General features: G+C 38.6%; 17 non-coding genes across 17 annotated transcripts; all 17 read right to left on the bottom strand.

The window, feature by feature from the left end:
* Nucleotides 1-16516: 16516 nt before the first annotated feature.
* On the bottom strand, nucleotides 16517-16588 carry TRNAC-GCA (transfer RNA cysteine (anticodon GCA)). Its single transcript has one exon. It is a non-coding gene; the product is annotated as a tRNA-Cys (tRNA).
* Nucleotides 16589-19934: 3346 nt separating this feature from the next.
* TRNAC-GCA (transfer RNA cysteine (anticodon GCA)) lies at nucleotides 19935-20006 on the bottom strand. Its single transcript has one exon. It is a non-coding gene; the product is annotated as a tRNA-Cys (tRNA).
* Nucleotides 20007-21816: 1810 nt separating this feature from the next.
* On the bottom strand, nucleotides 21817-21888 carry TRNAC-GCA (transfer RNA cysteine (anticodon GCA)). The gene has a single exon. It is a non-coding gene; the product is annotated as a tRNA-Cys (tRNA).
* Nucleotides 21889-23703: 1815 nt separating this feature from the next.
* Nucleotides 23704-23775, bottom strand: TRNAC-GCA (transfer RNA cysteine (anticodon GCA)). Its single transcript has one exon. It is a non-coding gene; the product is annotated as a tRNA-Cys (tRNA).
* A 3121-nt stretch (nucleotides 23776-26896) lies between these two features.
* On the bottom strand, nucleotides 26897-26968 carry TRNAC-GCA (transfer RNA cysteine (anticodon GCA)). The gene has a single exon. It is a non-coding gene; the product is annotated as a tRNA-Cys (tRNA).
* A 2794-nt stretch (nucleotides 26969-29762) lies between these two features.
* On the bottom strand, nucleotides 29763-29834 carry TRNAC-GCA (transfer RNA cysteine (anticodon GCA)). Its single transcript has one exon. It is a non-coding gene; the product is annotated as a tRNA-Cys (tRNA).
* An 858-nt stretch (nucleotides 29835-30692) lies between these two features.
* TRNAC-GCA (transfer RNA cysteine (anticodon GCA)) lies at nucleotides 30693-30764 on the bottom strand. The gene has a single exon. It is a non-coding gene; the product is annotated as a tRNA-Cys (tRNA).
* A 1815-nt stretch (nucleotides 30765-32579) lies between these two features.
* TRNAC-GCA (transfer RNA cysteine (anticodon GCA)) lies at nucleotides 32580-32651 on the bottom strand. Its single transcript has one exon. It is a non-coding gene; the product is annotated as a tRNA-Cys (tRNA).
* A 6548-nt stretch (nucleotides 32652-39199) lies between these two features.
* On the bottom strand, nucleotides 39200-39271 carry TRNAC-GCA (transfer RNA cysteine (anticodon GCA)). The gene has a single exon. It is a non-coding gene; the product is annotated as a tRNA-Cys (tRNA).
* Nucleotides 39272-43001: 3730 nt separating this feature from the next.
* On the bottom strand, nucleotides 43002-43073 carry TRNAS-GGA (transfer RNA serine (anticodon GGA)). The gene has a single exon. It is a non-coding gene; the product is annotated as a tRNA-Ser (tRNA).
* An 880-nt stretch (nucleotides 43074-43953) lies between these two features.
* TRNAC-GCA (transfer RNA cysteine (anticodon GCA)) lies at nucleotides 43954-44025 on the bottom strand. Its single transcript has one exon. It is a non-coding gene; the product is annotated as a tRNA-Cys (tRNA).
* A 1838-nt stretch (nucleotides 44026-45863) lies between these two features.
* On the bottom strand, nucleotides 45864-45935 carry TRNAC-GCA (transfer RNA cysteine (anticodon GCA)). Its single transcript has one exon. It is a non-coding gene; the product is annotated as a tRNA-Cys (tRNA).
* A 1836-nt stretch (nucleotides 45936-47771) lies between these two features.
* Nucleotides 47772-47843, bottom strand: TRNAC-GCA (transfer RNA cysteine (anticodon GCA)). Its single transcript has one exon. It is a non-coding gene; the product is annotated as a tRNA-Cys (tRNA).
* A 4683-nt stretch (nucleotides 47844-52526) lies between these two features.
* Nucleotides 52527-52598, bottom strand: TRNAC-GCA (transfer RNA cysteine (anticodon GCA)). The gene has a single exon. It is a non-coding gene; the product is annotated as a tRNA-Cys (tRNA).
* Nucleotides 52599-55376: 2778 nt separating this feature from the next.
* TRNAC-GCA (transfer RNA cysteine (anticodon GCA)) lies at nucleotides 55377-55448 on the bottom strand. Its single transcript has one exon. It is a non-coding gene; the product is annotated as a tRNA-Cys (tRNA).
* A 12313-nt stretch (nucleotides 55449-67761) lies between these two features.
* TRNAC-GCA (transfer RNA cysteine (anticodon GCA)) lies at nucleotides 67762-67833 on the bottom strand. The gene has a single exon. It is a non-coding gene; the product is annotated as a tRNA-Cys (tRNA).
* A 3727-nt stretch (nucleotides 67834-71560) lies between these two features.
* Nucleotides 71561-71632, bottom strand: TRNAC-GCA (transfer RNA cysteine (anticodon GCA)). Its single transcript has one exon. It is a non-coding gene; the product is annotated as a tRNA-Cys (tRNA).
* Nucleotides 71633-72089: the final 457 nt, after the last annotated feature.

Below are 72089 nucleotides of genomic sequence, written 5' to 3'. Positions count from 1 at the left end.
TTCCACCTATGCACCAGGCCCAAGTAGGCCGCAAGCAAGAGCTTCCATGAACATTGAATGAGCAAGAGTACAGTTGCTGACCCTGCAGAATGAGCCCGGCGATGACTGACAGTCAAGGGCACAATGTTGCAATCTCGTATGCCGCAAGCCGACGCCGAGGTCACACCTGCAATTAAAACCAGGCACACAGTGGAAAATACAATATTAATTGTGCAGAATTCTGCCTCGACCACGGTCCCACCTCACGTGACCAAGCCAAACCTGACAGGGTGCCAGGCCCAGGAGGAGGGAGGCACCGAAACCCCCCGTTTCAAGACACAGGCAGATACAATTAAATGATTCAATGGACATCTGCGGCGGTGGGAGTAGTCAGCCTTCAGGCATACCAATAAATCTTCACGTTGTCTGCACATAACCATAGTGAAACATTGTTGCAAATGACAGGTGCACCGCGAGCTGGGAACAACGATGGTCCCAGACTGGGGGGCTCGTGCGTGGACCAATCAGAACATGGGGCTCTTATCACTGACGCCATTAACATTTACCAATCCCCAGGGATCTTCATGTAACTATTTTCATGTATCAATTTGAAGGGACAACCCAATTATACCACCTGACTAACCCTCAACCACTAACAATGCTCTCTATACGTATGCTATACTAACCCTACCACTCGAGGAGCCAATCCAGAGTGGCGATAGGTTTTTGCTAAACTTTCCCAGGGAACGCAAGTAGCGCGTCATACTAAGATAAAAAGGGCCTGCGAGCCCATCAACAGAGAGAGAGTCAGGACGGACACGTACGTTCCTTGACCCATCCCTGCCGTTTGTTCAATAAACAGCAGAACCACCTTGCTTCTTGCGTGTGCCTCATACTCATTTTTTGGGATACACGGGAGGAGTTGGGGCCTCCCTGCCCGGAGGTCCGCGGACGGCTCAGCCGAACCCGGGAGAATTTCCCCCCGACAAGTTGGAGGCACTGCTGAGATCTGTTTGAGGTCTGCTTTTATTTTATTTTTCCGAGTACTCCCGTTGCGAGGAGGCCCGGCGGCGCGGCCCCCTCTGCTGCTGCCCCCTTTTGAGGACTACAGGACCATCGCGGAACTGCGAGAAGACCGGACAGCACAATCCGGATATTGGCCTTCGGGAGCCGGTTGAGAAGTATCCCGCCCGCGGTTGGCGAGTGTCCAGACGTGGTCCAGACGAGGGGAGGTGGCGAGCCGCTTGGAGGGGTGCACGCAGCCGAGCGGCCCCGCATCAAGAGAACTTGGTGAGTATGCCACGCACAACAAGCAATGTGAAATTGTGAGGGAGGAGGGAGGAATAGAATACGGGAGGCGGGGGGTGTTACACAGGTGCGCGACGAAGGTTTGATAACTTAGTGTTGACGGTGCAATGAATGGTAACTGGACACGTGCGAGAGCAGTCCACTACGTTACGGAAGAAAAGGGGGCAGAGCACGAAAACATCACGTGCGGCCGCCCGTAGACACGGATTGGCCTAGGTCGCGGCCACGTGTAAGGGTGTGTGTGTGAGTGTGGTTTCCTACGATTTGGTGATTATTGATCAATGAGTAGATGAGGATCCCTATTGGTCGAGCAGGAAACTCGATAGATAGATGACGTTTCCCTGTAGGCGGTAGCTAGCTGGTTGCCTAATACGGAAGATAATTGGCTGGTTAAGCCCTCCTGTCGAGGGGCGTATCACACGCGAGGCGACGCAGTGTGCGCAGTCCGATTATATTGTTGATTACCTTGTTCCAGGCGTGACAGGAAGACAGCTGTAGGGTTAACGAGGGTAGATTGCAAGCATACTTTGAACTTTTAAAAACATATGAAGAACTTACCGGTAGTTTGAAGAGATCGGTGACGTCACCAGTAGGGCTTTTTCATAGGATATTCTTGAACACAAGGCATCTTTATTTATGAGAGTGGTGGGGAGGAAGATTATGGTAAGGCAGTGGAAACGGAGGTAAATGGTAATGAGTTGATCGAGGGGAAGGTGAAAAGGGGGACGTGGCTGCGCACGGAGAACGCCGGCAACGGCAAGCGAAGAAAGGGGAGGAGGAGTAAGAGAAAGCGGGACGGCTGTATAAGAACGTCACAAAGGGCACAAAGCCGCAGGGGGCTATGTGCACTTCGGCCGCAGGGGGCCGTACAGGTGTTCGGTAAAGAGAAAAAAAAAAAAAAGAAAGAAAATAATATACAAATGCCAATGTTATATTTTACTCATTTTTCTTAGCGGGCTATCGCATGTCCCCAAACTTACGGGGCCAGGTAAAGATCTAAGGCTGTATAGTGTAAACTGTTAGTAAGACAACCACTACCAAATAAGGGAAGGATAACAAGTGAAGCGCTACTATGTCAAACGGGGCAGGATCGGGAGGGTGGGGGAACACCCTCACTACCCTGCTACAGCATATATGTAAAACACTGTTACCCCATAGGGAGAAACTGATCAAGTATAGCATAGAATGGACACAGGGGACGGACAACAAAATGACGACACCATGGCCGCCTAATGGCAGTTTCGATCCATATACCCAACATTCACTATTAAACCATCTGCATAACACATACAAGGGGAAGAAGTTAATGCACCACGTGGAGGTGTTTAACTTATGGAGGATGTTCCAAGGGTCCCGACCAGGACCAAACGGAATGTTTATTATGGGGGAACCAACGGAAGAAGAGAAGATTAAGGAGGAAAGAGGGAATGGGGAAAAAGAGAGTGAAAGCACACGGAACACGGGGAACGGAGAAGAGGGAGGAGAAAAGAGTAACAACATAAACGAAAAGGAAGTAAAAAGGGAACAGAGCGACGATATACCCCTAGCGAAGGTAGTGAAAAAGGAGGAAGGGGGGTTATATCCTCTAACAGAACTACGAGACATGGTTCAATTAAAGGCGGCTGAGGGGTACTCGAACCCGGCATACAGCCCCCCACCATATACAGTCACTGGTAGCCACACTGGAAGAGAGCAGAGTAGCACGACGGGACCAGCTCACACAAAAATGCCCGCAGGGGAAGGGGGTATTGGCGAAGAACAGGTCGCAGGAATAGGACAGGATGAGTGGGTAGCTGCGAAGTTATTATTAAAATTACGAGATTCATTAACAGAAGAAGAAGAGAAGGTAGTAAGGAAAATGGACGAGGAATGGAAAGGGGAAGAGGGGAAAAGAAAGGAGGAGTTGTTACGACAGAAGGAAGAGATTTTGGAAGAACGATTAGCAGAATTAAGGGATGAGCAGAATACACTGATCAGGCAGCTTTAGAGAGAGGAAAGAGAGAGAGCACGGGAAAGGAAAGAAAGCAAGAATGAGTTGGACAAAATGAGGGAACGAACTGAGGAGAAAAGGAGAGAAGCGGAAAGGGTGAAGGCAGTTGCAGAAAGGGTATCGAGAGCAGCACTGCGTGAGAAGCAAAGGGAGGAAGAAGAGAAAGAAAAGGAAATGGAAATATGTAGAAGGAGATTATTATTAGAAAACAAAAGGAAATATGAAGAAGGGAGGATGATAGAGGGTATGTTAGAGAAGGAAAGAGCGAGATGGGAAAGGAAGAAAGAAGAAGAAAGGATAATGAAAAAAATGAGTATTGAAGTAATGGAGGAATTGAAAAAGAAAAGAGAAGAAATTGATAGAGAAATAGCAGAGGAAAATGAAGGGGAAAGAGAAGAAAGGAGAGGGGGGATTGAAGGAAGGAGGTATGTATACAGTGACACAGGAGTAACAACAACATCAGCACAAAGGGGGGCAATTGGAAAGGATGACAAGGGAGGAACGGACCTAATAGACTTAGAATCAGTAACGATTATGGGGAAAAAGATAGACTGGGGCTGGAATTAATGGAGGATTTTTGCAGTGAAGAAGGAGAAGGAATAGAGAAGGAAGGGAGAGAGAGTGAAAGGGAAATCCTAGATAAATTATACATCACCCGGACAAATGGAGAATCACCATGGATCTGCAGGAGAAAAGAAGAACTGGAGGGAAGTGAGGAGGAAGAGCAAGGAATAGCGGAAAGGCACACACATACAGCCACACCGTCACCATCCCTTCCCACATGCTCCAATACCTTACACTCATTACGTGCTACATGCCCATCTAAACTCGCACCCCACACGAACAGACACCCTACGCAGGTAGGCTTAGAGACCTCCCTGGACACAGGCAGGGAGAACAAATGCACACGCCCACAGTAAATGATAAAAGAAAGGGAAGAGATGGAGGAGAAACAGTTACGAGCAGGAGAAATATGGACCCCATTGATGTTGAAGAAGACAGGGAAGATGAGGAGGGGTGTACGGATTCGATCGTGTGGGACCCAAAGGGCCTACCGGGACACAACCTAATGCCACTTTTGGAGAGGGGAGGGGTTAGACCACAATACGTCCCCTGGAAGCATGCAGACAAGGAAAATATAAAGTGCAGGCTCCCATCATTAAGTGGAGGTGCGGGAAAATGGATATATGAAATGGAAAAACACACTGCAGGACAGAAATTGGCAGTGGGGGATGTAAAGGTCCTTTTAATATCAATACTAGGAGATGCTGCAGATGACATTTGGAAGAGAGCAGGCTTCCCCGGGGTCACAATAACAAACACCTCGCATGATGGGGCACCATTCGCAAACTGCAGATATGCATTATGGCAGGCACTGAGGGTACAGTACCCGGACACGTCAGACATAGGAGCAATTACCTCACGCAAGATGCATGAGAACGAAGATCCTGTTGATTATATACAGGAAATTCAAGAGAAGTGGCGCATGGAAACTAGAGAACAATGGGACAAGACACCAGCAATATTCTATCATATACTAGTACAAGGGCTCCCAGAAGCAGTTCAGAAACAATTGAAGAAAGTGGTGGGGATGGAAGCAAAAGCTTGGCCAGAAATACAACTGACAATAGTGCATCATTGTAGGACATGGCAAGAGAAAATGAAACAGAAGGAAGAGGATAGAAAAACGGAAGAGGCTAAATTAGTACAGAAAAAACTTACTAAATACACGATGGAAGGTGCACTAATAACTACACCTGCAACATTGACTCAAAGCCCCACACAAGTAGTGGCTGCGCAAGATCCCTCCCAAATACAACCATCACAGACTGTAACACAACAGCTGCCGCCACCCCAACCATACACGACCAACATGGGAGGAGGATACTCAACGCCAGGAGCGGGGTATTATAATTACAACAGGGGAACGGGAGGAATGATGAGGGGAGAGGGTACGGATATAACACTCAACAGCAGGGGGGAGGACTTCGAAATTTCTACCCCACGGGGCAACCAGCATACCAGGACAACCCAGGAAGCTTTCCATGGCAGAACAGGGAACCACCGGTGTGTTGGATTTGTGGATTGGTAGGGCACATGTCACGCACGTGTAGAGTAAGACCAGGCACACCGTCATGGAGTGAACAGGGACAACAAGGGCCCGCACAGGACCAGCAGAGCACCTGGCAACAACAGAACTTGCAACAGGGAAATGGGCAGCAACAACTAGTAACACAACAACCCCTAGTACAGCAAGCACAGCAACCTGCCCAAACCCAAGACCATAACATAACCTCTACCAATACACAACTACATCAAACACAACTGGGAAGGGTGACGGTCCTGGGACACAACTGTCGGGGGGAAATTCTGCCGGGGTCGGCCGGGCCGTCCGCAGACCTCCGGGCAGGGAGGCCCCAACTCCTCCCGTATATCCCAAAAGAGATAGAGTATGAGACACACGCAAGAAGCAAGGTGACTCTGCTGTTTATTAGACAAAACGGCAGGGATGGGTCAAGGAGCGTACGCGTCCGTCCTGACACACACAATTGTGGGGCTCGCAGGCCCTTTTTACCTTAGTATGACGTGCTACTTGCGTCACCTTGGAAAGTTTAGCAAAAAACCTATTTCCACTCTGGATTGGTTACTCGAGTGGTAGGGTTACTATAGCATACATATAGAGAACGGTGTTAGTGGTTGAGGGTTAGTCAGGTGGTATACCTGGGCTGTCCCTTCAATTTGATACATGAAAATTGTTACATGAAGACCTCTGAGGATTGGTCAATGTTAATGGCGTCAGTGATAAGAGCCCCATGTTCTGATTGGTCCGCTCGCGAGCCTCCCAGTCTGGGACTATCGCTGTTCCCAGCTCGCGGTGCACCTGTCCTTTGCAACAATGTTTTACTATGGGTAGGTGTAAACAATGTGAGGATTCATTCGTATGTTGGGAGGTCGACTACTCCCACTGCTGCAGATGTCCAATGAGTCTTTTAATTGTATCTGCCTGTGTCTTGAAACGTGGGATTCAGGCGTCTCCTTCCTCCTGGGCTTGGCGTCCTGTCAAGTTTGGCTTTGTCACGTGAGGTGGGACATGTTTGAGGCAAAATTCAACACAATTAATATTGTTTTTCCTACTGTGTGCCTGGTTTATCTTGCAGGTGCGACCTTGGCGTCGGCTTGCGGCGTGCGAGATTGCAACATCGTGCCCTTGGCGGTGTGCTTTCGCCGGGCTCATTTTGCAGGGTCAGCAACCGAGCTCTTGCTCATTCAATGTTCATGGAAGCTTTTGCTTGTGGCCTACTTGGGCCTGGTGCATAGGTGGAACCGTTTGATGCAGAGCGCTTTAGGTTACGGTATCATATTGCTCTATCCTCAGTATCGTGTCTCCGTTATATTCTTCATTATGGTACATGGTTCTTAGAAGAAGCGTGAGCAAGCCTTTTTAGATAAGTTCATTATGCGTCTTGCGTTTCTGCATTTTGAGAGCCTATGTGGAAAATAATAAAGATGCACGTCCGTGGGTATGTCTGTCGCCTATGTCATAGCACTGAGTATGTTCTTCGTGTGGATTGGTGTGGGAGTGTCCGGTGTGCATGTTTGCACAGGTGTGCTGACCGTTGGCTAGGTCGTCATGGTGAAGTGTGCTATACTAACCCTACCACTCGAGCAACCAATTGAGAGTGGCGATAGGTTTTTTGTTAACTTTCTGAAGTGACGCAAGTAGCGCGTCATAATACAGTAAAAAGGGCCTGCGAGCCCCACGATTGTGTGTGTGTCAGGACGGACGCGTACGCTCCTTGACCCATCCCTGCCGTTTTGTCTAATAAACAGCAGAGTCACCTTGCTCCTTGTGTGTGTCTCATACTCTATCTCATCTGGGATACACGGGAGGAGTTGGGGCCTCCCTGCCTGGAGGTCTGCGGACGGCCCGGCCGACCCCGGCAGAATTTTCCCCCCGACAATGGCATCTCTAACGACGTGTAGGTTTAGTCGTGTTGATCCGTGCCGCAGGTGTCGGCATGGACAGGGCGGGCTGCTGGGCAGGTAGGTGGGCACATCCGTATGTTCCTGTACCAGGGTATTTGGTCGTCTGGTAGATAGGCAAACTCCTCTCGTGGCTGGTGTCTAGGCCGTGATCCTCTAGGCCAAGCGCGAGAGGGGAAGGGCGGGAGCCTGTTCTTCCATTCTCCCACTTCACAACCCTTACACAGGAAGTGGTCAATCATTGTACCCTCAATAGGACAGCCCACAGACGGCCTTGGTGTGTCCCATCCTGTCGGTAACACCTAATAGTGCGGAGGAACCACGCATAGAGGTAACGATAGGTGACAAAAAATTATCATTTCTTGTTGACACCGGGCGACCCGGTCTTGCATAAGGGAAGGTAAATTTAAAATGTCAGGTGAAGCCATGAACACCCAAGGATTCTCTGGGGTAGGGGGTTGGTTCCCTTTACTGATAAAGTTCCCTTATCAATAGGAGATTATGACATGTCAGTGCCACTTTTGTATTATAGGGCCTCACCAGTAAATATACTAGGGTGAGACATAATGAGTAGGTTGAATATGACGATCTCCTTTACGGAGGACGGCATAGTTTGCTCCACGCCAGGAATTAACATGCTCACTGCACGACAAATTATGCAAGCATACTGCGGACAGACAGTGATTAGGGCTGAGGCAGTAGATGGTGAAGTGTTCCAGTACGGGACTGACATGGCATTTGCATGCATGCCTGGAATAGAAGGAAAGATCTGGAGAAGGCCAGCCGCCTATTTTTTTAGACCAGAAACACCAGCCAATGAACAAGAAGGAAAGGTGATTTCAGTGGACATAGAGAGCATTATAGCAACTGCTGATTACATTGCAGTACATGCCCAAGACAGGGAAGGAAGAGCATGGAGGGCAGTGATAGCACTAGCAGAGGGATGTAGACTCACCCAGGTGTCAGATGAGGAGCTCTTCTCCGAAGGAAAGAAGAAGGTGAAATGGTGTTTATGATGAGTGTAGAAATATGGCTAAGAGTGTCAGACAAACAAGTGGCACAGAAAATTGCAATGGTACTTGAAGCACCCCCATCCACCCCAGTTCCCTTCTTTGAGGAGGATATGGCAAAGGTACCAACATCATTATGGACTACTAGACCCTATGACGTGGGGTGCATAAAAAGTATAGGGGGAGTGAGAATAAAGTTGAAAAAAGGGGCAATACTCCCCAGAGTGAAACAGTACCCACTATCAAAAGAGGCTGATGAGGGCATATATGAAACAATAACGGCTCTTATAAATAACAGCATACTGGTACCATCAGAATCACCATGTAACACAGCCGTATACCCAGTGTGCAAGGCTAGAGGGGGGTCTTGGCGCTTCATACAGGACCTCAGGCCCTTGAACAATATAGTGGAAGCAGAATATCCAATAGCAGCAAACCTGGCAACAATATTGTGCGGTATTCCAGCAGAAGCATCACGATTTACAGTGATAGACCTCAAAAATGCCTTTTTCTCGATACCCCTGCACCCAGACTCACAAGATTTGACAAGCTTCACGTACAGAAACACAAAGTGGAAACACACCAGATTGCCACAAGGGTACTGCGAGTCACCCTCAATATTCAACAGAGTAATACAGATGGACTTGGGCAACATTGAAGTGGAAAGCACAGTGTTGCAGTATGTTGATGACATAATAATTTGCAGCACAAACAAAAGAAGATGCAGAGAGGACTCATTGAAGATGTTGACAATATTGACTGAAAAGGGTTACAAGGTAGACAATGAAAAGTTACAGTACTGTCAGGAACAGGTACTTTACATTGGTCAGCTCATATCCCAACACGGAAGAAAGATTGCACCACAACGAGCACAGGCCATTTCAAAAACGCCACTGCCCCGAACAGTGCGGGAACTACAACAGTTCCTGGGACTGTCCAACTACTGTAGAGCCTGGGTGTTTGATTACAGCTCATACATAGGTCCCCTACTTGAAGGGTTAAAAGAAGCTAACATAGGGGAGAAAAAGTTGGGGTGGACAACGGAAATGAAAGAGGCTTTTGATGAACTAAAAGATGCAATATCAACTGCTCCGGTACTGGCCACCCCAGATTATGAACGACAATTTTTATATTTTCACATTGCGACTCAGCAGTAATGAAAGCAGTGTTGGCTCAAAAAACAAGCATGGGCTACAAACCAGTAGCGTTCTACAGCGGCCACTTAGACCCTGTGATGTTAGGACATTTCCCTTGCGAACAAGGCCTCGCCGCAGCTGCCTTTGCGGTAGAGAAAGCATCAGCAATAACCATGGGTTGCCCAACCACACTATTTGTAGAACATGCACTATTTGCAATATTGAACAAACCTAAGTCCACACTGACCACACAGAGGGCGTCAGGTTATGAGATCATCTTATCTAGGCCAGAACTATCAATTGTTAGATGCAGCACGGTTAACCCTGCAAGGTTCATGGCAGAAGTAATTGAGGAAGGAGACTATGCACACGATTGTACGCAGACTACTGAAATGTACGCATGTACTAGAAAAGTTGAAGAGAACGCACTAGACGGAGGCGAGCTCTTGTTCATTGATGGGTCATCGACAATTGACCAAAGTGATGGGATAAGGAGAACTGGGGCTGCAGTGGTAAAAATGACAGATTTACCGGTGTGTGTGGCAATGAAATGTGTACAATTACCACAGCATTACTCTGCTCAAGCAGCTGAACTAGTTGCAGTGATCTTGGCGTTACAGGAAAGCTTTGACAAACGAGTGACCATATATTCTGACAGCGCATATGTCACGTCTACTGTCCACTCAGGATTGTCCAAATGGAGGAGAAGAGGGTTTAGGAGAGCTGACGGCACCCCAGTGCAACATGCTCTCTTGTTGGCTGAACTAATTGAAGTAATAAATAATCCCCAAGAATTAGCCTTGGTCAAATGCACCGCACACACTAATGGAGAAGATCATATCTCAAAAGGAAACGCAGCAGCAGACGCACATGCTGCATATTTTGGTGAGATATGGAACCCCCCAGAGTCAGAGAGAGGGAGAGGGAGGGGGATAGCTAAAGAGATGTTGATAAGAGAAGGGTACACCCATCTCCCAGCCACACAGATAATGGAGCTACAAGCAGCTGCACCAATGGCAGAGAAAGAAATATGGGTTAAAAGAGGATGTACAATGTCACCAACTGACGCACTATGGCGCCAGGGTAACACTGGAAAGATGGTAATGCCATTGGCACTATTGAACACCGCCCTGAGCCAATTACACCACCCAGCCCATACAGGCAAGGAGGTCATTGCAGCACGAATTAGGGAAGACTGGTTCTGCCCCGAGGTAAATTCCCATGTGACAAATTTTATAAGCAACTGCCTCACATGTCAACAGTTCACGGCCGGTCACACGCTGAAGGTGATAAAAGGTGCTATACCCCGGCCAGAGGGACCCTTCCTACACATCCATATTGACTATGTTGATATGATCAACGTATGTCAAGGAAATAGGTATATGATTGTAGTAGTATGTCCATTCTCCAGGTGGATTGAAGCAGGACCCTGCTGACACCCAGATGCATTCAGAGCAGCTAAATTTCTAGTGAGGGAGGTCTTCCCCAGATGGGGAGTGTGCGAGGTACTGCGGTCAGACAATGGCCCGCACTTCGCCAATGAAATGTTCCAGCACATCACATCCTTACTGAGCATCAAACATAAATTTGCATGTGCATATCACCCGCAGGCCAACGGTATATGTGAACGCCTGAATGGCCTACTAAAAGAGGCAATTGCAAAAATACAGCAAACAACAAAGAAGAGTTGGTTGAATTGCCTCCCGCTCGCCCTATTTGAGTTGAGGAATAGGCCAGGCTTCGACCACCACCTCACCCCTCACGAGGTGGTGACCGGACGTCAAATGCGCCTTCCCCTAACGCCAACATCAAGAGCATTCACTGACTATGAAAACACTGCAACTGTTCTCGGTGATGAAATGTACCAATATGTGTCTTCCTTGATTACTAGTGTAGTGTTTGTGTCTCAACAGCTCGAGCACACGCGGGGCGGGTCTAAGAGTGAGCAACAAGAAGACGCGGACAAAGAATTGGAAAAAGAAAAACTGTGCAAAATTGCTCAAGGGGACCACGTGCTACTCCGCAATTTCAACAGAAAGTGGAACAGCCCACGTTTCACTGGCCCCCATCTGGTAGAGGAAGTATCAACGAGAGCAGTAAAGCTACAGGACAAACGCGCTTGGAATCACCTACACAACGTAAAGATCTGCAAACTCCAGACCCGCCCTAGCGTCACCGACAGGGCTATTGGGAGAACAGCAACGGCATTTCCAACGGAGGAAGAGACTTCTACCACAGCCAATGACCTAAGTGTCCCCCTACCATACCACCCCCCAGATTCCCCAGAGACAACTACTGAAATAGAGAATGGCAATACCCATACCGCCCACCCCATGGTCACACGATCAAAGAGTAAAGTGACCTCCACCAGTTGATCCCTAAACCCTCTGCCTATCAATGTCTTACCTACTGCAGTAACCATCGGACTGAAGGACACTATCTTGCACATCTACACATGTAAACACTTGAATGTCCTTTTTTTTTCTTTCTCGCACATGCAGGTATCGCATATTATTGTACTGTTTAGAAAACAGATAACTAACGAAGTTCATTGCCCAGGAGTAGATGCTACCCTCAGATGATAACTACCCTGAAGAGCTATCACACCAATTTGTCTATCACATAAAAAGGCCAAAGTACCTGAATAGAACGAGGGTACGTGTCTACTACACAGCATTTCTCCTGGCCATAGAACAATCCATGCCCCACCTCCACCCATACTTGCCTGTCCTAAGAGATAGATCGATTAGATTGGCGTGGGAACAGCTCTTCGCCTGGGCACTGAACGACTTCTTGATAGGGAGAGCTTGAAACCAACAACTAACACTAATAACAAGCATATTGAGTATTTTCAGGCGGGCAACTTTAACGTCGCAAGAATTAGCTGCCGGACTACAGCAAGTTAAGAGCAAAATGCCGGTGAGATTAGCCTCTGTAATAAAGATGATAGGGATTTTGATGATCACCGGGTTCTTGGCTGCCTCTGTATGGCAGAACAGTTATGCTATCAATATTTTGGCTGTACCCAAACCTAATATACCCCCACCCCCGGCTGCAACAGGTGTTACGTCAGGTGGTACTAGCAAAATTCCACACAAGGGAAATAGAGTTAAACGCAGCACATACTCAGATAATAAAGGTATCGACAACTACATACAAGATTCAGCACACGTCTCGAACAACATGTGGTACAAAAACATGACTCAAATAGGCAAGCAGACAACAGAAGACAGCTGCTACGTCTGCTTGTTGATCCCATACGCCATGAGCGCTTCTCGAACTTTCGTTGCCACAGAAATAGATGAAAAGACAGCACAATGTATAATATACTTGGCACTGTTCCAAACGAAAGGGAGATTTCAAGGGAGCACGGTGCACCTGGTATGGAAAACGCGAGACACATATCCATACGAAAACAACTTCCTCAAGACTTATTTGAGTTACCACAAGTCCAGTTTACATGCTGAAGCGTTCAGATACATAACAAGCGGCCTTGAAAAAGGAGAAACAAAGAAAGTAACACTACAATACCTACCATGTGATTGGTACGCCACTGAAGTTCCTGGTAAACAAGGATGTTGGGAAAGACCACTGATAACAATAATAGGGAAGGTGTACCTGGATAACAAATGGGACATAGGAGTGGTTGGCAGCAACATGGTAACGAGAGAGGACACTGCAACTATTGCTGAACACAACAACAGATGTTGGACGATTTGGATCAAGTACGCACCCATGCTAACGTGGATAGAGAAGGATGAAGACCCAATAACAATACTGCCGCTGTCTGCACCTAAGGTATGCTACCAACATAGAGGAGAAGTGAACGTGGGATACAACACCAACTGTGCAAGCGTGACGGAGTTACCTGAGGGGGCAGCGGGAACAGCAGTATTAATGGACCATTACTGGGCCTGCGGAGACAAGGCATACCACACACTGCCCCCTCTGTGGAATGGTATATGCACGATGGTACACGTTAATGTACCATCACTAGTGATACCCCAGAAACATGTGAACGTGGCGAGCTTCCCTAAAATGGATGAAGGAAACAAGAGGGATAAGAGATCTGTAAAATCCCAGAAGGGGCCAGAGGACCAAAACAACGGCGACGACACTGTCCTGAATAGAAAGAAAAGACAAGGAGAACCTCTGACAGGAAATTACCTATGGGGAAGGTCGGAAACAGCACCCACTTCAATCCCACCAGAACACAGACTATTCAGCAGAGCAGCAATGTTTTTCTCCTCAATAATACAACCGGGACTACAGGTTTACGCAAACGCAAAATGGCTCCAGATAACTCGATGGTAATTAATGATGACAATTAATTCCACAGTAAATGGATTCAACGCAATAAAAGAGGAACTGCGAGCAGTGAGGATGGTAGCACTACAGAACAGATATGTACTGGACCTCCTCACAGCAATGGAAGGAGGAGTTTGCGCAAAGATAGGACAATCATGCTGCACATTCATTCCTGCTAACGATGCTGACAATGGTACACTGACAGAAGCAGTATCACAATTGGCCCAGATGCACTCCAAAATGATGGATGAAAGTAAAGGTGTGAAAAAGGATGGCAGCTGGTTTTCGCTATTATGGTCATGGATGCCATCGTGGCTGTCGGACGGGCTGAAGATTATAGTTGGATGTATCATTTTGGCTGGAGCTGCACTGATCATAATAAGATTTTGGAAGGCCCGGAAGGCACGCACCACAGACGAAATGACCGAAATGGTTGGTATGCACCCCTTGATGCCAGCAGATGACGGCCAACACACAGGCACCATAATAAAAGGGAGGGAGAAACTGCGCAACCAGATCATCACCAACCACCTGGACCCACCGTCTGTGAAACTCGAAAACCCAAGAAACCCAAGGAGCTACGTAGGGAAATGGGTATACTGCACACCTGGAGGAACCTGTGTATACATGTATTGGTCATTTGAAGACCATGTCAACCACTATGGACATTTGGGAGGAGTAACTAAAATATGGAGAGTGAGAGGAGACAAGGAAAAGGATATGTTTGTGGTCGACAAGTCGACCAGAGGGGGGACTGAAGTGGGAAAATGGAACACAAGGCTCCCACCAATCCCCTCACACCCCTGGCCTAGAGGATCACGGCCCAGGCACCCGCCACGATAGGAGTTTGCCCATCTACCAGACGCCCAAATACCCTGGTACAAGAACATACGGATGTGCCCACCAGCCTGTCCTGCCCATGCCAACACCTGCGGCATGGATGAACTCGACTGAACCATGCAACAGTAAATTAACACATCGTTAGAGATGCCATGACGACTTAGCCACAGGTCAGCACACCCGTGCAAACATGCACACTGGACACTCCCACACCAACCCACACGAAGAACATATTCAGTGCTATGACGTAGGTGACGGATACACTCACTGACGCGCATCTTTATTATTTTTCACATAGGCTTTTCAAAATGCAGAAACGCAAGACGCATAATGAACTCATCTAAAACGCTTGCTGACGCTTCTCCTAAACCCATGCATTGCAATAAGAAATATAACGAAGACACGATACTTGGGATAAAGCAATATGATACCATAACCTAAAGCGCTGTGTATCAAACGTTTCCACCTATGCACCAGGCCCAAGTAGGCCGCAAGCAAGAGCTTCCATGAACATTGAATGTGCAAGAGTACAGTTGCTGACCCTGCAGAATGAGCCCGGCGATGACTGACAGTCAAGGGCACAATGTTGCAATCTCGTATGCCGCAAGCCGACGCCGAGGTCACACCTGCAATTAAAACCAGGCACACAGTGGAAAATACAATATTAATTGTGCAGAATTCTGCCTCGACCACGGTCCCACCTCACGTGACCAAGCCAAACCTGACAGGGTGCCAGGCCCAGGAGGAGGGAGGCACCGAAACCCCCCATTTCAAGACACAGGCAGATACAATTAAATGATTCAATGGACATCTGCGGCGGTGGGAGTAGTCGGCCTTCAGGCATACCAATAAATCTTCACGTTGTCTGCACATAACCATAGTGAAACATTGTTGCAAATGACAGGTGCACCGCGAGCTGGGAACAACGATGGTCCCAGACTGGGGGGCTTGTGCGTGGACCAATCAGAACATGGGGCTCTTATCACTGACGCCATAAACATTTACCAATCCCCAGGGATCTTCATGTAACTATTTTCATGTATCAATTTGAAGGGACAACCCAATTATACCACCTGACTAACCCTCAACCACTAACAATGCTCTCTATACGTATGCTATACTAACCCTACCACTCGAGGAGCCAATCCAGAGTGGCGATAGGTTTTTGCTAAACTTTCCCAGGGAACGCAAGTAGCGCGTCATAATAAGATTAAAAGGGCCTGCAAGCCCATCGACAGAGAGAGAGTCAGGACGGACAGGTACGTTACTTGACCCATCCCTGCCGTTTGTTCAATAAACAGCAGAACCACCTTGCTTCTTGCGTGTGCCTCATACTCATTTTTTGGGATACACGGGAGGAGTTGGGGCCTCCCTGCCCGGAGGTCCGCGGATGGCTCAGCCGACCCCGGGAGAATTTCCCCCCGACACTATTGTTTCTTACAGTGCATTGGGTTGAAAAACATTTTAACAGGATCTATTGACGAGGGTATATGGTTATGAAACAGGGACTTCTTGAACTGCACTCCTATGCTCTACCACTGAGTTAAACCCTTGAATGCTGAAAACTGCCCTTTTTTAAAATGGTGATAGAGTGGGTGACTGTATGGAACTTGTAGAACTAATGACATCAGTGCACTTCTGGTCAGCTCTACAAATTAATACATTTCATTAAGGGCATAATATTGGTTTCCACCACAGTTTTATGACATTCATATGAGCTTCCAATGGACTATTTCAAACTGATAATATCACCAGTAGAACTTGGGTGAATGTAAAACACAGCTTGTCTCATATGAAGAAATCCTAAACAGTTTCATGGTGTTTACCCTTTGTTTCAGGAGATGATCAGGAGTATATCAAATGTAGAAATGTGTTGCTCATTACATAAAATGCTAACCTTGTAAATGTTTTCTTCAATTTATTTAATAAAAAAAATATTTCTACAGGTAAAACAGTTGAACAAGGAGCACCCAGATTTGAACTAGGGACCTCTTGATTTGCAGTCAAATGCTCTACCACTGAGCTATACCCCCAGTTTTGAAAAGTTTACCTTTATTAATTCAGTAATATGTACAAAGTGCAAGCAACATGCAATCACCATCAAAGCAATGCATTTTCAGCCACCAAACCCTCCTTATAAGTATATGGGGTGCGAAGGATGTCCTTTATCTGCCTTGGTAAAATACAGTGAGGTTTCCATTGCAAGAATTCATACATTTCGTATCACATGTAGATCTTGGAACATGGAAAAAAATCTTTTGTCAAATGCACAAATTATGCAAAATGTAACTGCTTCTCTACTGCAGTTTGTTGATTTTGTGCTAAGAGCATAGTTAAACCCAATTGTTCATTGTTTTGTATATAAAATGATGATATATCCTATTGTTTCTTCCAGTGCATTGGGTTGAAAAACATTTTAACAGGATCTATTGAAGAGGGTATATGGTTATGAAACAGGGACTTCTTGAACTACACTCCTACGCTCTACCACTGACATAATCCCTTGAATGTTGAAAACTGCCCTTTTTTAAAAAGGTGATAGAGTGGGTGACTGTATGGAACTTGTAGAACTAATGACATCAGTGCACTTCTGGTCAGCTGTACAAATTAATACATTTCATTAAGGGCATATTATTGGTTTCCACCACAGTTTTATAACATTCATATGAGTGTCGGATGGTTTCTCCTGGGGTCGGCTGGGCCTTCCGCGGACCTCTGGGCTGGGAGGCCCCAACTCCTCCCGCGTATCCCAAAAATGAGTATGAGACACACACAAGAAGCAAGGTGGTTCTGCTGTTTATTGAATAATGGCAGGGATGGGTCTAGGATTGTACACGTCCGTCCAGACTCTCGAAATTTGTGGGGCTCGCAGGCCCCTTTTTGCCTCAGTATGACGCGCTACTTGCGTCACCTGGGAAAGTTAGCAAAAACCCATCGCCACTCTGGATTGGTTCCTCGAGTGGTAGTGTTAGTATAGCATACGTAAAGAGAACGCTGTTAGTGGTTAAGGGTCAGTCAGGTGGTATACTTGTGTTGTCCCTTCTATTAGATACTTGAACATTTTTACACGAAGACCCCTAATGATTGGCTAATGTTAGTGGCATCAGTGATGAGTGCCCCATGTTCCGATTGGTCGACTCGCGAGCCCCCCAGCCTGGGACCATCGTTGTTCCCAGCTCGCGGTGTACCTGTCATTTGCAACAATATGTAACTATGTGTTCGTGCAGACAATGCGTGGATTTGCTCATATGCCTGAGAGCAGACCATTCCCATCGATGTAGGTGTCCATTGGGTCATTTCATTGTTGCAGCCTGTGTCTCAAACGTGGGACCCAGGCGACTTCTCCCTCCTGGGTCTGGCACCGTGTCAGATTTGGCGTGGTCACGTGAGGAGAGACCGTGGTTGAGGCAGAATTCTGCACATTTAAGGTTGTATTTTCCACTGTGTGTCTGGCTTAGCTTGCAGGTGTGACCTTGACGTCGGCTGGTGGCATGCGAGTTGCAACATCGCTACCTTGGCTGTCAGTTCGCGCTGGGCGCGTTCTTCAGGGTCAGCAATTGTACTCTTGCTCGTCCAATGTTCGTGGAGGCTCTTGCTTGCGGCCTACTTGGGCCTGGTGCATAGGTGGGGATGTTTAATGCACGGCACTTTAAGTTGCGGTATCACATTGCTTCATATGCGGGATCATGTCTACGTTGTATTTTCATCACAATGTAAGGGTTAGGAGAAGCGTCAGCAAGCATTTAGATGAGTGTTTTGTGCGACTTGCGTTTCTGCATTTCGAAAAAAAACCTATGTGAAAAATAATAAAGATGCGCGTCAGTGGGTGTTTCCGTCACCTACGTCATAGCACTGAGTATCTTCTTAGTGTGGATTGGTGTGGGGGTGTCCAGTGTGCATGGTTGCACGGGTGTTCTGACAGTTGGCTAGGTCGTCATGGCATCTCTAACGATGTGTTTATTTACTGTTGAAGGGTTTAGTCGAGTTCATCCATGCCGCAGGTGTCGGCTTGAGCAGGGCAGGCTGGTGGGCAGGCTGATGGGCACATCCGTATGTTCCTGTACCAGGGTATTTGGTCATCTGGTAGATAGGCAAATTCATCTCGTGGTGGGTGTCTGGGTCGCGATCCTCTAGGCCAAGGGCACGAGGAGATTGGGGGGAGTCTTTTCTCCCACTTAATGAGCATCCAATGGACTATTTCAAACTGATAATATCACCAGTAGAACTTGGGTGAATGTAAAACACAGCTTGCATCATATGAAGAAATCCTAAACAGCTTAATGGTGTTTACCCTATGTTTCAGGTGATGATCAGGAGTATTTCAAATGTAGAAATGTGTTGCTCATTACATAAAATGCTAAGATTGTAAATGTTTACTTCAATTTATTTAATTAAAAAAAATATTTCTACAGGTAAAACAGTTGGACAAAGGGGCACCCAGATTTGAACTAGGGACCTTTTGATCTGCAGTAAAATGCTCTACCCCTGCGCTATACCCCCATTTATGAAACATTCACCTTTATTTATTCAGTAATATGTACAAAGTGGAAGCAACATGCGATCACAATCAAAGCAATGCATGTTCATCCACCAAACTCTCCTTATAAGTATAAGGGGTGCGAAGAATGTCCTTTATCTGCCTTGGTAAAATAGTGAGGTTTCCATTGCAAGAATTCATACATTTCGTATCACATGTAGATCTTGGAACATGGAAAAAAAATCTTTTGTCAAATGCACAAATTCTGCAAAATGTAACTGCTTCTCTACTGCAGTTTGTTGATTTTGTGCTGAGAGCATAGTTAAACCCAATTGTTCATTGTTTTGTATATGAAATGATGATATATCCTATTGTTTCTTACAGTGCATTGGGTTGAAAAACATTTTAACAGGATCTATTGAAGAGGGTATATGGTTCTGAAACAGGGACTTCTTGAACTACACTCCTAGGCTCTACCACTGACATAAACCCTTCAATGTTGAAAACTGCCCTTTTTTTAAAAGGTGATAGAGTGGGTGACTCTATGGAACTTGTAGAACTAATGACATCAGTGCACTTCTGGTCAGCTCTACAAATTAATACATTTCATTAAGGGCATAATATTGGTTTCCACCACAGTTTTATAACATTCATATGAGCTTCCAATGGACTATTTCAAACTGATAATATCACCAGTAGAACTTGGGTGAATGTAAAACACAGCTTGTATCAAATGAAGAAATCCTAAACAGTTTCATGGTGTTTACCCTTTGTTTCAGGAGATGATCAGGAGTATATCAAATGTAGAAATGTGTTGCTCATTACATAAAATGCTAACCTTGTAAATGTTTTCTTCAATTTATTTAATAAAAAAAATATTTCTACAGGTAAAACAGTTGAACAAGGAGCACCCAGATTTGAACTAGGGACCTCTTGATTTGCAGTCAAATGCTCTACCACTGAGCTATACCCCCAGTTTTGAAAAGTTTACCTTTATTAATTCAGTAATATGTACAAAGTGCAAGCAACATGCAATCACCATCAAAGCAATGCATTTTCAGCCACCAAACCCTCCTTATAAGTATATGGGGTGCGAAGGATGTCCTTTATCTGCCTTGGTAAAATACAGTGAGGTTTCCATTGCAAGAATTCATACATTTCGTATCACATGTAGATCTTGGAACATGGAAAAAAATCTTTTGTCAAATGCAGAAATTATGCAAAATGTAACTGCTTCTCTACTGCAGTTTGTTGATTTTGTGCTAAGAGCATAGTTAAACCCAATTGTTCATTGTTTTGTATATAAAATGATGATATATCCTATTGTTTCTTCCAGTGCATTGGGTTGAAAAACATTTTAACAGGATCTATTGAAGAGGGTATATGGTTATGAAACAGGGACTTCTTGAACTACACTCCTACGCTCTACCACTGACATAATCCCTTGAATGTTGAAAACTGCCCTTTTTTAAAAAGGTGATAGAGTGGGTGACTGTATGGAACTTGTAGAACTAATGACATCAGTGCACTTCTTGTCAGCTGTACAAATTAATACATTTCATTAAGGGCATATTATTGGTTTCCACCACAGTTTTATAACATTCATTTGAGCTTCCAATGGACTATTTCAAACTGATCATATCACCAGTAGAACTAAGGTGAATGTGAAACACAGCTTGTATCATATGAAGAAATCCTAAACTGCTTAATGGTGTTTACCCTATGTTTCAGGTGATGATCAGGAGTATTTCAAATGTAGAAATGTGTTGCTCATTACATAAAATGCTAAGATTGTAAATGTTTACCTCAATTTATTTAATTAAAACATATTTCTACAGGTAAAACATTTGGACAAGGGGGCACCCAGATTTGAACTAGGGACCTGTTGATCTGCAGTGAAACACTCTACCCCTGAGCTATACCCCCATTTCTGAAATGTTCACCTATATTTATTCAGTAATATGTACAAAGTGGAAGCAACATGCAATCACCATCAAAGCAATGCATTTTCAGCCACCAAACCCTCCTTATAAGTATAAGGGGTACAAAAGATGTCCTTTATCTGCCTTGGTAAAATACAGTGAGGTTTCCATTGAAAGAATTCATACATTTCGTATCACATGTAGATCTTGGAACATGGAAAAAAAATCTTTTGTCAAATGCACAAATTCTGCAAAATGTAACTGCTTCTCTACTGCAGTTTGTTGATTTTGTGCTAAGCGCATAGTTAAACCCAATTGTTCATTGTTTTGTATATGAAATGATGATATATCCTATTGTTTCTTACAGTGCATTGGGTTGAAAAACATTTTTACAGGATCTATTGAAGAGGGTATATGGTTATGAAACAGGGACTTCTTGAACTACACTCCTACGCTCTACCACTGACATAAACCCTTCAATGTTGAAAACTGCCCTTTTTTAAAAAGGTGATAGAGTGGGTGACTGTATGGAACTTGTAGAACTAATGACATCAGTGCACTTCTGGTCAGCTGTACAAATTAATACATTTCATTAAGGGCATATTATTAGTTCCCACCACAGTTTTATAACATTCATATGAGCTTCCAATGGTCTATTTCAAACTGATCATATCACCAGTAGAACTTGGGTGAATGTAAAACACAGCTTGTATCATATGAAGAAATCCTAAACAGTTTCATGGAGATGATCAGGAGTATTTCAAATGTAGAAATGTGTTGCTCATTACATAAAATGCTAAGATTGTAAATGTTTTCTTCAATTTATTTAAAAAAATATTTCTACAGGTAAAACAGTTGTACAAGGGGGCACCCAGATTTGAACTAGGGACCTCTTGATCTGCAGTCAAAAGCTCTACCACTGAGCTATACCCCCAGTTCTGAAATGTTCACCTTTATTAATTCAGTAATATGTACAAAGTGCAAGCAACATGCAATCACCATAAAAGCAATGCATTTTCAGCCACCAAACCCTCCTTATAAGTATATGGGGTGCGAAGGATGTCCTTTATCTGCCTTGGTAAAATACAGTGAGGTTTCCATTGCAAGAATTCATACATTTCGTATCACATGTAGATCTTGGAACATGGAAAAAAAATCTTTTGTCAAATGCACAAATTCTGCAAAATGTAACTGCTTCTCTACTGCAGTTTGTCGATTTTGTGCTAAGAGCATAGTTAAACCCAATACTTCATTGTTTTGTATATGAAATGATGATATATCCTATTGTTTCTTACAGTGCATTGGGTTGAAAAATCTTTTAACAGGATCTATTGACGAGGGTATATGGTTATGAAACAGGGACTTCTTGAACTGCACTCCTATGCTATACCACTGAGTTAAACCCTTGAATGCTGAAAACTGCCCTTTTTTAAAAAGGTGATAGAGTGGGTGACTGTATGGAACTTGTAGAACTAATGACATCAGTGCACTTCTGGTCAGCTGTACAAATTAATACATTTCATTAAGGGCATATTATTGGTTTCCACCACAGTTTTATAACATTCATTTGAGCTTCCAATGGACTATTTCAAACTGATCATATCACCAGTAGAACTTGGGTGAATGTGAAACACAGCTTGTATCATATGAAGAAATCCTAAACAGCTTAATGGTGTTTACCCTATGTTTCAGGTGATGATCAGGAGTATTTCAAATGTAGAATTGTGTTGCTCATTACATAAAATGCTAAGATTGTAAATGTTTACTTCAATTTATTTAATTAAAAACATATTTCTACAGGTAAAACAGTTGGACAAGGGGGCACCCAGATTTGAACTAGGGACCTTTTGATCTGCAGTGAAATGCTCTACCCCCAAGCTATACCCCCATTTCTGAAATGTTGACCTTTATTTATTCAGTAATATGTACAAAGTGGAAGCAACATGCAATCACCATCAAAGCAATGCATTTTCAGCCACCAAACCCTCCTTATAAGTATAAGGGGTACAAAAGATGTCCTTTATCTGCCTTGGTAAAATACAGTGAGGTTTCCATTGAAAGAATTCATACATTTCGTATCACATGTAGATCTTGGAACATGGAAAAAAATCTTATGTCAAATGCACAAATTCTGCAAAATGTAACTGCTTCTCTACTGCAGTTTGTTGATTTTGTGCTAAGCGCATAGTTAAACCCAATTGTTCATTGTTTTGTATATGAAATGATGATATATCCTATTGTTTCTTACAGTGCATTGGGTTGAAAAACATTTTAACAGGATCTATTGAAGAGGGTATATGGTTATGAAACAGGGACTTCTTGAACTACACTCCTACGCTCTGCCACTGACATAAACCCTTCAATGTTGAAAACTGCCCTTTTTTAAAAAGGTGATAGAGTGGGTGACTGTATGGAACTTGTAGAACTAATGACATCAGTGCACTTCTGGTCAGCTGTACAAATTAATACATTTCATTAAGGGCATATTATTGGTTTCCACAACAGTTTTATAACATTCATATGAGCTTCCAATGGTCTATTTCAAACTGATCATATCACCAGTAGAACTTCGGTAAATGTAAAACACAGCTTGTATCATATGAAGAAATCCTAAACAGTTTCATGGAGATGATCAGGAGTATTTCAAATGTAGAAATGTGTTGCTCATTACATAAAATGCTAAGATTGTAAATGTTTTCTTCAATTTATTTAATTAAAAAAATATTTCTACAGGTAAAACAGTTGTACAAGGGGGCACCCAGATTTGAACTAGGGACCTCTTGATCTGCAGTCAAAAGCTCTACCACTGAGCTATACCCCCAGTTCTGAAATGTTCACCTTTATTAATTCAGTCATATGTACAAAGTGCAAGCAACATGCAATCACCATAAAAGCAATGCATTTTCAGCCACCAAACCCTCCTTATAAGTATATGGGGTGCGAAGGATGTCCTTTATCTGCCTTGGTAAAATACAGTGAGGTTTCCATTGCAAGAATTCATACATTTCGTATCACATGTAGATCTTGGAACATGGAAAAAAAATCTTTTGTCAAATGCACAAATTCTGCAAAATGTAACTGCTTCTCTACTGCAGTTTGTCGATTTTGTGCTAAGAGCATAGTTAAACCCAATACTTCATTGTTTTGTATATGAAATGATGATATATCCTATTGTTTCTTACAGTGCATTGGGTTAAAAAATCTTTTAACAGGATCTATTGACGAGGGTATATGGTTATGAAACAGGGACTTCTTGAACTGCACTCCTATGCTATACCACTGAGTTAAACCCTTGAATGCTGAAAACTGCCCTTTTTTAAAAAGGTGATAGAGTGGGTGACTGTATGGAACTTGTAGAACTAATGACATCAGTGCACTTCTGGTCAGCTGTACAAATTAATACATTTCATTAAGGGCATATTATTGGTTTCCACCACAGTTTTATAACATTCATTTGAGCTTCCAATGGACTATTTCAAACTGATCATATCACCAGTAGAACTTGGGTGAATGTGAAACACAGCTTGTATCATATGAAGAAATCCTAAACAGCTTAATGGTGTTTACCCTATGTTTCAGGTGATGATCAGGAGTATTTCAAATGTAGAATTGTGTTGCTCATTACATAAAATGCTAAGATTGTAAATGTTTACTTCAATTTATTTAATTAAAAACATATTTCTACAGGTAAAACAGTTGGACAAGGGGGCACCCAGATTTGAACTAGGGACCTTTTGATCTGCAGTGAAATGCTCTACCCCCAAGCTATACCCCCATTTCTGAAATGTTGACCTTTATTTATTCAGTAATATGTACAAAGTGGAAGCAACATGCAATCACCATCAAAGCAATGCATTTTCAGCCACCAAACCCTCCTTATAAGTATAAGGGGTACAAAAATGTCCTTTATCTGCCTTAGTAAAATACAGTGAGGTTCGAATTGCAAGAATTCATACAATTCGTATCACATGTAGTGTCAAGATTAGTCAGGCGAGTACAAAGGCAGCGAATATGGCAAGGGAAATGTGCACCCAGGAACTACGACTCAGGTATGCTAGAACCCAGGAGTGCAAATAGAGTGTGACATCAAAACCAATATATGAAAAGGGATGTGGGGTAAGCACCTGACCGCGAGGAAAGTCGGCAAGCGCCTTACCCCCAATTTCTGTTACAGGTACTGACAGCGCTAAACCCACGTGGAGGGCAAGCAATGACAGGATCTGTGTACTAACACTCTTGATGGTATTACATAAGGGAACTTAAGAACTGTACTCACGAGGACGAGATAAACCTCTTGAATGTCAGCTAGCCCACGAATCCTGTTGAAGAAACTGGGACCCCGAAAGGCTAGAACAGCAATGGAAGGAAAACTAAATACCTAAGTGGGAATAGTGTTTACAAAATAGTGAGGAAAACATAAGCATTCACACAGGAGCTAGCTACTACCGCACACCACACCTAATAATCAAAGGGAAAATAAATGCAGAAGTGCAGTGGAAAACATGGAATGGATCCTCTAGAAAGTAAGGATCAGGAGCAGGGAAAAACGAAATAACCTATGCAAACTTCTCCCTACCCCTCCAAGGAAAAGACAGGAAACTAAACTAAGAGGAAGGCTAAGGCAAATGGGTAACAGCAGCAAAGGACAGAGTCAAAGAAATATAGAACACAGACAAACTGGGCTGCATCTAAAAGGGGAAAGCACTGAGAATTGCTGCCTGCAAACAGAGGAAGACAAAAAGGGAAATCAAGGGAGCAGAAATCAATTAGCGCATGAATCCGAAATTCAGGGCGGAGGAAACAAGAAAACAGGAACAAGGAAGTAGGTACAAAGGCAAGGAACCAGGAACCAGGGACAAGTCAAAAACTGGAACACTGCAAACGATGACCAGCGCTGGACTGAAGTAAGACTGAGGCTTTTAAAGCTGCTTAACGAGCACACGCCTCGGGTGTGCTGATTGCTGCACCTGCCGCCACAGCTGTTACCTATCCTCCACCCAACCTTGTGTTGCAAGGGTGGAGGTGGAGCAGTGGGCCAGGCATTCTGGGAAGCATAGTCATTTGGTTAAAGAAGCATGCTGGCTGCCAAAAACCTGGAATGGATCCGGAAGGGAAGTAGCTGGGAAAATAGGGATTTAGCGCTCCCAAATCATCACAGCACTGTAGCATAAAGTTCGGAGGAAAAGTCCAGTAGGGAATAAACCCCAAATCATGCCCCCAAATGGTGGGAACGGGAGCGAAGGGAGCGAGTCGTGACATGTAGATCTTGGAACATGGAAAAAAAACGTTTGTCAAATGCACAAATTCTGCAAAACGTAACTGCTTCTCTACTGCAGTTTGTTGATTTTGTGTTAAGAGTATAGTTAAACCCAATTTTTCATTGTTTTTTATATGCAATGATGATATATCCTATTGTTTCTTACAGTGCATTGGGTTGAAAAACCTTTTAACAGGATCTATTGACGAGGGTATATGGTTATGAAACAGGGACTTCTTGAACTACACTCCTATGCTCTACCACTGAGTTAAACCCTTGAATGCTGAAAACTGCGCTTTTTTAAAAAGGTGATAGAGTGGGTGACTGTATGGAACTTGTAGAACTAATGACATCAGTGCACTTCTGGTCAGCTGTACAAATTAATACATTTCATTAAGGGCATATTATTGGTTTCCACCAAAGTTTTATAACATTCATATGAGCTTCCAATGGACTATTTAAACTGATAATATCACCAGTAGAACTTGGGTGAATGTAAAACACAGCTTGTATCATATGAGGAAATCCTAAACAGTTTCATGGTGTTTACCCTATGTTTCAGGAGATGATCAGGAGTATTTCAAATGTAGAAATGTGTTGCTCATTATATAAAATGCTAAGATTGTAAATGTTTTCTTCAATTTATTTAATAAAAAAATATTTGTACAGGTAAAACAGTTGAACAAGGGGGCACCAAGAGTTGAACTAGGGACCTCTTGATCTGCAGTCAAATGCTCTACCACTGAGCTATACCCCCAGTTCTGAAAAGTTCACCTTTATGAATTCAGTAATATGTACAAAGTGCAAGCAACATGCAATCACCATCAAAGCAAAGCATTTTCAGCCACCAAAACCACCTTATAAGTTTATGGGGTGCGAAGGATGTCCTTTATCTGCCTTGGTAAAATACAGTGAGGTTTCCATTGCAAGAATTCATACATTTCGTATCACATGTAGATCTTGGAACATGGAAAAAAAATCTTTTGTCAAATGCACAAATTCTGCAAAATGTAGCTGCTTCTCTACTGCAGTTTGTTGATTTTGTGCTAAGAGTATAGTTAAACCCAATTGTTCATTGTTTTTTATATGAAATGATGTTATATCCTATTGTTTCTTGCAGTGCATTGGGTTGAAAAACATTTTAACGGGATCTATTGACGAGGGTATATGGTTATGAAACAGGGACTTCTTGAACTGCACTCCTATGCTCTACCACTGAGTTAAACCCTTGAATGCTGAAAACTGCCCTTTTTGAAAAAGGTGTTAGAGTGGGTGACTGTATGGAACTTGTAGAACTAATGACATCAGTGCACTTCTGGTCAGCTGTACAAATTAATACATTTCATTAAGGGCATATTATTGGTTTCCACCACAGTTTTATAACATTCATATGAGCTTCCAATTGACTATTTCAAACTGATAATATCACCAGTAGAACTTGGGTGAATGTAAAATACAGCTTGTATCATATGAAGAAATCCTAAACAGTTTCATGGTGTTTACCCTATGTTTCAGGAGATGATCAGGAGTATTTCAAATGTAGAAATGTGTTGCTCATTACATAAAATGCTAACATTGTAAATGTTTTCTTCAATTTATTTAATTAAAAAAAATTCTACAGGTAAAACAGTTGAACAAGGGGCACCCAGATTTGAACTAGGGACCTAGTGATCTGCAGTCAAATGCTCTACTACTGAGCTATACCCGCGGTTCTGAAAAGTTCACATTTATTAATTCAGTAATATGTACAAAGTGCAAGCAACATGCAATCACCATCAAAGCAATGCATTTTCAGCCACCAAACCCTCCTTATAAGTATAAGGGGTACAAAAATGTCCTTTATCTGCCTTGGTAAAATACAGTGAGGTTTCCATTGCAAGAATTCATACATTTCGCATCACATGTAGATCTTGGAACATGGAAAAAAAATCTTTTGTCAAATGCATAATTTCTGCAAAATGTAACTGCTTCTCTACTGCAGTTTGTTGATTTTGTGCTAAGAGCATAGTTAAACCCAACTGTTCATTGTTTTGTATATGAAATGATGATATATATTATTGTTTCTTACAGTGCATTGGATTGAAAAACATTTTAACAGGATCTATTGAAGAGGGTATATGGTTATGAAACAGGGACTTCTTGAACTGCATTCCTACGCCCTACCACTGAGTTAAACCCTTGAATGCTGAAAACTGCCCTTTTTTAAAAAGGTGATAGAGTGGGTGACTGTATGGAACTTGTAGAACTAATGACATCAGTGCACTTCTAGTCAGCTGTACAAATTAATACAGTTCATTAAGGGCATATTATTGGTTTCCACCACAGTTTTATAACATTCATATGAGCTTCCAATGGACTATTTCAAACTGATAATATCGCCAGTAGAACTTGGGTGAATGTAAAACACAGCTTGTATCATATGAAGAAATCCTAAACAGTTTCATGGTGTTTACCCTATGTTTCAGGAGATGATCAGGAGTATTTCCAATGTAGAAATGTGTTGTTCATTAATAATTACATAAAATGCTAAGATTGTAAATGTTTTCTTCAATTTATTTAATTAAAAAAATATTTCTACAGGTAAAAAAGTTGAACAAGGGGGCACCCTGATTTGAACTAGAGACCTCTTTATCTGCAGTCAAATGCTCTACCACTGAGCTATAGCGCCAGTTCTGAAAAATTCACCTTTATTAATTCAGTAATATGTACAAAGTGCAAGCAACATGCAATCACCATCAAAGCAAAGCATTTTCAGCCACCAAAACCTCCTTATAAGTATATGGGGTGCGAAGGATGTCCTTTATCTGCCTTGGTAAAATACAGTGAGGTTTCCATTGCAAGAATTCATACATTTCGTATCACATGTAGATCTTGGAACATGGAAAACAACCGTTTGTCAAATGCACAAATTCTGCAAAACGTAACTGCTTCTCTACTGCAGTTTGTTGATTTTGTGCTAAGAGTATAGTTAAACCCAATCGTTCATTGTTTTTTTTATATGAAATGATGATATATCCTATTGTTTCTTACAGTGCATTGGGTTGAAAAACATTTTAACAGGATCTATTTATAAGGGTATATGGTTATGAAACAGGGACTTCTTGAACTGCACTCCTATGCTCTACCACTGAGTTAAACCCCTGAATGCTGAAAACTGCCCTTTTTTTAAAAAGGTGATAGAGTGGGTAACTGTATGGAACTTGTAGAACTAATGACATCAGTGCACTTCTGGTCAGCTGTACAAATTAATACATTTCATTAAGGGCATATTATTGGTTTCCACCACAGTTTTATAACATTCATGTGAGCTTCCAATGGACTATTTCAAACTGATAATATCACCAGTAGAACTTGGGTGAATGTAAAACACAGCTTGTATCATATGAAGAAATCCGAAACAGTTTCATGGTGTTTACCCTATGTTTCAGGAGATGATCAGGAGTATTTCAAATATAGAAATATGTTGCTCATTACATAAAATGCTAAGATTGTAAATGTTTTCTTCAATTTATTTAATAAAAAAATATTTCTACAGGTAAAAAAGTTGAACAAGGGGGCACCCAGATTTGAACTAGAGACCTCTTGATCTGCAGTCAAATGCTCTACCACTGAGCTATACCCCCAGTTCTGAAAAATTCACCTTTATTAATTCAGTAATATGTACAAAGTGCAAGCAACATGCAATCACCATCAAAGCAAAGCATTTTCAGCCACCAAACCCTCCTTATAAGTATAAGGGGTACAAAAGATGTCCTTTATCTGCCTTGGTAAAATACAGTGAGGTTTCCATTGAAAGAATTCATACATTTCGTATCACATGTAGATCTTGGAACATGGAAAAAAAATCTTTTGTCAAATGCACAAATTCTGCAAAATGTAACTGCTTCTCTACTGCAGTTTGTTGATTTTGTGCTAAGCGCATAGTTAAACCCAATTGTTCATTGTTTTGTATATGAAATGATTATATATCCTATTGTTTCTTACAGTGCATTGGGTTGAAAAACATTTTTACAGGATCTATTGAAGAGGGTATATGGTTATGAAACAGGGACTTCTTGAACTACACTCCTACGCTCTACCACTGACATAAACCCTTCAATGTTGAAAACTGCCCTTTTTTAAAAAGGTGATAGAGTGGATGACTGTATGGAACTTGTAGAACTAATGACATCAGTGCACTTCTGGTCAGCTGTACAAATTAATACATTTCATTAAGGGCATATTATTGGTTTCCACCACAGTTTTATAACATTCATATGAGCTTCCAATGGTCTATTTCAAACTGATCATATCACCAGTAGAACTTGGGTGAATGTAAAACACAGCTTGTATCATATGAAGAAATCCTAAACAGTTTCATGGAGATGATCAGGAGTATTTCAAATGTAGAAATGTGTTGCTCATTACATAAAATGCTAAGATTGTAAATGTTTTCTTCAATTTATTTAAAAAAATATTTCTACAGGTAAACCAGTTGAACAAGGGGGCACCCAGATTTGAACTAGGGACCTCTTGATCTGCAGTCAAAAGCTCTACCACTGAGCTATACCCCCAGTTCTGAAATATTCACCTTTATTAATTCAGTAATATGTACAAAGTGCAAGCAACATGCAATCACCATAAAAGCAATGCATGTTCAGCCGCCAAACCCTCCTTATAAGTATAAGGGGTGCGAAGGATGTCCTTTATCTGCCTTGGTAAAATACAGTGAGGTTTCCATTGCAAGAATTCATACATTTCGTATCACATGTAGATCTTGGAACATGGAAAAAAAATCTTTTGTCAAATGCACAAATTCTGCAAAATGAAACTGCTTCTCTACTGCAGTTTGTTGACTTTGTGCTAAGAGCATAGTTAAACCCAATTGTTCATTGTTTTGTATATGAAATGATGATATATCCTATTGTTTCTTACAGTGCATTGGGTTGAAAAATCTTTTAACAGGATCTATTGACGAGGGTATATGGTTATGAAACAGGGACTTCTTGAACTGCACTCCTATGCTATACCACTGAGTTAAACCCTTGAATGCTGAAAACTGCCCTTTTTTAAAAAGGTGATAGAGTGGGTGACTGTATGGAACTTGTAGAACTAATGACATCAGTGCACTTCTGGTCAGCTGTACAAATTAATACATTTCATTAAGGGCATATTATTGGTTTCCACCACAGTTTTATAACATTCATTTGAGCTTCCAATGGACTATTTCAAACTGATCATATCACCAGTAGAACTTGGGTGAATGTGAAACACAGCTTGTATCATATGAAGAAATCCTAAACAGCTTAATGGTGTTTACCCTATGTTTCAGGTGATGATCAGGAGTATTTCAAATGTAGAAATGTGTTGCTCATTACATAAAATGCTAAGATTGTAAATGTTTACTTCAATTTATTTAATTAAAAACATATTTCTACAGGTAAAACAGTTGGACAAGGGGGCACCCAGATTTGAACTAGGGACCTTTTGATCTGCAGTGAAATGCTCTACCCCCAAGCTATACCCCCATTTCTGAAATGTTGACCTTTATTTATTCAGTAATATGTACAAAGTGGAAGCAACATGCAATCACCATCAAAGCAATGCATTTTCAGCCACCAAACCCTCCTTATAAGTATAAGGGGTACAAAAGATGTCCTTTATCTGCCTTGGTAAAATACAGTGAGGTTTCCATTGAAAGAATTCATACATTTCGTATCACATGTAGATCTTGGAACATGGAAAAAAATCTTATGTCAAATGCACAAATTCTGCAAAATGTAACTGCTTCTCTACTGCAGTTTGTTGATTTTGTGCTAAGCGCATAGTTAAACCCAATTGTTCATTGTTTTGTATATGAAATGATGATATATCCTATTGTTTCTTACAGTGCATTGGGTTGAAAAACATTTTAACAGGATCTATTGAAGAGGGTATATGGTTATGAAACAGGGACTTCTTGAACTACACTCCTACGCTCTACCACTGACATAAACCCTTCAATGTTGAAAACTGCCCTTTTTTAAAAAGGTGATAGAGTGGGTGACTGTATGGAACTTGTAGAACTAATGACATCAGTGCACTTCTGGTCAGCTGTACAAATTAATACATTTCATTAAGGGCATATTATTGGTTTCCACAACAGTTTTATAACATTCATATGAGCTTCCAATGGTCTATTTCAAACTGATCATATCACCAGTAGAACTTCGGTAAATGTAAAACACAGCTTGTATCATATGAAGAAATCCTAAACAGTTTCATGGAGATGATCAGGAGTATTTCAAATGTAGAAATGTGTTGCTCATTACATAAAATGCTAAGATTGTAAATGTTTTCTTCAATTTATTTAATTAAAAAAATATTTCTACAGGTAAAACAGTTGTACAAGGGGGCACCCAGATTTGAACTAGGGACCTCTTGATCTGCAGTCAAAAGCTCTACCACTGAGCTATACCCCCAGTTCTGAAATGTTCACCTTTATTAATTCAGTAATATGTACAAAGTGCAAGCAACATGCAATCACCATAAAAGCAATGCATTTTCAGCCACCAAACCCTCCTTATAAGTATATGGGGTGCGAAGGATGTCCTTTATCTGCCTTGGTAAAATACAGTGAGGTTTCCATTGCAAGAATTCATACATTTCGTATCACATGTAGATCTTGGAACATGGAAAAAAAATCTTTTGTCAAGTGCACAAATTCTGCAAAATGTAACTGCTTCTCTACTGCAGTTTGTCGATTTTGTGCTAAGAGCATAGTTAAACCCAATACTTCATTGTTTTGTATAAGAAATGATGATATATCCTATTGTTTCTTACAGTGCATTGGGTTGAAAAACATTTTAACATGATCTATTGAAGGGGGTATATGGTTATGAAACAGGGACTTCTTGAACTACACTCCTATGCTCTACCACTGACATAAACCCTTAAATGTTGAAAACTGCCCTTTTTTAAAAAGGTGATAGAGTGGGTGACTCTATGGAACTTGTAGAACTAATGACATCAGTGCACTTCTGGTCAGTTGTACAAATTAATACATTTCATTAAGGGCATATTATTGGTTTCCACCACAGTTTTATAACATTCATATGAGCTTCCAATGGACTATTTCAAACTGATCATATCACCAGTAGAACTTGGGTGAATGTAAAGCACAGCTTGTATCATATGAAGAAATACTAAACAGCTTAGTGGTGTTTACCCTATATTTCAGGTGATGATCAGGAGCATTTTAAATGTAGAAATGTGTTGCTCATTACATAAAATGCTAAGATTGTAAATGTTTACTTCAATTTATTTAATTTAAAAAATATTTCTACAGGTAAAACAGTTGGACAAGGGGGCACCCAGATTTGAACTAGGAACCTTTTGATCTGCAGTGAAATGCTCTACCACTGAGCTATACCCCCAGTTTTGAAAAGCTCATCTTTATTAATTCAGTAATATGTACAAAGTGCAAGCAGCCACCAAACCCTCGTTATAAGTATATGGGGTGCAAAGGATGTTCTTTATCTGCCTTGGTAAAATACAGTGAGGTTTCCATTGCAAGAATTCATACATTTCGTATCACATTTAGATCTTGGAACATGGAAAAAAAATCTTTTGTCAAATGCACAAATTCTGCAAAATGTAACTGCTTCTCTACTGCAGTTTGTTGATTTTGTGCTAAGAGCATAGTTAAACCCAATTGTTCATTGTTTTGTATATGAAATGATGATATATCCTATTGTTTCTTACAGTGCATTGGGTTGAAAAACATTTTAACAGGATCTATTGAAGAGGGTATATGGTTCTGAAACAGGCACTTCTTGAACTACACTCCCACGCTCTACCACTGACATAAACCCTTCAATGTTGAAAACTGCCCTTTTTTAAAAAGGTGATAGAGTGGGTGACTCTATGGAACTTGTAGAACTAATGACATCAGTGCACTTCTGGTCAGCTGTACAAATTAATACATTTCATTAAGGGCATATTATTGGTTTCCACCACAGTTTTATAACATTCATATGAGCTTCCAATGGACTATTTTAAACTCATAATATCACCAGTAGAACTTGGGTGAATGTAAAACACAGCTTGTATCATATGAAGAAATCCTAAACAGTTTCAAGGTGTTTACCCTATGTTTCAGGAGATGATCAGGAGTATTTCAAATGTAGAAATGTGTTGCTCATTATATAAAATGCTAAGATTGTAAATGTTTTCTTCAATTTATTTAATAAAAAAAATATTTCTACAGGTAAAACAGTTGAACAAGGGGGCACCCCGATTTGAACTAGGGACCTCTTGATCTGCAGTGAAATGCTCTACCACTGAGCTATACCCCCAGTTCTGAAAAGTTCAACTTTATTAATTCAGTAATATGCACAAAGTGCAAGCAACATGCAATCACCATCAAAGCAAAGCATTTTCAGCCACCAAACCCTCCTTATAAGTATATGGGGTGCGAAGGATGTCCTTTATCTGCCTTGGTAAAATACAGTGAGATTTCCATTGCAAGAATTCATCCATTTCGTATCACATGTAGATCTTGGAACATGGAAAAAAAATCTTTTGTCAAATGCACAAATTCTGCAAAATGTAGCTGCTTCTCTACTGCAGTTTGTTGATTTTGTGCTAAGAGTATAGTTAAACCCAATTGTTGATTGTTTTTTATATGAAATGATGATATATCCTATTGTTTCTTACAGTGCATTGGGTTGAAAAACATTTTAACAGGATCTATTGATGAGGGTATATGGTTATGAAACAGGGACTTCTTGAACTGCACTCCTATGCTCTACCACTGAGTTAAACCCTTGAATGCTGCAAACAGCCCTTTTTGAAAAAGGTGTTAGAGTGGGTGACTGTATGGAACTTGTAGAACTAATGACATCAGTGCACTTCTGGTCAGCTGTACAAATTAATACATTTCATTAAGGGCATATTATTGGTTTCCACCACAGTTTTATAACATTCATATGAGCTTCCAATGGACTATTTCAAACTGATAATATCACCAGTAGAACTTGGGTGAATGTAAAACACAGCTTGTATCATATGAAGAAATCCTAAACAGTTTCATGGTGTTTACCCTATGTTTCAGGAGATGATCAGGAGTATTTCAAATGTAGAAATGTGTTGCTCATTACATAAAATGCTAAGATTGTAAATGTTTTCTTCAATTTATTTAATAAAAAAAATATTTCTACAGGTAAAACAGTTGAACAAGGGGGCACCCAGCTTTGAACTAAGGACCTCTTGATCTGCAGTCAAATGCTGTACCACTGAGCTATACCCCGAGTTCTGAAATGTTCACCTTTATTAATTCAGTAATATGTACAAAGTGCAAGCAACATGCAATCACCATCAAAGCAATGCATTTTCAGCCACCAAACCCTCCTTATAAGTATAAGGGGTACAAAAATGTCCTTTATCTGCCTTGGTAAAATACAGTGAGGTTTCCATTGCAAGAATTCATACATTTCGTATCACATGTAGATCTTGGAACATGGAAAAAAACGTTTGTCAAATGCAGAAATTCTGCAAAACGTAACTGCTTCCCTACTGCAGATTGTTGATTTTGTGCTAAGAGTATAGTTAAACCCAATTGTTCATTGTTTTTTATATGAAATGATGATATATCCTATTGTTTCTTATAGTGCATTGGGTTGAAAAACATTTTAACAGGATCTATTGACGAGGGTATATGGTTGTGAAACAGGGACTTCTTGAACTGCACTCCTATGCTCTACCACTGAGTTAAACCCTTGAATGCTGAAAACTGCCCTTTTTTAAAAAGGTGATAGAGTGGGTAACTGTATGGAACTTGTAGAACTAATGACAACAGTGCACTTCTGGTCAGCTGTACAAATTAATACATTTCATTAAGGGCATATTATTGGTTTCCACCACAGTTTTATAACATTCATATGAGCTCCCAATGGACTATTTCAAACTGATAATATCACCAGTAGAACTTGGGTGAATGTAAAACACAGCTTGTATCATATGAAGAAATCCTAAACAGTTTCAAGGTGTTTACCCTATGTTTCAGGAGATGATCAGGAGTATTTCAAATGTAGAAATGTGTTGCTCATTATATAAAATGCTAAGATTGTAAATGTTTTCTTCAATTTATTTAATAAAAAAAATATTTCTACAGGTAAAACAGTTGAACAAGGGGGCACCCAGCTTTGAACTAAGGACCTCTTGATCTGCAGTCAAATGCTGTACCACTGAGCTATACCCCCAGTTCTGAAAAGTTCACCTTTATTAATTCAGTAATATGTACAAAGTGCAAGCAACATGCAATCGCCATCAAAGCAATGCATTTTCAACCACCAAACCCTCCTTATAAGTATATGGGGTGCGAAGGATGTCCTTTATCTGCCTTGGTAAAATACAGTGAGGTTTCCATTGCAAGAATTCATACATTTCGTATCACATGTAGATCTTGGAACATGGAAAAAAAATCTTTTGTCAAATGCACAAATTCTGCAAAATGTAAATGCTTCTCTACTGCAGTTTGTTGATTTTGTGCTAAGAGCATAGTTAAACCCAATTGTTCATTTTTTTTGTATATGAAATGATGATATATCTTATTGTTTCTTACAGTGCATTGGGTTGAAAAACATTTTAACAGGATCTATTGAAGAGGGTATATGGTTATGAAACAGGGACTTCTTGAACTGCATTCCTACGCTCTACCACTGAGTTAAACCCTTGAATGCTGAAAACTGCCCTTTTTTTAAAAGGTGATAGAGTGGGTGACTGTATGGAACTTGTAGAACTAATGACATCAGTGCACTTCTGGTCAGCTGTACAAATTAATACAGTTCATTAAGGGCATATTATTGGCTTCCACCACAGTTTTATAACATTCATATGAGCTTCCAATGGGCTATTTCAAACTGATAATATCACCAGTAGAACTTGGGTGAATGTAAAACACAGCTTGTATCATATGAAGAAATCCTAAACAGTTTCATGGTGTTTACCCTATGTTTCAGGAGATGATCAGGAGTATTTCAAATGTAGAAATGTGTTGCTCATTACATAAAATGCTAAGATTGTAAATGTTTTCTTCAATTTCCTTAATTCTACAGGTAAAACAGTTGGACAAGGGGGCACCCAGATTTGAACTAGGGACCTTTTGATTTGCAGTGAAATGCTCTACCCCTGAGCTCTACCCCCATTTCTGAAATGCTCACCTTTATTTATTCAGTAATATGTACAAAGTGGAAGCAACATGCAATCACCACCAAAGCAATGCCTTTTCAGCCACCAAACCCTCCTTATAAGTATAAGGGGTACAAAAGATGTCCTTTATCTGCCTTGTTAAAATACAGTGAGGTTTCCATTGCAAGAATTCATACATTTCGTATCACATGTAGATCTTGGAACATGGAAAATAATCTTTTGTCAAATGCACAAATTCTGCAAAACGTAACTGTTCCTCTACTGCATTTTGTTGATTTTGTGCTAAGAGCATAGCTAAACCCAATTGTTCATTGTTTTGTATATGATATGATGATATATCTTATTGGTTCTTACAGTGCATTGGGTTAAAAAATACATTTTAACAGGATCTATTGAAGAGGGTATATGGTTATGAAACAGGAACTTCTTGAAAAGCACTCCTACGCTCTACAACTGAAATAAACCCTTGAATGCTGAAAACTGCCCTTTTTTAAAAAGGTGATAGAGTGGGGGACTGTATGGAACTTGTAGAACTAATGAAATCAGTGCACTTCTGGTCAGCTGTACAAATTAATACATTTCATTAAAGGCATATTATTGGTTTCCACCACAGTTGTATAACATTCATATGAGCTTCCAATGGGCTATTTCGAACTGATAATATCACCAGTAGAACTTGGGTGAATGTAAAACACAGCTTGTATCATACGAAGAAATCCTAAACAGTTTCATGGTGTTTACCCTATGTTTCAGGAGATGATCAGGAGTATTTCAAATGTAGAAATGTGTTGCTCATTACATAAAATGCTAAGATTGTAAATGTTTTCTTCAATTTCCTTAATTCTACAGGTAAAACAGTTGGACATGGGGGCACCCAGATTTGAACTAGGGACCTTTTGATTTGCAGTGAAATGCTCTACCCCTGAGCTCTACCCCCATTTCTGAAATGCTCACCTTTATTTATTCAGTAATATGTACAAAGTGGAAGCAACATGCAATCACCACCAAAGCAATGCCTTTTCAGCCACCAAACCCTCCTTATAAGTATAAGGGGTACAAAAGATGTCCTTTATCTGCCTTGTTAAAATACAGTGAGGTTTCCATTGCAAGAATTCATACATTTCGTATCACATGTAGATCTTGGAACATGGAAAATAATCTTTTGTCAAATGCACAAATTCTGCAAAACGTAACTGTTCCTCTACTGCATTTTGTTGATTTTGTGCTAAGAGCATAGCTAAACCCAATTGTTCATTGTTTTGTATATGATATGATGATATATCTTATTGGTTCTTACAGTGCATTGGGTTAAAAAATACATTTTAACAGGATCTATTGAAGAGGGTATATGGTTATGAAACAGGAACTTCTTGAAAAGCACTCCTACGCTCTACAACTGAAATAAACCCTTGAATGCTGAAAACTGCCCTTTTTTAAAAAGGTGATAGAGTGGGGGACTGTATGGAACTTGTAGAACTAATGAAATCAGTGCACTTCTGGTCAGCTGTACAAATTAATACATTTCATTAAAGGCATATTATTGGTTTCCACCACAGTTGTATAACATTCATATGAGCTTCCAATGGGCTATTTCGAACTGATAATATCACCAGTAGAACTTGGGTGAATGTAAAACACAGCTTGTATCATACGAAGAAATCCTAAACAGTTTCATGGTGTTTACCCTATGTTTCAGGAGATGATCAGGAGTATTTCAAATGTAGAAATGTGTTGCTCATTACATAAAATGCTAAGATTGTAAATGTTTTCTTCAATTTATTTAATTAAAAAATATTTCTACAGGTGAAACAGTTGAACAAGGGGGCACCCAGATTTGAACTAGGGACCTCTTGATCTGCAGTCAAATGCTCTACCACTGAGCTATACCCCCAGTTCTGAAAAGCTCACTTTTATTAATTCAGTAATATGTACAAAGTGCAAGCAACATGCAATCACCATCAAAGCAATGCATTTTCAACCACCAAACCCTCCTTATAAGTATATGGGGTGTGAAGGATGTCCTTTATCTGCCTTGGTAAAATACAGTGAGGTTTCCATTGCAAGAATTCATACATTTCGTATCACATATAGATCTTGGAACATGGAAAAAAAATCTTTTGTCAAATGCACAAATTCTGCAAAATGTAAATGCTTCTCTACTGCAGTTTGTTGATTTTGTGCTAAGAGCATAGTTAAACCCAACTGTTCATTGTTTTGTATATGAAATGATGATATATTTTATTGTTTCCTACAGTGCATTGGGTTGAAAAACATTTTAAGAGGATCTATTGAAGAGGGTATATGGTTATGAAACAGGGACTTCTTGAACTGCATTCCTACGCTCTACCACTGAGTTAAACCCTTGAATGCTGAAAACTGCTCTTTTTTAAAAATGTGATAGAGTGAGTGACTGTATGGAACTTGTAGAACTAATGACATCAGTGCACTTCTGGTCAGCTGTACAAATTAATACAGTTCATTAAGGGCATATTATTGGTTTCCACCACAGTTTTATAACATTCATATGAGCTTGCAATGGGCTATTTCAAACTGATGATATCACCAGTAGAACTTGGGTGAATGTAAAACACAGCTTGTATCATATGAAGAAATCCTAAACAGTTTCATGGTGTTTACCCTATGTTTCAGGAGATGATCAGGAGTATTTCAAATGTAGAAATGTGTTTCTCATTACATAAAATGCTAAGATTGTAAATGTTTTCCTCAATTTATTTAATTAAAAAAATATTTCCACAGGTAAAACAGTTGAACAAGGGGGCACCCAGATATGAACTAGGGACCTCTTGATCTGCAGTCAAATGCTCTACCAATGAGCTATACCCCCAGTTTGGAAAAGGTCACCTTTATTAATTCAGTAATATGTACAAAGTGCTAGCAACATGCAATCACCATCAAAACAATGCATGTTCAGCCGCCAAACCCTCCTTATAAGTATAAGGGGTGCGAAGTATGTCCTTTATCTGCCTTGGTAAAATACTGTGAGGTTTCCATTGCAAGAATTCATACATTTCGTATCACATGTAGATCTTGAAACATGGAAAAAAAATCTTTTGTCAAATGCACAAATTCTGCAAAATGTAACTGCTTCTCTACTGCAGTTTGTTGACTTTGTGCTAAGAGCATAGTTAAACCCAATTGTTCATTGTTTTGTATATGAAATGATGATATATCCTATTGTTTCTTACAGTGCATTGGTTTGAAAAACATTTTAACAGGATCGATTGAAGAGGGTATATGGTTATGAAACAGGGACTTCTTGAACTACACTCCTACGCTCTACCACTGACATAAACCCTTCAATGTTGAAAACTGCCCTTTTTTAAAAAGGTGATAGAGTGGGTGACTCTATGGAACTTGTAGAACTAATGACATCAGTGCACTTCTGGTCAGTTGTACAAATTAATCCATTTCATTAAGGGCATATTATTGGTTTCCACCACAGTTTTATAACATTCATATGAGCTTCCAATGGACTATTTCAAACTGATCATATCACCAATAGAACTTGGGTGAATGTAAAACACAGCTTGTATCATATGAAGAAATCCTAAACAGTTTCAAGGTGTTTACCCTATGTTTCAGGAGATGATCAGGAGTATTTCAAATGTAGAAATGTGTTGCTCATTATATAAAATGCTAAGATTGCAAATGTTTTCTTCAATTTATTTAATAAAAAAATATTTCTACAGGTAAAACAGTTGAACAAGGGGGCACCCAGATTTAAACTAGGGACTTCTTGATCTGCAGTCTAATGCTCTACCACTGAGCTATACCGCCAGTTCTGAAAAGTTCACCTTTATTAATTCAGTAATATGTACAAAGTGCAAGCAACATGCAATCACCATCAAAGCAAAGCATTTTCAGCCAACAAAGCCTCCTTATAAGTATGTGGGGTGCGAAGGATGTCCTTTATCTGCCTTGGTAAAATACAGTGAGGTTTCCATTGCAAGAATTCATACATTTCGTATCACATGTAGATCTTGGAACATGGAAAAAAATCTTTTGTCAAATGCACAAATTCTGCAAAATGTAACTGCTTCTCTACTGCAGTTTGTTGATTTTGTGCTAAGAGCATAGTTAAACCCAATTTTTCACTGTTTTGTATATGCAATGATGATATATCTTATTGTTTCTTACAGTGCATTGGGTTGAAAAACATTTTAACAGGATCTATTGAAGTGGGTATATGGTTATGAAACAGGGACTTCCTGAACTGAATTCTTATGGTCTACCACTGAGTTAAACCCTTGAATGCTGAAAACTGCTCTTTTTTAAAAATGTGATAGAGTGGGTGACTGTATGGAACTTGTAGAACTAATGACATCAGTGCACTTCTGGTCAGCTGTACGAATTAATACAGTTCTTTAAGGGCATATTATTGGTTTCCACCACAGTTTTATAAAATTCATATGAGCTTCCAATTGACTATTTCAAACTGATAATATCACCAGTAGAACATGGGTGAATGTAAAACACAGCTTGTATCATATGAAGAAATCCTAAACAGTTTCATGGTGTTTACCCTATGTTTCAGGAGATGATCAGGAGTATTTCAAATGTAGAAATGTGTTGCTCATTACATAAAATGCTAAGATTGTAAATGTTTTCTTCAATTTCCTTAATTCTACAGGTAAAACAGTTGGACAAGGGGGCACCCAGATTTGAACTAGGGACCTTTTGATTTGCAGTGAAATGCTCTACCCCTGAGCTCTACCCCCATTTCTGAAATGCTCACCTTTATTTATTCAGTAATATGTACAAAGTGGAAGCAACATGCAATCACCATCAAAGCAATGCATTTTCAGCCACCAAACCCTCCTTATAAGTATAAGGGGTACAAAAGATGTCCTTTATCTGCCTTGTTAAAATACAGTGAGGTTTCCATTGCAAGAATTCATACATTTCGTATCACATGTAGATCTTGGAACATGGAAAATAATCTTTTGTCAAATGCACAAATTCTGCAAAACGTAACTGTTCCTCTACTGCATTTTGTTGATTTTGTGCTAAGAGCATAGCTAAACCCAATTGTTCATTGTTTTGTATATGAAATGATGATATATCTTATTGGTTCTTACAGTGCATTGGGTTAAAAAATACATTTTAACAGGATCTATTGAACAGGGTATATGGTTATGAAACAGGAACTTCTTGAAAAGCACTCCTACGCTCTACAACTGAAATAAACCCTTGAATGCTGAAAACTGCCCTTTTTTAAAAAGGTGATAGAGTGGATGACTGTATGGAACTTGTAGAACTAATGACATCAGTGCACTTCTGGTCAGCTGTACAAATTAATACATTTCATTAAGGGCATATTATTGGTTTCCACCACAGTTTTATAACATTCATATGAGCTTCCAATGGGCTATTTCGAACTGATAATATCACCAGTAGAACTTGGGTGAATGTAAAACACAGCTTGTATCATACGAAGAAATCCTAAACAGTTTCATGGTGTTTACCCTATGTTTCAGGAGATGATCAGGAGTATTTCAAGTGTAGAAATGTGTTGCTCATTACATAAAATGCTAAGATTGTAAATGTTTTCTTCAATTTATTTAATTAAAAAATATTTCTACAGGTGAAACAGTTGAACAAGGGGGCACCCAGATTTGAACTAGGGACCTCTTTACCTCCAGTCAAACGCTCTACCACTGAGCTATACCGCCAGTTCTGAAATGTTCACCTTTATTATTTCAGTAATATGTACAAAGTGCAAGCAACATGCAATCACCATCAAAGCAATGCATTTTCAGCCACCAAACCCTCCTTATGAGTATAAGGGGTACAAAAATGTCCTTTATCTGCCTTGGTAAAATACAGTGAGGTTTCCATTGCAACAATTCATACATTTTGTATCACATGTAGATCTGGGAACATGGAAAAAAAACGTTTGTCAAATGCACAAATTCTGCAAAACTTAACTGCTTCTCTACTGCAGTCTGTTGATTTTGTGCTAAGAGTATAGTTAAACCCAATTGTTCATTGTTTTTTATATGAAATGATGATATATCCTATTGTTTCTTACAGTGCATTGGGTTGAACAACATTTTAACAGGATCTATTGACGAGGGTATATGGTTATGAAACAGGGACTTCTTGAACTGCACTCCTATGCTCTACCACTGAGTTAAACCCTTGAATGCTGAAAACTGCCCTTTTTTAAAAAGGTGATAGAGTGGGTAACTGTATGGAACTTGTAGAACTAATGACATCAGTGCACTTCTGGTCAGCTGTACAAATTAATACATTTCATTAAGGGCATATTATTGGTTTCCACCACAGTTTTATAACATTCATATGAGCTTCCAATGGACTATTTTAAACTGATAATATCACCAGTAGAACTTGGGTGAATGTAAAACACAGCTTGTATCATATGAAGAAATCATAAACAGCTTAGTGGTGTTTACCCTATATTTCAGGTGATGATCAGGAGTATTTCAAATGTAGAAATGTGTTGCTCATTACATAAAATGCTAAGATTGTAAATGTTTTCTTCAATTTATTTAATAAAAAAAATATTTCTACAGGTAAAACAGTTGAACAAGGGGGCACCCAGATTTGAACTAGGGACCTCTTGATCTGCAGTCAAATGCTCTACCACTGAGCTATACCCCCAGTTCTGAAAAGTTCACCTTTATTAATTCAGTAATATGCACAAAGTGCAAGCAACATGCAATCACCATCAAATCAAAGCATTTTCAGCCACCAAACCCTCCTTATAAGTATATGGGGTGCGAAGGATGTCCTTTATCTGCCTTGGTAAAATACAGTGAGGTTTCCATTGCAAGAATTGATACATTTCGTATCACATGTAGATCTTGGAACATGGAAAAAAAATATTTTGTCAAATGCACAAATTCTGCAAAATGTAGCTGCTTCTCTACTGCAGTTTGTGGATTTTGTGCTAAGAGTATAGTTAAACCCAATTGTTCATTGTTTTTTTTATATGAAATGATGATATATCCTATTGTTTCTTACAGTGCATTGGGTTGAAAAACATTTTAACAGGATCTATTGATGAGGGTATATGGTTATGAAACAGGGACTTCTTGAACTGCACTCCTATGCTCTACCACTGAGTTAAACCCTTGAATGCTGAAAACTGCCCTTTTTTAAAAAAGGTGATAGAGTGGGTAACTGTATGGAACTTGTAGAACTAATGACAACAGTGCACTTCTGGTCAGCTGTACAAATTAATAAATTTCATTAAGGGCATATTATTGGTTTCCACCACAGTTTCATAACATTCATATGAGCTCCCAATGGACTATTTCAAACTGATAATATCACCAGTAGAACTTTGGTGAATGTAAAACACAGCTTGTATCATATGAAGAAATCCTAAACAGTTTCAAGGTGTTTACCCTATGTTTCAGGAGATGATCAGGAGTATTTCAAATGTAGAAATGTGTTGCTCATTATATAAAATGCTAAGATTGCAAATGTTTTCTTCAATTTATTTAATAAAAAAAATATTTCTACAGGTAAAACAGTTGAACAAGGGGGCACCCAGATTTGAACTAGGGACCTCTTGATCTGCAGTCTAATGCTCTACCAGTGAGCTATACCTCCAGTTCTGAAAAGTTCGCCTTTATTAATTCAGTAATATGTACAAAGTGCAAGCAACATGCAATCACCATCAAAGCAAAGCATTTTCAGCCACCAAAACCTCCTTATAAGTATATGGGGTGCGAAGGATGTCCTTTATCTGCCTTGGTAAAATACAGTGAGGTTTCCATTACAAGAATTCATACATTTCGTATCACATGTAGATCTTGGAACATGGAAAAAAAATCTTTTGTCAAATGCACAAATTCTGCAAAATGTAACTGCTTCTCTACTGCAGTTTGTTGATTTTGTGCTAAGAGCATAGTTAAACCCAATTGTTCATTGTTTTGTATATGAAATGATGATATATCTTATTGTTTCTTACAGTGCATTGGGTTGAAAAACATTTTAACAGGATCTATTGAAGAGGGTATATGGTTATGAAACAGGGACTTCTTGAATTGCATTCCTATGGTCTACCACTGAGTTAAACCCTTGAATGCTGAAAACTGCTCTTTTTTAAAAATGTGATAGAGTGGGTGACTGTATGGAACTTGTAGAACTAATGACATCAGTGCACTTCTGGTCAGCTGTACGAATGAATACAGTTCTTTAAGGGCATATTATTGGTTTCCACCACAGTTTTATAACATTCATATGAGCTTCCAATGGACTATTTCAAACTGATAATATCACCAGTAGAACTTGGGTGAATGTAAAACACAGCTTGTCTCATATGAAGAAATCCTAAACAGTTTCATGGTGTTTACCCTATGTTTCAGGAGATGATCAGGAGTATTTCAAATGTAGAAATGTGTTGCTCATTACATAAAATGCTAAGATTGTAAATGTTTTCTTCAATTTATTTAATTAAAAAAATATTTCTACAGGTAAAACAGTTGAACAAGGGGTACCCAGATTTGAACTAGGGACCTCTTGATCTGCAGTCAAAAGCTCTACCACTGAGCTATACCCCCAGTTCTGAAATGTTCACCTTTATTAATTCAGTAATATGTACAAAGTGCAAGCAACATGCAATCACCATAAAAGCAATGCATTTTCAGCCACCAAACCCTCCTTATAAGTATATGGGGTGCGAAGGATGTCCTTTATCTGCCTTGGTAAAATATAGTGAGGTTTCCATTGCAAGAATTCATACATTTCGTATCACATGTAGATCTTGGAACATGGAAAAAAAATCTTTTGTCAAATGCACAAATTCTGCAAAATGTAACTGCTTCTCTACTGCAGTTTGTCGATTTTGTGCTAAGAGCATAGTTAAACCCAATACTTCATTGTTTTGTATAAGAAATGATGATATATCCTATTGTTTCTTACAATGCATTGGGTTGAAAAACATTTTAACAGGATCTATTGAAGAGGGTATATGGTTATGAAACAGGGCCTTCGTGAACTACACTCCTACGCTCTACCACTGACATAAACCCTTCAATGTTGAAAACTGTCCTTTTTTAAAAAGGTGATAGAGTGGGTGACTGTATGGAACTTGTAGAACTAATGACATCAGTGCACTTCTGGTCAGCTGAACAAATTAATACATTTCATTAAGGGCATATTATTGGTTTCCACCACAGTTTTATAACATTCATATGAGCTTCCAATGGTCTATTTCAAACTGATCATATCACCAGTATTACTTGGGTGAATGTAAAACACAGCTTGTATCATATTAAGAAATCCTAAACAGCTTAATGTTGTTTACCCTATGTTTCAGGTGATGATCAGGAGTATTTCAAATGTAGAAATGTGTTGCTCATTACATAAAATGCTAAGATTGTAAATGTTTTCTTCAATTTATTTAATAAAAAAAATATTTCTACAGGTAAAACAGTTGAACAAGGGGACACCCAGATTTGAACTAGGGACCTCTTGATCTGCAGTCAAATGCTCTACCACTGAGCTATACACCCAGTTCTGAAAAGTTCAACTTTATTAATTCAGTAATATGTACAAAGTGCAAGCAACATGCAATCACCATCAAAGCAAAGCATTTTCAGCCACCAAAACCTCCTTATAAGTATATGGGGTGCGAAGGATGTCCTTTATCTGCCTTGGTAAAATACAGTGAGATTTCCATTGCAAGAATTCATACATTTCGTATCACATGTAGATCTTGGAACATGGAAAAAAAATCTTTTGTCAAATGCACAAATTCTGCAAAATGTAACTGCTTCTCTACTGCAGTTTGTTGATTTTGTGCTAAGAGCATAGTTAAACCCAATTGTTCATTGTTTAGTATATGAAATGATGATATTTCCTATTGTTTCTTACAGTGCATTGGGTTGAAAAACATTTTAACAGGATCTATTGACGAGGGTATATGGTTATGAAACAGGCACTTCTTGAACTGCACTCCTACGTTGTACCACTGATTTAAACCCTTGAATGCTGAAAACTTCCCTTTTTAAAAAAGGTGATAGAGTGGGTGACTGTATGGAACTTGTAGAACTAATGACATCAGTGCACATCTGGTCAGCTGCACAAATTAATACATTTCATTAAGGGCATATTATTGGTTTCCACCACAGTTTTAGAACATTCATATGAGCTTCCAATGGACTATTTCAAACTGAAAATATCACCAGTAGAACTTGGGTGAATGTAAAACACAGCTTGTATCATATGAAGAAATCATAAACAGCTTAGTGGTGTTTACCCTATATTTCAGGTGATGATCAGGAGTATTTCAAATGTAGAAATGTGTTGCTCATTACATAAAATGCTAAGATTGTAAATGTTTTCTTCAATTTATTTAATAAAAAAAATATTTCTACATTTAAAACAGTTGAACAAGGGGGCACCCAGATTTGAACTAGGGACCTCTTGATCTGCAGTCAAATGCTCTACCACTGAGCTATACCCCCAGTTCTGAAAATTCACCTTTATTAATTCAGTAATATGCACAAAGTGCAAGCAACATGCAATCACCATCAAAGCAAAGCATGTTCAGCCACTAAACCCTCCGTATAAGTATATGGGGTGCGAAGGATGTCCTTTATCTGCCTTGGTAAAATACAGTGAGGTTTCCATTGCAAGAATTCATACATTTTGTATCACATGTAGATCTTGGAACATGGAAAAAAAATATTTTGTCAAATGCACAAATTCTGCAAAATGTAGCTGCTTCTCTACTGCAGTTTGTTGATTTTGTGCTAAGAGTATAGTTAAACCCAATTGTTCATTGTGTTTTTATATGAAATGATGATATATCCTATTGTTTCTTACAGTGCATTGGGTTGAAAAACATTTTAACAGGATCTATTGATGAGGGTATATGGTTATGAAACAGGGACTTCTTGAACTGCACTCCTATGCTCTACCACTGAGTTAAACCCTTGAATGCTGAAAACTGCCCTTTTTTAAAAAAGGTGATAGAGAGGGTAACTGTATGGAACTTGTAGAACTAATGACAACAGTGCACCTCTGGTCAGCTGTACAAATTAATAAATTTCATTAAGGGCATATTATTGGTTTCCACCACAGTTTAATAACATTCATATGAGCTCCCAATGGACTATTTCAAACTGATAATATTACCAGTAGAACTTGGGTGAATGTAAAACACAGCTTGTATCATATGAAGAAATCCTAAACAGTTTCAAGGTGTTTACCCTATGTTTCAGGAGATGATCAGGAGTATTTCAAATGTAGAAATGTGTTGCTCATTATATAAAATGCTAAGATTGCAAATGTTTTCTTCAATTTATTTAATAAAAAAATATTTCTACAGGTAGAACAGTTGAACAAGGGGGCACCCAGATTTGAACTAGGGACCTCTTGATCTGCAGTCTAATGCTCTACCACTGAGCTATACCTCCAGTTCTGAAAAGTTCGCCTTTATTAATTCAGTAATATGTACAAAGTGCAAGCAACATGCAATCACCATCAAAGCAAAGCATTTTCAGCCACCAAAACCTCCTTATAAGTATATGGGGTGCGAAGGATGTCCTTTATCTGCCTTGGTAAAATACAGTGAGGTTTCCATTGCAAGAATTCATACATTTCGTATCACATGTAGATCTTGGAACATGGAAAAAAATATTTTGTCAAATGCACAAATTCTGCAAAATGTAGCTGCTTCTCTACTGCAGTTTCTTGATTTTGTGCTAAGAGTATAGTTAAACCCAATTGTTCATTGTTTTTTTATATGAAATGATGATATATCCTATTGTTTCTTACAGTGCATTGGGTTGAAAAACATTTTAACAGGATCTATTGATGAGGGTATATGGTTATGAAACAGGGACTTCTTGAACTGCACTCCTATGCTCTACCACTGAGTTAAACCCTTGAATGCTGAAAACTGCCCTTTTTGAAAAAGGTGTTAGAGGTGACTGTATGGAACTTGTAGAACTAATGACATCAGTGCACTTCTGGTCAGCTGTACAAATTAATACATTTCATTAAGGGCATATTATTGGTTTCCACCACAGTTTTATAACATTCATATGAGCTTCCAATTGACCATTTCAAACTGATAATATCACCAGTAGAACTTGGGTGAATGTAAAACACAGCTTGTATCATATGAAGAAATCCTGAACAGTTTCATGGTGTTTACCCTATGTTTCAGGAGATGATCAGGAGTATTTCAAATGTAGTAATGTGTTGCTCATTACATAAAATGCTAACATTGTAAATGTTTTCTTCAATTTATTTAATAAAAAAAAATTCTACAGGTAAAACAGTTGAACAAGGGGCACCCAGATTTGAACTAGGAACCTTTTGATTTGCAGTGAAATGCTCTACCCCTGAGCTCTACCCCCACTTCTGAAATACTCACCTTTATTTATTCAGTAATATGTACAAAGTGGAAGCAACATGCAATCGCCATCAAAGCAATGCATTTTCAGCCACCAAACCCTCCTTATAAGTATAAGGGGTACAAAAGATGTCATTTATCTGCCTTGTTAAAATACAGTGAGGTTTCCATTGCAAGAATTCATACATTTCGTATCACATGTAGATCTTGGAACATGGAAAATAATCTTTTGTCAAATGCACAAATTCTGCAAAACGTAACTGTTCCTCTACTGCATTTTGTTGATTTTGTGCTAAGAGCATAGCTAAACCCAATTGTTCATTGTTTTGTATATGAAATGATGATATATCTTATTGGTTCTTACAGTGCATTGGGTTGAAAAACATTTTTCCAGGATCTATTGATGAGGGTATATGGTTATGAATCAGGGACTTCTTGAACTGCACTCCTACCTTGTACCACTGATTTAAACATTTGAATGCAGAAAACTGCCCTTTTTTAAAAAGGTGATACAGTGGGTGACTGTATGGAACTTGTAGAACTAATGACATCAGTGCACTTCTGGTCAGCTGTACAAATTAATACATTTCATTAAGGGCATATTATTGGTTTCCACCACAGTTTTATAACATTCATATGAGCTTCCAATGGTCTATTTCAAACTGATCATATCACCAGTAGAACTTGGGTGAATGTAAAACACAGCTTGTATCATATTAAGAAATCCTAAACAGCTTAATGTTTTTTACCCTATGTTTCAGGTGATGATCAGGAGTATTTCAAATGTAGAATTGTGTTGCTCATTACATAAAATGCTAAGATTGTAAATGTTTACTTCAATGTATTTAATTAAAAATATTTCTACAGGTAAAACAGTGGGACAAGGGGGCACCCAGATTTGAACTAGGGACCTTTTGATCTGCAGTGAAATGCTCTACCCCTGAGCTATACCCCCATTTCTGAAATGTTCGCCTTTATTTATTCAGTAATATGTACAAAGTGGAAGCAACATGCAATCACCATCAAAGCAATGCATGTTCAGCCGCCAAACCCTCCTTATAAGTATAAGGGTTGCGAATGATGTCCTTTATCTGCCTTGGTAAAATACAGTGAGGTTTCCATTGGAAGAATTCGTACATTTCGTATCACATGTAGATCTTGGAACATGGAAAAAAAATCTTTTGTCAAATGCACAAATTCTGCAAAATGTAGCTGCTTCTCTGCTGCAGTTTGTTGATTTTGTGCTAAGAGTATAGTTAAACCCAATTGTTCATTGTTTTTTGTATATGAAATGATGATATATCCTATTGTTTCTTACAGTGCATTGGGTTGAAAAACATTTTAACAGGATCTATTGACGAGGGTATATGGTTATGAAACAGGGACTTCTTGAACTGCACTCCTATGCTCTACCACTGAGTTAAACCCTTGAATGCTGAAAACTGCCCTTTTTGAAAAAGGGGTTAGAGTGGGTGACTGTATGGAACTTGTAGAACTAATGACATCAGTGCATTTCTGGTCAGCTGTGCAAATTAATACATTTCATTAAGGGCATACTATTGGTTTCCACCACAGTTTTATAACATTCATATGAGCTTCCAATTGACTATTTCAAACTGATAATATCACCAGTAGAACTTGGGTGAATGTAAAATACAGCTTGTATCATATGAAGAAATCCTAAACAGTTTCATGGTGTTTACCCTATGTTTCAGGAGATGATCAGGAGTATTTCAAATGTAGAAATGTGTTGCTCATTACATAAAATGCTAACATTGTAAATGTTTTCTTCAATTCATTTAATAAAAAAAAAAATCTACAGGTAAAACAGTTGAACAAGGGGCACCCAGATTTGAACTAGGGACCTCTTGATCTGCAGTCAAATGCTCCACCACTGAGCTATAACCCCAATTCTGAAAAGTTCACCTTTATTATTTCAGTAATATGTACAAAGTGCAAGCAACATGCAATGACCATCAAAGCAATGCATTTTCAGCCACCAAACCCTCCTTATAAGTATAAGGGGGACGAAAATGTCCTTTATCTGCCTTGGTAAAATACAGTGAGGTTTCCATTGCAAGAATTCATACATTTTGTATCACATGTAGATCTGGGAACATGGAAAAAAAACGTTTGTCAAATGCACAAATTCTGCAAAACGTAACTGCTTCTCTACTGCAGTTTGTTGATTTTGTGCTAAGAGTATAGTTAAACCCAATTGTTCATTGTTTTTATATGAAATGATGATATATCCTATTGTTTCTTACAGTGCATTGGGTTGAACAACATTTTAACAGGATCTATTGACGAGGGTATATGGTTATGAAACAGGGACTTCTTGAACTGCACTCCTATGCTCTACCACTGAGTTAAACCCTTGAATGCTGAAAACTGCCCTTTTTTAGAAAGGTGATAGAGTGGGTAACTGTATGGAACTTGTAGAACTAATGACATCAGTGCACTTCTGGTCAGCTGTACAAATTAATACATTTCATTAAGGGCATATTATTCGTTTCCACCACAGTTTTATAACATTCATATGAGCTTCCAATGGACTATTTCAAACTGATAATATCACCAGTAGAACTTGGGTGAATGGAAAACACAGCTTGTAACATATGAAGAAATCCTAAAAAGTTTCAAGGTGTTTACCCTGTTTCAGGAGATGATCAGGAGTATTTCAAATGTAGAAATGTGTTGCTCATTATATAAAATGCTAAGATTGTAAATGTTTTCTTCAATTTATTTAATCAAAAAATATTTCTACAGGTAAAAAAGTTGAACGAAGGGGCACCCAGATTTGAACTAGGGACCTCTTGATCTGCAGTCAAATGCTCTACCACTGAGCTATACCCCCAGTTCTGAAAAGTTCACCTTTATTAATTCAGTAATATGGACAAAGTGCAAGCAACATGCAATCACCATCATAGCAAAGCATTTTCAGCCACCAAACCCTCCTTATAAGTATATGGGGTGCGAAGGATGTCCTTTATCTGCCTTGGTAAAATACATTGAGGTTTCCATTGCAAGAATTCATACATTTCGTATCTCATGTAGATCTTGGAACATGGAAAAAAATCTTTTGTCAAATGCACAAATTCTGCAAAATGTAGCTGCTTCTCTACTGCACTTTGTTGATTTTGTGCTAAGAGTATAGTTAAATCCAATTTTTCATTGTTTTTTATATGAAATGATGATATATCCTATTGTTTCTTACAGTGCATTGGGTTGAAAAACCTTTTAACAGGATCTATTGACGAGGGTATATGGTTATGAAACAGGGACTTCTTGAACTGCACTCCTATGCTCTACCACTGAGTTAAACCCTTGAATGCTGAAAACTGCCCTTTTTTAAAAAGGTGATAGAGTGGGTGACTGTATGGAACTTGTAGAACTAATGACATCAGTGCACTTCTGGTCAGCTGTACAAATTAATACATTTCATTAAGGGCATATTATTGGTTTCCACCACAGTTTTATAACATTCATATGAGCTTCCAATGGACTATTTAAACTGATAATATCACCAGTAGAACTTGGGTGAATGTAAAACACAGCTTGTATCATATGAAGAAATCCTAAACAGCTTCATGGTGTTTACCCTATGTTTCAGGAGATGATCAGGAGTATCTCAAATGTAGAAATGTGTTGCTCATTATATAAAATGCTAAGATTGTAAATGTTTTCTTCAATTTATTTAATAAAAAAAATATTTGTACAGGTAAAACAAGGGGGCACCAAGAGTTGAACTAGGGACCTCTTGATCTGCAGTCAAATACTCTACCACTGAGCTATACCCCCAGTTCTGAAAAGTTCATCTTTATTAATTCAGGAATATGTACAAAGTGCAAGCAACATGCAATCACCATCAAAGCAAAGCATTTTCAGCCACCAAAACCTCCTTATAAGTATATGGGGTGCGAAGGATGTCCTTTATCTGCCTTGGTAAAATACAGTGAGGTTTCCATTGCAAGAATTCATACATTTCGTATCACATGTAGATCTTGGAACATGGAAAAAAAATATTTTGTCAAATGCACAAATTCTGCAAAATGTAGCTGCTTCTCTGCTGCAGTTTGTTGATTTTGTGCTAACAGTATAGTTAAACCCAATTGTTCATTGTTTTTTATATGAAATGATGATATATCCATTTGTTTCTTACAGTGCATTGGGTTGAAAAACATTTTAACAGGATCTATTGACGAGGGTATATGGTTATGAAACAGGGACTTCTTGAACTGCACTCCTATGCTCTACCACTGAGTTAAACCCTTGAATGCTGAAAACTGCCCTTTTTGAAAAAGGTGTTAGAGTGGGTGACTGTATGGAACTTGTAGAGCTAATGACATCAGTGCACTTCTGGTCAGCTGTACAAATTAATACATTTCATTAAGGGCATATTATTGGTTTCCACCACAGTTTTATAACATTCATATGAGCTTCCAATTGACTATTTCAAACTGATAATATCACCAGTAGAACTTGGGTGAATGTAAAACACAGCTTGTATCATATGAAGAAATCCTAAACAGTTTCAAGGTGTTTACCCTATGTTTCAGGAGATGATCAGGAGTATTTCAAATGTAGAAATGTGTTGGTCATTATATAAAATGCTAAGATTGTAAATGTTTTCTTCAATTTATTTAATAAAAAAATATTTCTACAGTTAAAACAGTTGAACAATGGGCACCCAGATTTGAACTAGGGACCTCTTTACCTGCAGTCAAATGCTCTACCACTGAGCTATACCCCCAGTTCTGAAATGTTCACCTTTATTAATTCAATAATATGTACAAAGTGCAAGCAACATGTAATCACCATCAAAGCAATGCATTTTCAGCCACCAAACCCTCCTTATAAGTATATGGGGTGCGAAGGATGTCCTTTATCTGCCTAGGTAAAATACAGTGAGGTTTCCATTGCAAGAATTCATACATTTCGTATCACATGTAGATCTTGGAACATGGAAAAAAATCTTTTGTCAAATGCACAAATTCTGCAAAACGTAACTGCTTCTCTACTACAGTTTGTTGATTTTGTGCTAAGAGCATAGTTAAACCCAATTTTTCATTGTTTTGTATATGAAATGATGATATATCCTATTGTTTCTTACAGTGCATTGGGTTGAAAAACATTTTAACAGGATCTATTGAAGAGGGTATATGGTTATGAAACAGGGACTTCTTGAACTGCATTCCTACGCTCTACCACTGAGTTAAACCCTTGAATGCTGAAAACTGCCCTTTTTTAAAAAAGTGATAGAGTGGGTGACTGTATGGAACTTGTAGAACTAATGACATCAGTGCACTTATGGTCAGCTGTACAAATTAATACATTTCATTAAGGGCATATTATTGGTTTCCACCACAGTTTTATAACATTCATATGAGCTTCCAATGGACTATTTCAAACTGATAATATCACCAGTAGAACTTGGGTGAATGTAAAACACAGCTTGTATCATATGAAGAAATCCTAAACAGTTTCATGGTGTTTACCCTATGTTTCAGGAGATGATCAGGAGTATTTCAAATGTAGAAATGTGTTGCTCATTACATAAAATGCTAAGATTGTAAATGTTTTCTTCAATTTATTTAATTAAAAAAAATATTTCTACAGGTAAAACAGTTGGACAAGGCAGCACCCAGATTTGAACTAGGAACCTCTTGATTTGCAGTCAAATGCTCTACCACTGAGCTATACCCCCAGTTCTCAAATGTTCACCTTTATTAATTCAGTAATATGTACAAAGTGCAAGCAACATGCAATCACCATCAAAGCAATGCATTTTCAGCCACCAAACCCTCCTTATACGTATAAGGGGTACAACAGATGTCCTTTATCTGTCTTGGTAAAATACAGTGAGGTTTCCATTGCAAGAATTCATACATTTCGTATCACATGTAGATCTTGGAACATGGAAAAAAAATCTTTTGTCAAATGCACAAATTCTGCAAAAAATGTAACTCCTTCTCTACTGCAGTTTGTTGATTTTGTGCTAAGAGCATAGTTAAACCCAATTGTTCATTGTTTTTTATATGAAATGATGATATATCCTATTGTTTCTTACAGTGCATTGGGTTGAAAAACATTTTAACTGGATCTATTGACGAGGGTATATGGTTATGAAACAGGGACTTCTTGAACTGCACTCCTACGCTCTAACACTGAGTTAAACCCTTGAATGCTGAAAACTGCCCTTTTTTAAAAAGGTGATAGAGTGGGTACTCTATGGAACATGTAGAACTAATGACATCAGTGCACTTCTGGTCAGCTGTACAAATTAATACAGTTCATTAAGGGCATATTATTGGTTTCCACCACAGTTTTATAACATTCATATGAGCTTCCAATGGACTATTTCAAACTGATCATATCACCAGTAGAACTTGGGTGAATGTAAAACACAGCTTGTATCATACGAAGAAATCCTAAACAGTTTCATGGTGTTTACCCTATGTTTCAGGAGATGATCAGGAGTATTTCAGATGTAGAAATGTGTTGCTCATTACATAAAATGCTAAGATTGTAAATGTTTACTTCAATTTATTTAATTAAAAAAATACTTCTACAGGTAAAACAGTTGGACAAGGGGACACCCAGATTTGAACTAGGGACCTTTTGATCTGCAGTGAAATGTTCTACCCCTGAGTTATACCCCCATTTCTGAATTGTTCACCTTTATTAATTCAGTAATATGTACAAAGTGCAAGCAACATGCAATCACCATCAAAGCAATGCATTTTCAGCCACCAAACCCTCCTTATAAGTATATGGGGTGCAAAGGATGCCCTTTATCTGCCTTGGTAAAATACAGTGAGGTTTCCATTGCAAGAATTCATACATTTTGTATCACATGTAGATCTTGGAACATGGAAAAAAAATCTTTTGTCAAATGCACAAATTCTGCAAAAAATTTAACTGCTTCTCTACTGCAGTTTGTTGATTTTGTGCTAAGAGCATAGTTAAACCCAATTGTTCATTGTTTTTTATATGAAATGATGATATATCCTATTGTTTCTTACAGTGCATTGGGTTGAAAAACATTTTAACTGGATCTATTGACGAGGGTATATGGTTATGAAACAGGGACTTCTTGAACTGCACTCCTACGCTCTAACACTGAGTTAAACCCTTGAATGCTGAAAACTGCCCTTTTTTAAAAAGGTGATAGAGTAGGTACTCTATGGAACTTGTAGAACTAATGACATCAGTGCACTTCTGGTCAGCTGTACAAATTAATACAGTTCATTAAGGGCATATTATTGGTTTCCACCACAGTTTTATAACATTCATATGAGCTTCCAATGGACTATTTCAAACTGATAATATCACCAGTAGAGCTTGGGTGAATGTAAAACACAGCTTGTATCATACGAAGAAATCCTAAACAGTTTCATGGTGTTTACCCTATGTTTCAGGTGATGATCAGGAGTATTTCAAATGTAGAAATCTGTTGCTCATTACATAAAGTGCTAAGATTGTAAATGTTTACTTCAATTTATTTAATTAAAAAAATACTTCTACAGGTAAAACAGTTGGACAAGGGGACACCCAGATTTGAACTAGGGACCTTTTGATCTGCAGTGAAATGTTCTACCCCTGGGTTATACCCCCATTTCTGAATTGTTCACCTTTATTAATTCAGTAATATGTACAAAGTGCAAGCAACATGCAATCACCATCAAAGCAATGCATTTTCAGCCACCAAACCCTCCTTATAAGTATATGGGGTGCAAAGGATGCCCTTTATCTGCCTTGGTAAAATACAGTGAGGTTTCCATTGCAAGAATTCATACATTTTGTATCACATGTAGATCTTGGAACATGGAAAAAAAATCTTTTGTCAAATGCACAAATTCTGCAAAAAATGTAACTGCTTCTCTACTGCAGTTTGTTGATTTTGTGCTAAGAGCATAGTTAAACCCAATTGTTCATTGTTTTTTATATGAAATGATGATATATCCTATTGTTTCTTACAGTGCATTGGGTTGAAAAACATTTTAACTGGATCTATTGACGAGGGTATATGGTTATGAAACAGGGACTTCTTGAACTGCACTCCTACGCTCTAACACTGAGTTAAACCCTTGAATGCTGAAAACTGCCCTTTTTTAAAAAGGTGATAGAGTGGGTACTCTATGGAACTTGTAGAACTAATGACATCAGTGCACTTCTGGTCAGCTGTACAAATTAATACATTTCATTAAGGGCATATTATTGGTTTCCACCACAGTTTTATAACATTCATATGAGCTTCCAATGGACTATTTCAAACTGATCATATCACCAGTAGAACTTGGGTGAATGTAAAACACATCTTGTATCATATGAAGAAATCCTAAACAGTTTCATGGTGTTAACCCTATGTTTCAGGAGATGATCAGGAGTATTTCAGATGTAGAAATGTGTTGCTCATTACATAAAATGCTAAGAGTGTAAATGTTTTCTTCAATTTATTTAATTAAAAAATATTTCTACAGTTAAAACAGTTGAACAATGGGCACCCAGATTTGAACTAGGGACCTCTTTACCTGCAGTCAAATGCTCTACCACTGAGCTATACCCCCAGTTCTGAAATGTTCACCTTTATTAATTCAATAATATGTACAAAGTGCAAGCAACATGTAATCACCATCAAAGCAATGCATTTTCAGCCACCAAACCCTCCTTATAAGTATATGGGGTGCGAAGGATGTCCTTTATCTGCCTTGGTAAAATACAGTGCGGTTTCCATTGCAAGAATTCATACATTTCGTATCACATGTAGATCTTGCAACACGGAAAAAAATCTTTTGTCAAATGCACAAATTCTGCAAAATGTAACTGCTTCTCTACTACAGTTCGTTGATTTTGTGCTAAGAGCATAGTTAAACCCAATTGTTCATTGTTTTGTATATGAACTGATGATATATCCTATTGTTTCTTACAGTGCATTGGGTTGAAAAACATTTTAACAGGATCTATTGACGAGGGTATATGGTTATGAAACAGGGCCTTCTTGAACTGCACTCCTACGTTCTACCACTGATTTAAACCCTTGAATGCTGAAAACTGCCCTTTTTTAAAAAGGTGATAGAGTGGGTGACTGTATGGAACTTGTAGAACTAATGACATCAGTGCACTTCTGGTCAGGTGTACAAATTAATACATTTCATTAAGGGCATATTATTGGTTTCCACCACAGTTTTATAACATTCATATGAGCTTCCAATGGACTATTTCAAACTGAAAATATCACCAGTAGAAATTGGGTGAATGTAAAACACAGCTTGTATCATATGAAGAAATCCTAAACAGTTTCATGGTGTTTACCCTATGTTTCAGGAGATGATCAGGAGTATTTCAAATGTAGAAATGTGTTGCTCATTACATAACATGCTAAGATTGTAAAAGTTTTCTTCAATTTATTTAATTAAAAAAATATTTCTACAGGTAGAACAAGGGGGCACCCAGATGTAAACTAGGGACCTCTTGATTTGCAGTCAAATGCTCTACCACTGAGCTATACCCCCAGTTTTGAAATGTTCATCTTTATTAATTCAGTAATATGTACAAAGTGCAAGCAACATGCAATCACCATCAAAGCAATGCATTTTCAGCCACCAAACCCTCCTTATAAGTATAAGTGGTACAAAAGATGTCCTTTATCTGCCTTGGTAAAATACAGTGAGGTTTCCATTGCCAGAATTCATACATTTCGTATCACATGTAGATCTTGGAACATGGAAAAAAAACTTTTGTCAAATGCACAAATTCTGCAAAACGTAACTGCTTCTCTACTGCAGTTTGTTGATTTTGTGCTAAGAGCATAGTTAAACCCAATTTTTCATTGTTTTGTATATGAAATGATGATATATCTTATTGTTTCTTACAGTGCATTGGGTTGAAAAACATTTTAACAGGACCTATTGAAGAGGGTATATGGTTATGAAACAGGGACGTCTTGAACTGCATTCCTACGCTCTACCACTGAGTTAAACCCTTGAATGCTGAAAACTGCCCTTTTTTAAAAAAGTGATAGAGTGGGTGACTGTATGGAACTTGTAGAACTAATGACATCAGTGCACTTCTGGTCAGCTGTACAAATTAATACATTTCATTAAGGGCATATTATTGGTTTCCACCACAGTTTTATAACATTCATATGAGCTTCCAATGGACTATTTCAAACTGATAATATCACCAGTAGAACTTGGGTGAATGTAAAACACAGCTTGTATCATATGAAGAAATCCTAAACAGTTTCATGGTGTTTACTCTATGTTTCAGGAGATGATCAGGAGTATTTCAAATGTAGAAATGTGTTGCTCATTACATAAAATGCTAAGATTGTAAATGTTTTCTTCAATTTATTTAATTAAAAAAAATATTTCTACAGGTAAAACAGTTGGACAAGGCAGCACCCAGATTTGAACTAGGGACCTCTTGATTTGCAGTCAAATGCTCTACCACTGAGCTATACCCCGAGTTCTCAAATGTTCACCTTTATTAATTCAGTAATATGTACAAAGTGCAAGCAACATGCAATCACCATCAAAGCAATGCATTTACAGCCACCAAACCCTCCTTATAAGTATAAGGGGTACAACAGATGTCCTTTATCTGACTTGGTAAAATACAGTGAGGTTTCCATTGCAAGAATTCATACATTTCGTATCACATGTAGATCTTGGAACATGGAAAAAAAATCTTTTGTCAAATGCACAAATTCTGCAAAAAATGTAACTCCTTCTCTACTGCAGTTTGTTGATTTTGTGCTAAGAGCATAGTTAAACCCAATTGTTCATTGTTTTTTATATGAAATGATGATATATCCTATTGTTTCTTACAGTGCATTGGGTTGAAAAACATTTTAACTGGATCTATTGACGAGGGTATATGGTTATGAAACAGGGACTTCTTGAACTGCACTCCTACGCTCTAACACTGAGTTAAACCCTTGAATGCTGAAAACTGCCCTTTTTTAAAAAGGTGATAGAGTGGGTACTCTATGGAACTTGTAGAACTAATGACATCAGTGCACTTCTGGTCAGCTGTACAAATTAATACAGTTCATTAAGGGCATATTATTGGTTTCCACCACAGTTTTATAACATTCATATGAGCTTCCAATGGACTATTTCAAACTGATCATATCACCAGTAGAACTTGGGTGAATGTAAAACACAGCTCGTATCATATGAAGAAATCCTAAACAGTTTCATGGTGTTTACCCTATGTTTCAGGAGATGATCAGGAGTATTTCAGATGTAGAAATGTGTTGCTCATTACATAAAATGCTGAGAGTGTAAATGTTTTCTTCAATTTATTTAATTAAAAAAATATTTGTACAGGTAAAACAGTTGAACAAGTGGGCACCCAGATTTGAACTATGGACCTCTTTACCTGCAGTCAAATGCTCTACCACTGAGCTATACCCACAGTTCTGAAATGTTCACCTTTATTAATTCAATAATATGTACAAAGTGCAAGCAACATGAAATCACCATCAAAGCAATGCATTTTCAACCACCAAACCCTCCTTATAAGTATATGGGGTGGGAAGGATGTCCTTTATCTGCCTTGGTAAAATACAGTGAGGTTTCCATTGCAATAATTCATACATTTCGTATCACATGTAGATCTTGGAACATGGAAAAAAATCTTTTGTCAAATGCACAAATTCTGCAAAATGTAACTGCTTCTCTACTGCAGTTCGTTGATTTTGTGCTAAGAGCATAGTTAAACCCAATTGTTCATTGTTTTGTATATGAAATGATGATATATCCTATTGTTTCTTACAGTGCATTGGGTTGAAAAACATTTTAACAGGATCTATTGACGAGGGTATATGGTTATGAAACAGGGCCTTCTTGAACTGCACTCCTACGTTCTACCACTGATTTAAACCCTTGAATGCTGAAAACTGCCCTTTTTTAAAAAGGTGATAGAGTGGGTGACTGTATGGAACTTGTAGAACTAATGACATCAGTGCACTTCTGGTCAGGTGTACAAATTAATACATTTCATTAAGGGCATATTATTGGTTTCCACCACAGTTTTATAACATTCATATGAGCTTCCAATGGACTATTTCAAACTGAAATTATCACCAGTAGAAATTGGGTGAATGTAAAACACAGCTTGTATCATATGAAGAAATCCTAAACAGTTTCATGGTGTTTACCCTATGTTTCAGGAGATGATCAGGAGTATTTCAAATGTAGAAATGTGTTGCTCATTACATAACATGCTAAGATTGTAAATGTTTTCTTCAATTTATTTAATTAAAAAAATATTTCTACAGGTAGAACAGTTGAACAACGGGGCACCCAGATGTAAACTAGGGACCTCTTGATTTGTAGTCAAATGCTCTACCACTGAGCTATACCCCCAGTTCTGAAATGTTCATCTTTATTAATTCAGTAATATGTACAAAGTGCAAGCAACATGCAATCACCATCAAAGCAATGCATTTTCAGCCACCAAACCCTCCTTATAAGTATAAGTGGTACAAAAGATGTCCTTTATCTGCCTTGGTAAAATACAGTGAGGTTTCCATTGCAAGAATTCATACATTTCGTATCACATGTAGATCTTGGAACATGGAAAAAAAACTTTTGTCAAATGCACAAATTCTGCAAAACGTAACTGCTTCTCTACTGCAGTTTGTTGATTTTGTGCTAAGAGCATAGTTAAACCCAATTTTTTATTGTTTTGTATATGAAATGATGATATATCTTATTGTTTCTTAGAGTGCATTGGGTTGAAAAACATTTTAACAGGATCTATTGAAGAGGGTATATGGTTATGAAACAGGGACTTCTTGAACTGCACTCCTACCCTCTAGCACTGACATAAACCCTTGAATGCTGAAAACTGCCCTTTTTTAAAAAAGTGATAGAGTGGGTGACTGTATGGAACTTGTAGAACTAATGACATCAGTGCACTTCTGGTCAGCTGTACAAATTAATACATTTCATTAAGGGCATATTATTGGTTTCCACCACAGTTTTAGAACATTCATATGAGCTTCCAATGGACTATTTCAAACTGATAATATCACCAGTAGAACTTGGGTGAATGTAAAACACAGCTTGTATCAAACGAAGAAATCCTAAACAGTTTCATGCTGTTTACCCTATGTTTCAGGAGATGATCAGGAGTATATCAAATGTAGAAATGTGTTTCTCATTACATAAAATGCTAAGATTGTAAATGTTTACTTCAATTTATTTAATTAAAAACATATTTCTACAGGTAAAACAGTTGGACAAGGGGGCACCCAGATTTGAACTAGGGACCTTTTGATCTGCAGTGAAATGCTCTACCCCTGGGCTATATCCCCATTTCTGAAAAGTTCACCTTTATTTGTTCAGTAATATGTACAAAGTGGAAGCAACATGCAATCACCATCAAAGCAATGCATTTTCAGCCACCAAACCCTCCTTATAAGTATAAGGGGTACAAAAGATGTCCTTTATCTGCCGTGGTAAAATACAGTGAGGTTTCCATTGCAAGAATTCATACATTTCGTATCACGTGTAGATCTTGGAACATGGAAAAAAAATATTTTGTCAAATGTACACATTCTGCAAAATGTAACTGCTTCTCTACTGCAGTTTGTTGATTTTGTGCTAAGAGCATAGTTAAACCCAATTGTTCATTGTTTTGTATATGAAATGATGATATATCTTATTGTTTCTTAAAGTGCATTGGGTTGAAAAACATTTTAACAGGATCTATTGAAGAGGGTATATGGTTATGAAACAGGGACTTCTTGAACTGCATTCCTACGCTCTACCACTGAGTTAAACCCTTGAATGCTGAAAACTGCCCTTTTTTAAAAAGGTGTTAGAGTGGGTGACTGTATGGAACTTGTAGAACTAATGACATCAGTGCACTTCTGGTCAGCTGTACAAATTAATACATTTCATTAAGGGCATATTATTGGTTTCCACCACAGTTTTATAACATTCATATGAGCTTCCAATGGACTATTTCAAACTGATAATATCACCAGTAGAACTTGGGTGAATGTAAAACACAGCTTGTATCATATGAAGAAATCCTAAACAGTTTCATGGTGTTTACCCTATGTTTCAGGTGATGATCAGGAGTATTTCAAATGTAGAAATGTGTTGCTCATTACATAAAATGCTAAGATTGTAAATGTTTTCTTCAATTTATTTAATTAAAAAAAATATTTCTACAGGTAAAACAGTTGGACAAGGCAGCACCCAGATTTGAACCAGGGACCTCTTGATTTGCAGTCAAATGCTCTACCACTGAGCTATACCCCCAGTTCTCAAATGTTCACCTTTATTAATTCAGTAATATGTACAAAGTGCAAGCAACATGCACTCACCATCAAAGCAATGCATTTTCAGCCACCAAACCCTCCTTATAAGTATAAGGGGTACAACAGATGTCCTTTATCTGACTTGGTAAAATACAGTGAGGTTTCCATTGCAAGAATTCATAAATTTCGTATCACACGTAGATCTTGGAACATGGAAAAAAAATATTTTGTCAAATGCACAAATTCTGCAAAAAATGTAACTGCTTCTCTACTGCAGTTTGTTGATTTTGTGCTAAGAGCATAGTTAAACCCAATTGTTCATTGTTTTTTATATGAAATGATGATATATCCTATTGTTTCTTACAGTGCATTGGGTTGAAAAACATTTTAACTGGATCTATTGACGAGGGTATATGGTTATGAAACAGGGACTTCTTGAACTGCACTCCTACGCTCTAACACTGAGTTAAACCCTTGAATGCTGAAAACTGCCCTTTTCTAAAAAGGTGATAGAGTGGGTACTCTATGGAACTTGTAGAACTAATGACATCAGTGCACTTCTGGTCAGCTGTACAAATTAATACAGTTCATTAAGGGCATATTATTGGTTTCCACCACAGTTTTATAACATTCATATGAGCTTCCAATGGACTATTTCAAACTGATAATATCACCAGTAGAGCTTGGGTGAATGTAAAACACAGCTTGTATCATACGAAGAAATCCTAAACAGTTTCATGGTGTTTACCCTATGTTTCAGGTGATGATCAGGAGTATTTCAAATGTAGAAATCTGTTGCTCATTACATAAAGTGCTAAGATTGTAAATGTTTACTTCAATTTATTTAATTAAAAAAATACTTCTACAGGTAAAACAGTTGGACAAGGGGACACCCAGATCTGAACTAGGGACCTTTTGATCTGCAGTGAAATGTTCTACCCCTAAGTTATACCCCTATTTCTGAATTGTTCACCTTTATTAATTCAGTAATATGTACAAAGTGCAAGCAACATGCAATCACCATCAAAGCAATGCATTTTCAGCCACCAAACCCTCCTTATAAGTATATGGGGTGCAAAGGATGCCCTTTATCTGCCTTGGTAAAATACAGTGAGGTTTCCATTGCAAGAATTCATACATTTTGTATCACATGTAGATCTTGGAACATGGAAAAAAAATCTTTTGTCAAATGCACAAATTCTGCAAAAAATGTAACTGCTTCTCTACTGCAGTTTGTTGATTTTGTGCTAAGAGCATAGTTAAACCCAATTGTTCATTGTTTTTTTATATGAAATGATGATATATCCTATTGTTTCTTACAGTGCATTGGGTTGAAAAACATTTTAACTGGATCTATTGACGAGGGTATATGGTTATGAAACAGGGACTTCTTGAACTGCACTCCTACGCTCTAACACTGAGTTAAACCCTTGAATGCTGAAAACTGCCCTTTTTTAAAAAGGTGATAGAGTGGGTACTCTATGGAACTTGTAGAACTAATGACATCAGTGCACTTCTGGTCAGCTGTACAAATTAATACATTTCATTAAGGGCATATTATTGGTTTCCACCACAGTTTTATAACATTCATATGAGCTTCCAATGGACTATTTCAAACTGATCATATCACCAGTAGAACTTGGGTGAATGTAAAACACAGCTTGTATCATATGAAGAAATCCTAAACAGTTTCATGGTGTTAACCCTATGTTTCAGGAGATGATCAGGAGTATTTCTAATGTAGAAATGTGTTGCTCATTACATAAAATGCTAAGAGTGTAAATGTTTTCTTCAATTTATTTAATTAAAAAATATTTGTACAGTTAAAACAGTTGAACAATGGGCACCCAGATTTGAACTAGGGACCTCTTTACCTGCAGTCAAATGCTCTACCACTGAGCTATACCCCCAGTTCTGAAATGTTCACCTTTATTAATTCAATAATATGTACAAAGTGCAAGCAACATGAAATCACCATCAAAGCAATGCATTTTCAGCCACCAAACTCTCCTTATAAGTATATGGGGTGCGAAGGATGTCCTTTATCTGCCTTGGTAAAATACAGTGAGGTTTCCATTGCAAGAATTCATACATTTCGTATCACATGTAGATCTTGGAACATGGAAAAAAATCTTTTGTCAAATGCACAAATTCTGCAAAATGTAACTGCTTCTCTACTACAGTTCGTTGATTTTGTGCTAAGAGCATAGTTAAACCCAATTGTTCATTGTTTTGTATATGAAATGATGATATATCCTATTGTTTCTTACAGTGCATTGGGTTGAAAAACATTTTAACAGGATCTATTGACGAGGGTATATGGTTATGAAACAGGGCCTTCTTGAACTGCACTCCTACGTTCTACCACTGATTTAAACCCTTGAATGCTGAAAACTGCCCTTTTTTAAAAAGGTGATAGAGTGGGTGACTGTATGGAACTTGTAGAACTAATGACATCAGTGCACTTCTGGTCAGGTGTACAAATTAATACATTTCATTAAGGGCATATTATTGGTTTCCACCACAGTTTTATAACATTCATATGAGCTTCCAATGGACTATTTCAAACTGAAAATATCACCAGTAGAAATTGGGTGAATGTAAAACACAGCTTGTATCATATGAAGAAATCCTAAACAGTTTCATGGTGTTTACCCTATGTTTCAGGAGATGATCAGGAGTATTTCAAATGTAGAAATGTGTTGCTCATTACATAACATGCTAAGATTGTAAATGTTTTCTTCAATTTATTTAATTAAAAAAATATTTATACAGGTAGAACAAGGGGGCACCCAGATGTAAACTAGGGACCTCTTGATTTGCAGTCAAATGCTCTACCACTGAGCTATACCCCCAGTTCTGAAATGTTCATCTTTATTAATTCAGTAATATGTACAAAGTGCAAGCAACATGCAATCACCATCAAAGCAATGCATTTTCAGCCACCAAACCCTCCTTATAAGTATAAGTGGTACAAAAGATGTCCTTTATCTGCCTTGGTAAAATACAGTGAGGTTTCCATTGCCAGAATTCATACATTTCGTATCACATGTAGATCTTGGAACATGGAAAAAAAACTTTTGTCAAATGCACAAATTCTGCAAAACGTAACTGCTTCTCTACTGCAGTTCGTTGATTTTGTGCTAAGAGCATAGTTAAACCCAATTTTTCATTGTTTTGTATATGAAATGATGATATATCTTATTGTTTCTTACAGTGCATTGGGTTGAAAAACATTTTAACAGGATCTATTGAAGAGGGTATATGGTTATGAAACAGGGACTTCTTGAACTGCATTCCTACGCTCTACCACTGAGTTAAACCCTTGAATGCTGAAAACTGCCCTTTTTTAAAAAAGTGATAGAGTGGGTGACTGTATGGAACTTGTAGAATTAATGACATCAGTGCACTTCTGGTCAGCTGTACAAATTAATACATTTCATTAAGGGCATATTATTGGTTTCCACCACAGTTTTATAACATTCATATGAGCTTCCAATGGACTATTTCAAACTGATAATATCACCAGTAGAACTTGGGTGAATGTAAAACACAGCTTGTATCATATGAAGAAATCCTAAACAGTTTCATGGTGTTTACCCTATGTTTCAGGAGATGATCAGGAGTATTTCAAATGTAGAAATGTGTTGCTCATTACATAAAATGCTAAGATTGTAAATGTTTTCTTCAATTTATTTAATTAAAAAAATATTTCTACAGGTAAAACAGTTGGACAAGGCAGCACCCAGATTTGAACTAGGGACCTCTTGATTTGCAGTCAAATGCTCTACCACTGAGCTATACCCCCAGTTCTCAAATGTTCACCTTTATTAATTCAGTAATATGTACAAAGTGCAAGCAACATGCACTCACCATCAAAGCAATGCATTTTCAGCCACCAAACCCTCCTTATAAGTATAAGGGGTACAACAGATGTCCTTTATCTGACTTGGTAAAATACAGTGAGGTTTCCATTGCAAGAATTCATACATTTCGTATCACATGTAGATCTTGGAACATGGAAAAAAAACTTTTGTCAAATGGACACATTCTGCAAAACGTAACTGTTTCTCTACTGCATTTTGTTGATTTTGTGTTAAGAGCATAGTTAAACCCAATTGTTCATTGTTTTGTATATGAAATGATGATATAGCGTATTGTTTCTTACAGTGCATTGGGTTAAAAAATACATTTTAACAGGATCTATTGAAGAGGGTATATGATTATGAAACAGGGACTTCTTGAACTACACTCCTACGCTCTACCACTGACATAAACCCTTGAATGTTGAAAACTGCCCTTTTTTAAAAAGGTGATAGAGTGGGTGACTCTATGGAACTTGTAGAACTAATGACATCAGTGCACTTCTGGTCAGCTGTACAAATTAATACATTTCATTAAGGGCATATTATTGGTTTCCACCACAGTTTTATAACATTAATATGAGCTTTCAATGGACTATTTCAAACTGATCATATCACCAGTAGAACTTGGGTGAATGTAAAACACAGCTTGTATCATATGAAGAAATCCTAAAAAGCTTAATGGTGTTTACCCTATGTTTCAGGTGATGATCAGGAGTATTTCAAATGTAGAAATGTGTTGCTCATTACATAAAATGCTAAGATTGTAAATGTTTACTTCAATTTATTTAATTAAAAACATATTTCTACAGGTAAAACAGTTGGACAAGGGGGCACCCAGATTTGAAGTAGGAACCTTTTGATTTGCAGTGAAATGCTCTACCCCTGAGCTATACCCCCATTTCTGAAATGTGCATCTTTATTTATTCAGTAATATGAACAAAGTGGAAGCAACATGTAATCACCATCAAAGCAATGCATTTTCAGCCACCAAACCCTCCTTATAAGTATATGGGGTGCGAAGGATGTCCTTTATCTGCCTTGGAAAAATCCAGTGAGGTTTCCATTGCAAGAATTCATACACATCGTATCACTTGTAGATCTTGGAACATGGAAAAAAAATCTTTTGTCAAATGCACAAATTCTGCAAAATGTAACTGTTTCTCTACTGCATTTTGTTGCTTTTGTGCTAAGAGCATAGTTAAACCCAATTGTTCATTGTTTTGTATATGAAATGATGATATATCTTATTGTTTCTTACAGTGCATTGGGTTGAAAAACATTTAACAGGATCTATTGAAGAGGGTATATGGTTATGAAACAGGGCTTCTTGAACTACACTCCTATGCTCTACCACTGACATAAACCCTTGAATGTTGAAAACTGCCCTTTTTTAAAAAGTTGATAGAGTGGATGACTCTATGGAACTTGTAGAACTAATGACATCATGCACTTCTGGTCAGCTGTACAAATTAATACATTTCATTAAGGGCATATTATTGGTTTCCACCACAGTTTTAGAACATTCATAAGAGCTTCCAATGGACTATTTCAAACTGATCATGTCACCAGTAGAACTTGGGTGAATGTAAAACACAGCTTGTATCATATGAAGAAATCCTAAACAGTTTCATGGTGTTTACCCTATGTTTCAGGAGATGATCAGGAGTATTTCAGATGTAGAAATGTGTTGCTCATTACATAAAATGCTAAGAGTGTAAATGTTTTCTTCAATTTATTTAATTAAAAAAATATTTGTACAGGTAAAACAGTTGCACAGTGGGCACCCAGATTTGAACTAGTGACCTCGTTTCCTGCAGTCAAATGCTCTACCACTGAGCTATACCCCCAGTTCTGAAATGTTCACCTTTATTAATTCAATAATATGTACAAAGTGCAAGCAACATGAAATCACCATCAAAGCAATGCATTTTCAGCCACCAAACCCTCCTTATAAGTATATGGGGTGCAAAGGATGTCCTTTATCTGCCTTGGTAAAATACAGTGAGGTTTCCATTGCAAGAATTCATACATTTCGTATCACATGTAGATCTTGGAACATGGAAAAAAATCTTTTGTCAAATGCACAAATTCTGCAAAATGTAACTGCTTCTCTACTGCAGTTCGTTGATTTTGTGCTAAGAGCATAGTTAAACCCAATTGTTCATTGTTTTGTATATGAAATGATGATATATCCTATTGTTTCTTACAGTGCATTGGGTTGAAAAACATTTTAACAGGATCTATTGACGAGGGTATATAGTTATGAAACAGGGCCTTCTTGAACTGCACTCCTACGTTCTACCACTGATTTAAACCCTTGAATGCTGAAAACTGCCCTTTTTTAAAAGGGTGATAGAGTGGGTGACTGTATGGAACTTGTAGAACTAATGACATCAGTGCACTTCTGGTCAGGTGTACAAATTAATACATTTCATTATGGGCATATTATTGGTTTCCACCACAGTTTTATAACATTCATATGAGCTTCCAATGGACTATTTCAAACTGAAAATATCACCAGTTGAAATTGGGTGAATGTAAACACAGCTTGTATCATATGAAGAAATCCTAAAAAGTTTCATGGTGTTTACCCTATGTTTCAGGAGATGACCAGGAATATTTCAAATGTAGAAATGTGTTGCTCATTACATAAAATGCTAAGATTGCAAATGTTTTCCTCAATTTATTTAAAAAAATATTTCTACAGGTAGAACAGTTGAACAAGGGGGCACCCAGATTTGAACTAGGGGCCTCTTGATTTGCAGTCAAATGCTCTACCACTGAGCTATACCCTGAATTCTGAAATGTTCACCTTTATTAATTCAGTAATATGTAGAAAGTGCAAGCAACATGCAATCACCATCAAAGCAATGCATTTTCAGCCACCAAACCCTCCTTATAAGTATAAGTGGTACAAAAGATGTCCTTTATCTGCCTTGGTAAAATACAGTGAGGTTTCCATTGCAAGAATTCATACATTTTGTATCACATGTAGATCTTGGAACATGGAAAATAAACTTTTGTCAAATGCACAAATTCTGCAAAACGTAACTGTTCCTCTACTGCATTTTGTTGATTTTGTGCTAAGAGCATAGCTAAACCCAATTGTTCATTGTTTTGTATATGAAATGATGATATATCTTATTGGTTCTTACAGTGCATTGGGTTAAAAAATACATTTTAACAGGATCTATTGAAGAGGGTATATGGTTATGAAACAGGAACTTCTTGAAAAGCACTCCTACGCTCTACCACTGAAATAAACCCTTGAATGCTGAACACTGCCCTTTTTTAAAAAGGTGATAGAGTGGGTGACTTTGTGGAACTTGTAGAACTAATGACATCAGTGCACTTCTGGTCAGCTGTACAAATTAATACATTTCATTAAAGGCATATTATTGGTTTCCACCACAGTTTTATAACATTCATATGAGCTTCCAATGGACTATTTCAAACTGATAATATCACCAGTAGAACTTGGGTGAATGTAAAACACAGCTTGTATCATACGAAGAAATCCTAAACAGTTTCATGGTGTTTACCCTATGTTTCAGGAGATGATCAGGAGTATTTCAAATGTAGAAATGTGTTGCTCATTACATAAAATGCTAAGATTGTAAATGTTTTCTTCAATTAAAAAAATATTTCTACAGGTAAAACAGTTGGACAAGGTGGCACCCAGATTTGAACTAGGGACCTCTTGATTTGCAGTCAAACGCTCTACCACTGAGCTATACCCCCAGTTCTTAAATGTTCACCTTTATTAATTCAGTAATATGTACAAAGTGCAAGCAACATGCAATCACCATCAAAGCAATGCATTTTCAGCCACCAAACCCTCTTTATAAGTATAAGGGGTACAAGAGATGTCCTTTATCTGACTTGGTAAAATACAGTGAGGTTTCCATTGCAAGAATTCATACATTTCGTATCACATGTAGATCTTGGAACATGGAAGAAAACTTTTGTCAAATGGACACATTCTGCAAAACGTAACTGTTTCTCTACTGCATTTTGTTGATTTTGTGTTAAGAGCATAGTTAAACCCAATTGTTCATTGTTTTATATATGAAATGATGATATAGCGTATTGTTTCTTACAGTGCATTGGGTTAAAAAATACATTTTAACAGGATCTATTGAAGAGGGTATATGATTATGAAACAGGGACTTCTTGAACTACACTCCTACGCTCTACC

Source organism: Ambystoma mexicanum, unplaced genomic scaffold (assembly GCF_040938575.1).
Source record: "Ambystoma mexicanum isolate Mex_15411 unplaced genomic scaffold, UKY_AmexF1_1 Mex_scaf118, whole genome shotgun sequence".
Lineage (NCBI taxonomy): Eukaryota > Metazoa > Chordata > Amphibia > Caudata > Ambystomatidae > Ambystoma > Ambystoma mexicanum.
This window is presented reverse-complemented; position numbering and strand designations above follow the sequence as displayed.